Source organism: Triticum aestivum, chromosome 7B (genome assembly GCF_018294505.1).
Source record: "Triticum aestivum cultivar Chinese Spring chromosome 7B, IWGSC CS RefSeq v2.1, whole genome shotgun sequence".
NCBI classification, from domain to species: domain Eukaryota; kingdom Viridiplantae; phylum Streptophyta; class Magnoliopsida; order Poales; family Poaceae; genus Triticum; species Triticum aestivum.
The window spans coordinates 238,692,291-238,764,379 of NC_057813.1; positions in this window are offsets into that span (position 1 = coordinate 238,692,291).

Consider the following 72,089-nt stretch of genomic DNA (forward strand, 5'->3'; position numbering starts at 1 on the left):
TCTGTTGGATCCAGCTGCTCGGCGAATTCCGAGCTGACGGGAAGATTACTTTTGATGACCCGAGAGGTCATCGTTGAAGCGGTGGCCGAACAGGCGGTCATGAGAAAACCACCCAACCGGATAGTTTGGCCGGCGGCCAAGGCTCCTTCGGCGAAGATACCATCTTTGAAGATGGGAAGAGGCATCCTTCCAATCGGTGACAGCACAAAGGAACTCTCAATGAAAGCACCAATGTCGGTGTCAAAACCGGCGGATCTTGGGTAGGGGCTCCCGAACTGTGCGTCTAGGCGGATGGTAACAGGAGACAAGGGACACGATGTTTTTACCCAGGTTCGGGCCCTCTCTATGGAGGTAAAACCATACTCCTGCTTGATTGATATTGATGATATGGGTAGTACAAGAGTGGATCTACCACGAGATCAAGGAGGCTAAACCCTAGAAGCTAGCCTATGGTATGATTGTTGTAATGGTTGTGTCCTACGGACTAAAACCCTCCTGTTTATATAGACACCGGAGAGGGCTAGGGTTAGACAGAGTCAGTTACAATGGTAGGAGATCTACATATCCGTATCGCTAAGCTTGCCTTCCACGCCAAGGAAAGTCCCATCCGGACACGGGACGAAGTCTTCAATCTTGTGTCTTCATAGTCTTGGAGTCTGGCTGACGATGATAGTCCGGCTGTCCGGACACACCCTAGTCCAGGACTCCCTCAGGGGGTATGAACCATAGAGAAGTTGGAATACAGTAGGTTTAACACCAATGTAAATAAATAATAAGTTCATTACAGTACTTTTAAGTGGTGGTTTGCTTTCTTGCACGAACGGAGCTTATGAGTTTTCTGCTGAGTTTTTTGTTGTGAAGTTTTCAAGTAATTTTGGGTAAAGATTTGATGGATTATGGAATAAGAGTGGCAAGAGCCTAAGCTTGGGGATGCCCAAGGCACCCCAAGGTAAAATTCAAGGACAACCAAAAGCCTAAGCTTGGGGATGCCCCGAAAGGCATCCCCTCTTTCGTCTTCGTTCATCGGTAACTTTACTTGAGGCTATATTTTTATTCACCATATGGTATGTGTTTTTCTTGGAGCGTCTTGTATGATTTGAGTATTTCCTTTTTAGTTTACCACAATCATCCTTGTTGTACACATCTTCTGGGAGAGACACACATGAATCGGAATTTATTAGAATACTCTATGTGCTTCACTTATATCTTTTGAGCTAGACAATTTTGCTCTAGTGCTTCACTTATATCTTTTTAGAGCACGGCGGTGGTTTCATTTTGTAGAAATTATCGATCTCTCATGCTTCACTTATATTATTTTGAGAGTCTTTTAGAACAGCATGGTATTTGCTTTGGTTATAAAATTAGTCCTAATATGATGGGCATCCAAGTTGGGTATAATAAAAACTATCATATAAAGTGCATTGAATACTATGAGAAGTTTGATACTTGATAATTGTTTTGAGATATAAAGGTGGTAATGTTAGAGTCATGCTAGTTGGGAAATTATGAAATTGAGAAATACTTGTGTTAAAGTTGGCAAGTCCCGTAGAATGCACGTATGGTGAACATTGTGTGATAAATTTGAAGCATGGGGTGTTCTTTGATTGCCTTCCTTATGAGTGGAGGTCGGGATCGCGCGATGGTTAACTCCTACCAACCCTTCCCCTAGGAGCATGCGTAGTAGTAATTTTCTTCAAGGGCTAATAAACTTTTGCAATAAGTATATGAGTTCTTTATGACTAATGTGAGTCCATGGATTATACGCACTCTTACCCTTCCATCATTGCTAGCCTCTATGGTACCATGCATTGCCCTTTCTCACCTTGAGAGTTGGTGCAAACTTCGTCGGTGCATCCAAACCCCGTGATACAATACGCTCTATCGCACATAAACCTCCTTATATCTTCCTCAAAACAGCCACCATACCTACCTATTATGGCATTTCCATAGCCATTCCGAGATATATTGCCATGCAACTTTCCACCGTTCCGTTTATTATGACACGCTCCATCATTGTCATGTTGCTTTTGCATGATCATGTAGTTGACATCGTATTTTTGGCAAAGCAACCTTTATAATTCTTTCATACATGTTTCTCTTGATTCATTGCATTTCCTGGTACACCACCGGAGGCATTCACATAGAGTCATATTTTGTTCTAAATATTGAGTTGTAATTTTTGAGTTGTAAATAAATAAAAGTGTGATGATCTTCATTATTAGAGCATTGTCCCATGTGAGGAAAGGATGATGGAGACTGTGATTCCCCCACAAGTCGGGATGAGACTCCGAACTTTATGAAAAATAAAAGAGGCCAAATAAGCCCCCAAAAAAGAGGCTAAAGAAGCCCACCAAAAAAATGAGAGAAAAAGAGATAAGGGACAATGTTACTATCCTTTTTCCACACTTGTGCTTCAAAGTAGCACCATGATCTTCATGATAGAGAGTCTCCTATGTTGTCACTTTCATATACTAGTGGGAATTTTTCATTATAGAACTTGTCTTGTATATTCCAAGGATGGCTTCCTCAAAATGCCCTAGGTCTTTCTGAGCAAGCAACTTGGATGCACACCCACTTAGTTTCTTTTGTTGAGCTTTCATACATTTATAGCTCTAGTGCATCCGTTGCATGGCAATCCCTGCTCACTCACATTGATATCTATTAATGGGCATCTCCATATCCCGTTGATACACCTAGTTGATGTGAGACTATCTTCTCCCTTTTTGTCTTCTCCCCACAACTACCATTCTATTCCACCCATAGTGCTATATCCATGGCTTACGCTCATGTATTGCGTGAGAGTTGAAAAAGCTGAAGCGCGTTTAAAAGTATGAACCAATTACTTGGCTGAAATCGGGGTTGTGCATGATTGGAGTATTTTGTGTGAAGAAAATGAAGCATGGCCTAACTATATGATTTTGTGGGGATAAGCTTTCTTTGGGTATGATATTTTGATAAGACATGATTACTTTGTTAGTATGCTTGAAGTATTTCTATTTTTATGTCAATATTGAACTTTTATCTTGAATCTTTTGGATCTGAATATTCATGCCACAATAAAGAAAATTACATGGAGAAATATGCTAGGTTGCATTCCACATCAAAAATTCTGTTTTTATCATTTACCTACTCGAGGACAAGCAGGAATTAAGCTTGGGGATGCTTGATACGTCTTCAAGGTATCTATAATTTTTGATTGTTCCATGCTATTATATGACCTGTTTTGGATGTTTAATGGGCTTTACTAAGCACTTTTATTGTCACATCCCTAGTTCTGGTATGACTAGACTAGCTAGCCAGTTGTGCATCATTTTTAAAATTCCATTTAATTTTGAAATGAGGACTTGTGAAACCCTCAGAATCATCTCTGAAAATGACCCAAACAAAATTGTTCCAAAAGGGTCCAAGAAAATGTTCATGTTGCTCTCTGAAAATATTGGTCAGAGGTAAAATTCAAACAAATATTTTAGGAGCTCATGGATATTTATTTTGGCCATTCGGATTAATCCGATAATTATTTGCATTGGATATATATATGTCATATATATAATATATGTTCAAAAATTATGCCATTTGATGAGGAGCTCTGGAATAATATAGTTAGCTCCTGCAAAAATTGGCATAAGGTAATAAAATGATTTAGTATTTTAATTAAATCAAAACAAATGTTAGAAAAATAGAAAAAGAAATAAAAGAGGAAAACCCTACCTGGACTTACCCGCGGCCTGGCACTGTCTGGCCTGGCCCAGCGGCCCAGCAGGCCGGCCCAGCCAGCTGGCCTATGCCAGTCGTCCCCTTCCTCGCGCCAGGAGGACAGGGCACGCGCCGGTGCGCGCGGCCACGCGTCCGGCTGGGGCCACGTCTGCCCGCCACCTCCTGCTTCTCCCCCTCGTCGTCTGGATGCCCCGCGCGACGCCACGCGCCGCCCCGACCGCTCTCACTCTCCCCCTGTTCTCTCCCTCGCCGTTTCCCCACCGTGCCCGAACGCTGCCGTCGCCACCGCACGCTGTTGCCGTAGCCACCGCCTCCCCCTCGCCTCTCCGACATGCGCAGGAGCTCCGCCTCCTCGCTCTGAAGCTCTCTGCCGAGCCACACAAGCCGGAGCGCCCCATGGAGCCGTCGCCATCGCCTTCATCACCTCCGGCCGCCGCAGATTGCCATCGCCGCTTCGTCGTCTCTAGCGCGTCCCCGGCCACAACGAGCAGCCCTGCAAGTCCGCCGTGAGCCCTGCTTCTTCTCCCCTCTCTCTCCTCTGGTCGCGCTCGCCCTCTAGCTGTCGTCTCCACCATGGCCGAACCTTCGCCGCCGCCGAGCTCGCCGTCGACGCAGCTCCGGTGACCATTTGGTCACCCCGGCGAGTCCAACAAGCTCGTAAGGCCCTATAGAGCATCCCTAGTGCTTTGCTTCTCTCGTCTTCGAGCTCCAAACGCGCCCTCGTGCACGACCGAACTCCGGTGGCCGCAACCGAGCTCGCCGCCGCCGACTCCGGCCATCCCAGGCCCAGCCACGGCCACCGGCCGACGCGCAATCGAGCTGGCTGTCCAATGCGCCTAGCCGCACGTCATTTGGAGCACCACAGAGGAAACCCGGGGCACAAGTACGCCGCGGATCTCGCCGGCGACTAACCGCCGGCGGGTTTGACTTGTTTGACCTGGGGTTTGACCCCCCCAGGGTCACTGACGCGTGGGCCATGCCCCTGTTTAGTTTAGGTGTTAGTTTAGTTAGCGCTAATTAACTCAGTTAATTAGTTGTCTCTCTGACAGGTGGGCCCAGGCCCTAATTAACCTAGGTTAGTGCTAACCTAACACTAACTAACTCTGTTAGTTAGATGTTACACTGACAGTGGGCCCCAGCGCCACTAATCTTTTAATTAGGATTAAACTAACCCCTGTTTAACCCCCTGTCACTGACGTGTGGACCCCACACGTCAGGTTTGACCTGGTCAGCACCGTTGACTTGCTGACGCACGCATGACGCAGTGCTGACGCAATTATTTATTTTCTGGAATTATTTTAATTCAGGAAATTCCAGAAAATTAGCAAAACTTCAAAAAATCATAGAAATTCAACCGTAGCTCAGATTGAAATAATTTATATATGAAAAATTATCAGAAAAATGCAATCTTTCCATCTGTACCAATTTCATGCATGACAAACCAACCTAAACCTGCTGTATAGGTGAAAACATGTAACTGGCTTTTATAAGAGCTTAATTTGGAGTTGCATTTGAACCCTTGATTCAAATGGACTTCATTCAATTTTAATACTAGTTGCATTAGCTCAAACAGCATCACATCTACATGCCATGCTCATGCATCATATTGTTGCATATGTTTGTGTATTGATTGCCGACACCGTTCTTTCTCGACAGGTCCTGCTCCGGAGACCGTTCCAGAGTATCTGTCAGAGGAGCAGTGCCCCCCCTGTTGATCTACCAGGCAAGCAAACCCCCTTGTTCATTTTGATAAAATCCTACTCTCTCGCTCCTGCTCTCAGTTATTGCATTAGGACAACAATGATTCATCTGCTACTTTGTGCTGCGGTAGTTGAACCCATTCCTCTGCATGACCTGTCATTGCCACAGTAAATAGTTGAAACCCACTAGCATGTGTAGGAGTTGATTGAAGCCATTGTTGTGTTCCTACCATGCTATGCCTGCTATTGCTTAGAGTTGTGTCAGGTCTGATTCATTGGGAATGAATTGGAGTGTTATGATATGTTCTGGTGCTGAGAGTGAAGTGTGTGAACACGATTTGGTAAAGGTAGCGGTGAGAGGCCATGTAGGAGTACATGGTGGGTTGTCTCACTGGAACCGTCCTTAAGCACTGAGTTCTGTGTATGTTGTCCAATGACTCGATACTACCACACATTGGGTTCCGGTAACTCGACCCCTCTCGACTTATTAACCTACTTGATCTCTGTCCAGGAGTCGCAACTAGTTTCTGGTGTTTGTAGGTAGTGTTAGTAGTCTACCAAGTGGCACCCGGCCAGGTGGGCTTGGGACAGACTAGGCACAAGTGGCACGGTGTACCAAGCGTAGATCCATTCGGCGAGGTGGGCTTGGGAACCCTGCACACATCATTTGGGGCCGTGAGTGAAACCCCGGCCGGATCTCCTTGCGGATGGAACCCGAATAGGCGATAAACCTGGATTAGAGTCTTGTGTGGTTAGTCAGGTCGTGGCCGACTCCCTCGCCAGGCTTCCGCTTGAAGGTTGCCGAGATACATGACATGTACATGGCGATAAGTGCCGAGAGCGTGTGTGAAGAAGTACACCCCTGCAGGGTTAACATGATCTATTCGAATAGCCGGCTCCGCGGTTATGGACTTCTTGGATGCTTACATGGTACATAGACAACTTGAAGTGGATACTCTAAAATGTTCAAGACAAGTGTGAGTGCCATGGATGGCCTTCTCGTAGGGAGACGGGGATGAATCCATAGTAGTGTATTGTGTGGTGATTAGTGGACTCGTGTGCGCCATATCACCTCAAAGAAGTTCTGGTAGTCGTAGAACAGGTTAGCCACAGAGTCAAGCTGGCTTGCTGCAACTAAACCCCACATTACCCTCTTGATACAAATGCATGTATGATAGGATCTGATGTAAGTCTTGCTGAGTACCTTTGTACTCATGTTGCTTTATTTATGTTTTTGCAGCGGAGACTTCGGTCTTAATAGTGTTCTCGTGGACTTCGACAAGTAGCTTGGACCTCAGCTAAGATCTTGATCGGATGTTGTAGATAGTCAGGCTCTTCAGCCTTTTTCATTTGTAGATGTCTGTACACAGACATGTAATGCTTCCGCTTGTTGCTTGTATGCTCTGTATGATGGGTCCTGTGACCCCTATTTGCAATAAATGCTATGTTGGCTCTTGAGCCTTATTTATATGAGTTGTTGAGTTATGTTGTGATGCCATGTTGTACAGCACATACTTGCATGTTATGCGTACGTGTAATGTGTATTGCTATGTGTGGGATCTGACTATCTAGTTGTTTATCCTTAGTAGCCTCTCTTACCGGGAAATGTCTCCTAGTGCTTCCACTGAGCCCTGGTAGCTTGCTACTGCTTCGGAACACTTAGGTTGGCCGGCATGTGTCCTTCTTTGTTCCTGTGTCTATCCCTTCGGGGAAATGTCACGCGGTGTCTACCGGAGTCCTATTAGCCTGCTACAACCCGGTTTACCGGAGTCCTGCTAGCCCAGTTGCTACATCCCGGATTCACTCGCTGATGGCCGACACGTTCGTTGCTGGGTCATGTATGCCTGTCCCTGTAAGTTAGTGCCACTTTGGGTTCACGACTAGCCATGTCAGCCCGGGTTCTTTGTCATATGGATGCTAGAGACACTATCATATACGTGTGCCAAAAGGCGCAAACGGTCTCGGGCATGGTAAGGCGACACCCGTGGGAATACCGTGCGTGAGGCCGCAAAGTGATATGAGGTATTACATGCTAGATCTGTGTGGCATAGAATTGGGGTCCTGACATTTATATTATTTTTGCGACTAACCTATTAACAGGAGGCCAAGCCCAAATTGCTGTTTTTTGCCTATTTCAGTGTTCCGTAAAAAAGGAATATCAAACCGAGTCCAAACGGAATGAAACCTTCGGGAGAGTTATTTTTGGAACAAACGCAATCCAGGAGACTTTGAGTGGACGTCAAGAAAGAAACGAGGCGGCCACGAGGCAGGGAGGCGCGTCCAGGGGGGTAGGTGCGCCCCCACCCTCGTGGGCCCCTCGTGGCTCCCCTGACCAACTTCCTTCGCCTATATACACTCATATACCCTAAAAACATCCGGGAGCACCACGAAACCCTATTTACACCGCCGCAAGCTTCTGTACCCGTGAGATCCCATCTTGGGGCCTTTTCTGGTGCTCCGTCGGAGGTGGAATCGATCACGGAGGGCTTCTACATCAATACCATAGCCTCTCCGATGAAGTGTGAGTAGTTTACCACAGACTTTCGGGTCCATCGTTATTAGCTAGATGGATTCTTCTTTCTCTTTGGATCTCAATACAAAGTTCTCATCGATCTTCTTAGAGATCTGTTCGATGTAACTCTTTTTGTGGTGTGTTTGTTGAGATCCGATGAATTGTGGGTTTATGATCAAGATTATCTATGAACAATATTTGAATCTCCTCTGAATTATTTTATGTATGATTTGCAAGTCTCTTCAAATTATCAGTTTGGTTTGGCCTACTAGATTGATCTTTCTTGCAATGGGAGAAGTGATTAGCTTTGGGTTCAATCTTGCGGTGTCCTTTCCCAGTGACAGCAGGGGTAGCAAGGCACGTATTTTATTGTTGGCATCGAGGATAAAAAGATGGGTTTTATATCATGTTGCTTGAGTTTATCCCTCTACATCATGTCATCTTGCCTAATGCATTACTCTGTTCTTATGAACTTAATACTCTAGATGCATGCTGGATAGCGGTCGATGTGTGGAGTAATAGTAGTAGATGCAGAATCGTTTTGATCTACTTGTCGCGGACGTGATGCCTATATACATGATCATGCCTAGATATTCTCATAACTATCCACTTTTCTATCAATTGCTCGACAGTAATTTGTTCACCCACCGTAATACTTATGCTATCTTGAGAGAAGCCACTAGTGAAACCTATGGCCCATGGGTCTATTTTCCATCATATAAGTTTCCGATCTATTTTAATTTGCAATCTTCTCTTTCCAATCTATATCATAAAAATACCAAAAATATTTATCTTATTGTCTGTATCAGATCTCACTTTAGCAAGTGGCCGTGAAGGGATTGACAACCCCTTTATCGCGTTGGTTGCAAGGTTCTTATTTGTTTGTGTAGGTACGAGGGATTTGCGTGTAGCCTCCTACTAGATTGATACCTTGGTTCTCAAAACTGAGGGAAATACTTACGCTACTTTGCTACATCACCCTTTCCTCTTCATGGGAAAACCAACGCATGCTCAAGAGGTAGCAGTGATAGACTCTATGTTCACATACAACGGGTGCAAGACAGTTTTTCACATGCGGAATACTTAGGTTAAACCTGACGAGCGTGGCATGAACAGACATGGGCTCGAAACACTGGAGACCGAAAGGTCGAACATGAATCATATAGTAGATATGATCAACATAGAGATGTTCGCCATTGGAGACTACTCGATCTTACGTGATGATCGGACATGGTTTAGTTGATTTGGATCATATATCATTTAGATGACTTGAGGGATGTCTATCTAAGTGGGAGTTCTTAAGTAATATGATTAATTGAACTTAATTTATCATGAATTTAGTCCTGATAGTTTTTGCATATTTATGTTGTAGATCAATGGCCCGTGCTACTGTTTCCTTGAATTTTAATGCGTTCCTAGAGAAAGCTAAGTTGAAAGATGATGGTAGCAACTACATGGACTGGGTCCGTAACTTGAGGATTATCCTCATTGCTGCACAGAAAAATTATGTCCTTGATGCACCGCTAGGTGAAAGGCCTTCTGCAGTAGCAGATGCTGATGTTATGAATGTCTGGCAAGCTTGATCTGATGACGACTCGATAGTTCAGTGTGCCATGCTTTACGGCTTAGAATCAGGACTTCAAAGACGTTTTGAATGTCATGGACCATATGAGTTCCAGGAATTGAAGTTAATATTTCAAGGAAATCCCCGAGTTGAGAGATATGAAGTCTCCAACAAGTTCTATAGATGCAAGGAGGAGAACAATTCTGTCAGTGAACACATATTCAAAATGTCTGGGTATCATAATCACTTGACTCGGCTGGCAGTTAATCTTCGAGATGATAGTGTTATTGACGGAGTTCTCCAATCACTGCCACCAAGCTACGAATGCTCCGTGATGAATTATAATAGGCAAGGGATGGAGAAGACAATTCCCGAGCTCTTTGCAATGCTCAAAGCTGCAGAGGTAGAAACTGATGACCCACAAGTATAGGGGATCTATCATAGTCCTTTCAATAAGTAAGAGTTTCAAACCCAATGAGGAGCATAAGGAAATGACAAGCGGTTTTCAGTAAGGTATTCTCTATAAGCACTGAAATTGTAGGTAACAGATAGTTTTGTGATAAGATAATTTGTAACGGGTAACAGGCAATGAAAGTAAATAAGGTGCAGCAAGGTGGCCCAATCCTTTTGGTAGCAAAGGAAAAAGCCTGGACAATTTCTTATAATGAAAAAAGCGCTCTCGAGGACACATGGGAATTATCATCAAGCTAGTTTTCATCATGCTCATATGATTCGTGTTCGGTACTTTGATAATTTGATATGTGGGTGGACCGGTGCTTGGGTACTGCCCTTTCTTGGACAAGCGTCACACTTATGATTAACCCCTATTGCAAGCATCCGCAACTACAAAAGAAGTATTAAGGTAAACCTAACCATAGCATGAAACTAGTGGATCCAAATCTACCCCTTACGAAGCAACACATAAACTAGGGTTTAAGCTTCTGCCACTCTAGCAACCCATCATCTACTTATTACTTCCCAATGCCTTCCTCTGGGCCCAAATAATGGTGAAGTGTCATGTAGTCGACGTTCACATAACACCACTAGAGGAGAGACAACATACATCTCATCAAAATATCGAAGGAATACCAAATTCACATGACTACTAATAGCAGGACTTCATCCATGTCCTCAGGAACAAACGTAACTACTCACAAAGCATATTCAACTTCATGATCAGAGGAGTATTATTATGCATTAAGGATCTGAACATATGATCATCCACCAAGTAAACCAATTAGCATCAACTACAAGGAGTAATCAACAGTACTAGCAAACCACAGGTACCAATTTTTGGTTTTGATACAAGATTGGATACAAGAGATGAACTAGGGTTTTGAGAGGAGATGGTGCTGGTGAAGATGTTGATGGAGATTGACCCCCTCTTGATGAGAGGATCGTTGGTGATGATTTCCCCCTCCTGGAGGGAAGTTTCCCTGGCAGAACAACTCCACTGAAGCCCTAGATTGGTTCCACCAAGGTTCCGCCTCGTGGCGGCGGAGTTTCGTCCCGTTAGCTTGCTTATGATTTTTTCTAGGGTAAAAGCCTTCATATAGGACAAGATGGGCACCGGAGGGCCACCAGGGGGCCCAGGAGACAGGGGGCGCGCCCAGTAGGGGGGGCACCCTCCTGGCCAGGGTGTGGGCCCCCTCTAGTATTTCCTTCGCTCAATAATTCTTATTAATTCCAAAAATGAATTCCGTGGAGTTTCAGGATTTTTGGAGCTGTGCAGAATAGGTTTCCAATATTTGCTCCTTTTCCAGCCAGAATCCCAGCTGCCGGCATTCTCCCTCTTCATGATAAACCTTGTAAAATAAGAGAGAATAGCCATAAGTATTGTGACATAACGTGTAATAACAGCCAATAATGCAATAAATATCAACATAAAAGCATGATGCAAGATGGACGTATCAACTCCCACAAGCTTAGACCTCGCTTGTCCTCAAGCGGAAGCCGATATCGAAAAATATGTCCACATGTTTAGAGATAGAGGTGTCGATAAAAATAAAATACGGACATGAGGGCATCATGATCATTCTTATAACAGCAACATATACGGATTTTGTCATATGATTTCTCATGCTCAAGTAACAATCTATTTACAATGTCAAGTATGGATCATAAACTTTATTGAGAACTAGCAGACTATAATATCAGTCATTGAAGCAATTGCAATTTATCATAACATCGGAAAGAGTCAAGAATAGAGCTTTTCAGCAAGTCCACATACTCAACTATAATATAGTCTTCTACAATTGCTAACACTCACGCAATACTGATGGTTATGAAGTTTTAATCGGACACTGAGAAAGATAGGGCCTTATAGTGTTGCCTCCCAACATATTCACCTTTGGGTGATGTCAACAATAATAGTTCATGCTAACTTACATCCAATTGGATATATATATCAGGATCTTTCCAACACGAGGTGCTTGCCAAAGGGATAAAATGAAAAAGGGAAAGGTGAAGATCACCTTGACTCTTGCATAATGTAAAGACATAAAGTACAAGATAGGCCCTTCGCAGAGGGAAGTAGAGGTTGTCATGCACTTTTAGGGTTGGATGCACAAAATCTAAATGCAAAAGAACGTCACTTTATATTGCTACTTGTGATATGAAACTTTATTATGCAGTCCGTCGCTTTTATTACTTCCATATCACACGATCGTATAAAGCTTATTTTCTCAGCACTAATAAGTCATACATATTTAGAGAGCATTTTTTATTGCTTGCAACATGACAACTTACTTGAAGGATCTTACTCAATCCATAGGTAGGTATTGTGGACTCTCATGGCAAAACTGGTTTAAGGATATTTGGAAGCACAAGTAGTATCTCTACTTGGTGCAAGGAATTTTTGGCTAGCATGAGGGGGAAAGGCAAGCTCAACATGTTGGGAATATCCGTGACAATATACTTTAACTAAGATGTGAGAAAACATAACCCATTACGTTGTCTTTCTTGTCCAACATCAACTCTTTAGCATGTCATACTTAATGAGTGCTCACAATCATAAAAGATGTCCAAGATAGTATATTTATATGTGATAACCTGTCTTTCTTTATTACATCCTATTAATTGCAACGATGACCAAAACTATGTTTGTTAACTCTCAACAACTTTTATGCCTCATACTCTTTATATGTGAAGTCATTACTATCCATAAGATCAATATGAACTCTTTTATCCTTTTTGTTCTTTCTATTTTCAAAAGATCATAGCAAGATAGCAAAGCCCTTGACTCAACACTAATCTTTATTATATAGCTCACGGACTCGATTACATATAGGAATCACAAAGCAAAACTCAAAACTAAATCATACCAAAACTTTATTCTACTAGATCAAGATATTACTAAAGGGATCGAACTAATTAAAACGGTAAAGATAGGAGTGTGATGGTGATACGATACCGGGGCACCTCCCCCAAGCTTGGCAGTTGCCAAGGGGAGTGCCCATACCCATGTGATTGTGTCCTCGGAGGTGGTCAAGAGGGAGTTGTTGATGATGTAGGCTTGTCATCCATCTTACAAGGCATAGGCTCACCATCATAGAAGGATGATCGAGTCTCCGGGATCTTCAAATCTGCAGCCAAACTCATCCTCTTGAATCTATATTCATACTCACAGTTTTGGTTTTGCAAGTCATAGATCTGGGCCTGGAGATGCTCGATTTTCTCATGAAGTTTGAAGATGGTATCCCCAATGTTCTTGGTGTCTAGCTTGTGGTTGTTGGTGAATTCCGTGATCATCATCTCATTGGTGTTGAGTCCACGCTCCACCATCCCCTGGCACTTGAAAACTTGTTGCTCCATAGCTTCGAGGTTTGTCTGCATGCTTCTGGTATGCCTTGGTCCCTCCACATCGCGGATGTGCAGCACCCCCTTACGCATCTCAATGGTTTGAGGGTGTTGCAGCACCTCCGCGAGATAAAGGTTGATAACCCTCTCGAAAAACTTGTCCTTGGGAGCGCCTGGAGACGTCATGGTGCTCTAGATCTGTCAGAAAAACAACTCGAAACAAAAACAGAAGATTTTTGCCTGATACGGAGGTCAAAACCTTCGGGAGATTATATAATGAATTTTTACCGACCAAAAGAAGTAACGTGCAAGAAAACGCAGTCCGGGAGGCACACGAGGTGCCCACAAGACAGGGGCGCGCCCAGTAGGGGGAGCGCCCTCCACCCTCGTGGAGGCCTCGTGTCCTTCTCGGATTACTTCTTGCTTTCTAAAATTCTTAAATATTCCAAAACAGAGAAAATTTGCCATTAGAATTCTTTTGGAGTCGGTTTACTTACCGTACCACATACCTATTCCTTTTCGGAGTCTGAAACATTCTGGAAAGTGTCCCTTATGTATTCCTCCAGGGTTATAGTCTCAATAATATTAGTTTCAATATTTATATGATTACCTGAGATATAGTGTTTGATTCTTTGACCGCTCACCACCCTCGGACTTGTGCCTTCGAAGTTGTTGATTTTTATGGCACCGGAATGATAGACTTCCTCAATAACGTAAGGACCTTCCCATGTACAGAGAAGTTTTCCTGCAAAAAATCTTAAACGAGAGTTGAATAGCAACACATAATCACCTACGTTAAATTCTCGCTTTTGTATCCTTTTGCCATGCCATCTTTTAACTTTTTCTTTGAACAGCTTGGCATTCTCATAGGCTTGGGTTCTCCATTCATCAAGTGAGCTACTATCAATTAACCTCTTCTCACCAGTAAGTTTGAAGTCATAGTTGAGCTCTTTAATAGCCCAATATGCCTTATGTTCAAGTTCGAGAGGTAAGTGACATGATTTTCCATATACCATCTTATACGGAGACATACCCATAGGATTTTTATATGCAGTTCTATAGGCCCATAATGCATCATCAAGTTTCTTGGATCAATTTTTTCTAGATCTATTGACAGTCTTTTGCAAAATTAATTTGAGCTCTCTATTACTCAACTCTACTTGACCACTAGACTGTGGGTGATAAGGAGATGCATTTTCTATGATTAACATCATACTTAGCAAGCGTTTTACAGAAAGCACCATGAATAAAATGCGAATGCCATCAGTCATGAGATATCTAGGGACTCCAAACCTCGGAAAAATAACTTCTTTAAGCATCTTTATAGCGGTGTTATGATCAGCACTACTAGTTGGAATAGCTTCTACCCACTTAGTAACGTAATCAACAGCAACTAAAATATGTGTGTATCCATTAGAGGCAGGAAAAGGTCCCATATAATCAAAGCCCCAAACATCAAATGGTTCAATAACAAGAGAATAATTCATAGGCATTTCTTGATGTCTACTAATATTACCTATTCTTTGGCATTCAACACAAGACAAGACAAACTTACGAGCATCTTTGAAGAGAGTAGGCCAATAAAACCGGATTGCAATACCTTACGTGCAGTTCTATCTCTAGCGTGGTGTCCTCCATATGGTTCGGAGTGACACTTGCGTAGGATATGTTCCTGTTCATGCTCAGGTACACAACGTCTAATAACACCATCTACTCCTTCTTTATAAAGGTGTGGGTCATCCCAGAAGTAATGTCTTAAATCATAAAAGAACTTTTTCTTTTGCTGGTATGTGAAACTAGGTGGTATAAATTTAGCAACAATGTAATTAGCATAGTCAATATACCATGGAGTAGTACGAGAAGCATTAACGACCGCTAATTGTTCATCAGGAAAGCTATCATCAATAGGTAGTGGGTCATCAAGAACATTCTCTAACCTAGAAAAGTTGTCTGCAATGGGGTTCTCAGCTCCCTTTCTATCAATAATATGCAAATCAAATTCTTGGAGCAAGAGAACCCATCTAATAAGTCTAGGCTTAGCATCTTTCTTTTCCATAAGATATTTAATAGAAGCATGATCAGTGTGAATAGTAACTTTAGAATCAACAATATAAGGTCTGAACTTATCACAAGCAAATACAACTGCTAAGAATTCTTTTTCAGTAGTAGCATAATTTCTCTGGGCAGTATCAAGAGTTTTACTAGCATACTAGATAACATTTAATTTCTTATCAACTCTTTGCCCTAGAACAGCACCTACAGCATAATCACTAGCATCACACATAATTTCAAAGGGTAAATTCCAATCAGGTGGCTGAACAATAGGTGCAGTGATCAAAGCTTTCTTAAGTATTTCAAATGCTTCTACACAATCATCATCAAAGACAAAAGGAATATCTTTCTGCAATAAATTAGTCAGAGGTGTAGAGATTTTAGAAAAGTCCTTAATGAACCTCCTATAAAAACAGGCATGACCAAGGAAACTTCTTATACCTTTTATGTCCTTGGGACCCGATATCTTTTCAATAGCATCAACTTTAGCTTTATCAACTTCAATACCTCTTTCAGAAATCTTATGCCCCAAGACAATGCCTTCATTAACCATAAAGTGGCACTTTTCCCAATTCAGGACGAGATTAGTGTCTTCACATCTCTGCAAAACTCGATCAAGGTTGCTCAAGCAATCATCAAAAGAGGATCCATAAATGGAGAAATCATCCATCAATACCTCACAAATCTTTTCACAAAAGTCAGATAATATAGCCATCATGCATCTTTCAAGGTAGCAGGTGTATTACATAAACCAAAAGGCATACGTCTATAAGCAAAAGTACCGAAAGGGCAAGTAAAAGTAGTTTTTGATTGATCCTCCGATGACACAGGTATTTGAGAGAAACCAGAATAACCATCTAGAAAGCAGAAATGTGTATGTTTGGATAGTCTTTCTAGCATTTTATCAATAAAAGGTAAAGGGTAATGGTATTTCTTAGTAGCTTAATTTAATTTACGGAAATCAATTACCATCCTATAACCTTTAATAATTCTTTGCGGGGTCAATTCATCTTTATCATTAGGAACAACAGTAATACCTCCCTTCTTAGGAACGCAATCGGCAAGACTTACCCAATCACTATCAGCATCGGGATAAGTTATACCTGCCCCAAGGAGCTTCAGTATCTCCTTTCTTACCACTTCTTTCATCTTAGGATTTAACCGTCGTTCAGGTTCTCTAACTGGTTTGGCATCTTTCTCCACTTTTATTTTTTGTTGGCATAGAGTGGGACTAATGCCCTTAAGATCATCCAGAGTACATCCAATAGCAGCACGGTGCTTCTTTAGAGTTTTCAATAATCTTTCCTCTTCTTGCTCTGAAAGGTTAGCACTAATAATAACATGATATATCTTATTTTCATCAAGATAAGCATATTTAAGATTATTAGGTAATGGTTTGAGCTCAAACACGGGATCACCCTTGGGTGGAGGGGGATCCCCTAGGATTTCAACAGGTAAGTTCTGTTTCAGAATAGGACCCTGTTGAAGGAATACTTCATCTATCTCCCTTCTTTCATTCATAAACATATCATTTCATGGTCTAGCACATATTGTTCTAACGGATCAGTAGGAGGCACAACAATAGAAGCAAGACCAATAATCTCATCCTTACTATGTGATTCTTTGTCACGGGGTTGTCTATGAAACTTAGCAAAATTAAACTCATGAGACATATACCCTAAGCCAATTGTAACAACATCCTTTTTGCAATCAATCCTAGCATTAACAGTATTCAAGAAGGGTCTACCAAATATAATGGGACAAAAGTCATCTTGTAGGGAACCAAGAACAAGAAAATCAGCATGATATTTAACTTTCCCACACAAGACTTCAACATCTCTAACAATCCCAAATGGCTCAATAATATCTCTATTGGCAAGCTTAATTGTAACATCAATATCTTCTAACTCAGCGGGTGCAATATCATGCATAATTTCATTATATAGGGAAATATGAATTTCACTAGCACTGGCACCCATATCACATAAGCCATGATAACAATGATTTCCTATTTTAACAGAAATAACAGGCATGCCTACAATAGGTCTATGTATCTTAGCATGTGGTTTAGCAATATTAGTTGTTTCACCACACAAGTAAATAACATGCCCATCTATGTTATCAACCAAGAGATCTTTAACCATAGCAATACTAGGTTCAACTTTAATTTGCTCAGGAGGTGTATATGTTCTAGTATTGCTCTTATGAACAACAGTTCAAGCTTTAGCATGATCCTTTATCCTAACAGGAAAAGGTGGTTTCTCAACATAAGTAGTAGGAACAATAGGATCATTATAAGTGATAGTCTTTTCTTCAACTGTAATAGGTGCAACTACCTTTACTTCAGTGGGAGGATTATATTTAAACCACTTATCCTTAGGGAGATCAACGTGAGCAGCAAAAGATTCACAGAAAGAAGCTACTATCTTAGAGTCAAGTCCATATTTAGCGCTAAATCCACGAAAAGCATTGATATCCATAAAAGATTTAACACAATCAAACTTACGTGTCATACCTGACTCCCTACCATCGTTGGAACCCCAATCTTCAGAGTTGCGTTTAATTCTTTCCAATAAATCCCACTTGAATTCAGTAGTCTTCAGCATATAAGAACCAGCACAGGAAGTATCGAGCATGGTGCGATCATTGAGAGAAAGCCGGGCATAAAAATGTTAAATAATCATTTCTCTTGAGAGCTCATGATTGGGGCATGAATATGACATTGACTTAAGCCTCCCCCAAGCTTGAATGATGCTTTCTCCATCGCGAGGCCAGAAATTATATATGTAATTCTGATCATGATGAACAAGATGCATAGGATAGAACTTCTGGTGAAATTCCAACTTCAATCATTTATAGTTCCAAGATCCGGTATCATCACATAGCCTATACCACGTCAATGAATCTCCCTTCAAAGATAAAGGGAAGACCTTCCTCTTGACAACATCATCGGGGATACTTGCAATCTTAAATAATCCACAAAGATAAGGTGTAAATCGGGATGCAATGTTCCATCTCCTGCAAAGGGATTAGCTAGCAGTTTCTCTATCATACCCGAAGGAATCTCAAAGTAAACATTTTCAGTAGGTTTAGTAGGTTGAGGAGCAACTCTTTGCTCTATTGGTCAGGGCGAAGATACCCCGAACAAGCCCCTCAAAGGATTAGTTTCCATAGTAACAAGTGACAGAAAATTTCAGTACACTATAGAAATGTTTCCTTACCAAGTTCCACTCACCAAAGGCGCTTCACTCCCCGGAACGGTGCCAGAAAAGAGTCTTGATGACCCACAAGTAAAGGGGATCTATCTAGTCCTTTCGATAAGTAAGAGTGTCAAACCCAACAAGGAGCAGAAGGAAATGACAAGCGGTTTTCAGTAAGATATTCTCTGCAAGCACTGAAATTGTAGGTAATAGATAGTTTTGTGATAAGATAATTTGTAACGGGTAACAAGCAATGAAAGTAAATAAGGTGCAACAAGGTGGCCCAATCCTTTTTGTAGCAAAGGACAAGCCTGGACAATTTCTTATAATGAGAAAAGCGCTCCCGAGGACACATGAGAATTATCGACAGTAATTTGCTCACCCACCATAATACTTATGCTATCTTGAGAGAAGCCACTACTGAAACCTATGGCCCATGGGTCTATTTTCCATCATATAAGTTTCTGATCTATTTTATTTTGCAATCTTTTCTTTCCAATCTATATCATAAAAATACCAAAAATATTTATCTTATTGTCTCTATCAGATCTCACTTTTGCAAGTGGCCGTGAAGGGATTGATGAAAGCACAAGTGCTCCCTAGGTGGTTTTGGTAATTAATGTCAACATATCTCTTGTTGGACTAACACTTTTATCTAGTATGTTTCAGATAAGTTCAACAATGGAGTGGCATGGACTAAAGGATGTGGGAACCCCTTCAAGATGCTAAGGACAAAGGATTCGCTCATGCTCAAAAGCTCAAGACTCTTCATTTTATATTTTAGTGATCCAAGATCACATTGAGTCTATAGGAGAAGCCAATACTATCAAGGAGGGATGAGGTGTTGCTTAATGAGCCTCTTGCTTCATGTGCTTAGTGATATGCTCCAAAACCCTCAACTACTTTCCCACTTCCACAAATGACCTAAACCTAAAGCCAAAATCGGTCACACCGATTCTTCCTATCCCGCGCCACCAATTCCAAAGGTCATAGACACTGCCACAAACCCTAAGAAAATCGGTCTTACCGATAGGGATCTCGGTCTCACCGAGATGGGATTGTAATCTCTCTGTTTCCCTTCGCAATGTTTTGGTCTAACCGAAGTGAGCGATCGGTCCCACCGAGATTGCAATGTAAACTCTCTGTTTCCCTTTTGTAACATTTCGGTCTCACCGAAAAGAGAAAATCGGTCCCACCGAGTTTACCTGACCAACTCCCTGGAAAGCTTATTACCAAAATCGGTCTCACCGAGTTTGGGTAATCGGTCGTACCAAGAATACGTTATGCCCTAACCCTAACCTAATCGGTCTCACCGAATTGCATTTTGGTCCCACCGAAAATCCTAACGGTCACATTATTTGCTAAATCGGTCTGACCGAGTTTAACGATTCGGTCCGACCGAGTTTGGTAGATTGTGTGTAACGGTTAGATTTTGTGTGGAGGCTATATATACCCCTCCACCTCCTCTTCATTCGTGAAGAGAGCCATCAGACTAAACCTACACTTCCAGCATACATTTTCTAAGAGAGAACTACCTACTCATGTGTTGAGGCTAAGATATTCCATTCCTACCATATGAATCTTGATCTGTAGCCTTCCCCAAGTTGCTTTCCACTCAAATCTTCTTTCCACCAGATCCAAAACCCATGAGAGAGAGTTGAGTGTTGGGGAGACTATCATTTGAAGCACAAGAGCAATGAGTTCATCATCAACGCACCATTTGTTACTTCTTGGAGAGTGGTGTCTCCTAGATTGGCTAGGTGTCACTTGGGAGCCTCCAACAAGATTGTGGAGTTGAACCAAGGAGTTTGTAAGGGCAAGGAGATCGCCTACTTCGTGAAGATCTACCGCTAGTGAGGCAAGTCCTTCGAGGGTGACGACCATGGTGGGATAGACAAGGTTGCTTCTTCGTGGACCCTTCGTGGGTGGAGCCCTCCGTGGACTCACGCAACCGTTACCTTCGTGGGTTGAAGTCTCCATCAACGTGGATGTACGATAGCACCACCTATCAGAACCACGCCAAAAACATCCGTGTCTCCAATTGCGTTTGAATCCTCCAAAACCTTCCCTTTACATTCTTGCAAGTTGCATGCTTTACTTTCTGCTGCTCATATACTCTTTGCATGCTTGCTTGATATGTATTGTGAATGTTAAACTTGTGCCTAAACTCCACTTAAACTTAAAGAAACTTAAAAACTTCAACTTTGGTACTTAGTGTCTAATCCCCCCCTCTAGACACCTCTTCTCAAGGTCCTACAAGTGGTATCAGAGCATTGGTCTCCATTGCTTTGGTTTAATCACCATTGGAAGAAGATGGATGAGTCTACTATTGGGAGCCTTAGACATAGGGTGCCTATTCTTGATGGAGAGTATTTTCATGACTGGAAAAATGAGATGCTTGCTATTTTCAATCAATATCATTTGAACAAGTACATTGTTAGCCCTTGTGCACCTTATGTTGATCCTATGCATCCTACCCATGATGAGTTAATTGACATGATTAGGAATCTTAGAACTGCCGAACTTATCATTAAAGGATTGCCTAGAAACTAGATTGGATGCTTTCCTACTTTCAAATGTGCCTACACTATATTGAAATTTCTTGAGGAACGATTTCCAGATTATTCCTTGAAAAATCTTGATGAAATTCTTCATAAGTCTATTGCCTTGAGTAAGATGAATTCTAGTGATCCTATGTTTGGTGATCGTCTATTTGAGCTTACAAACCTTATGCGTGCCAAAGGAAATGTTGGGATTATTAGTGATATTATTTCCGAATCTATAAAAATTCATAAGCAAGATCATTGTCAAACTCACTCTAATGAATCACCCTCTCTAGGATTTGATCCACCACATGACGATGTTGAACATGGATACTATGATGAGGATGATGATAGTGACTTCGATCTTGATGATGCAATGAGACATTTTGGTCTTATGGCAAATCTTCGGGGATATATGTCAGGAGGAAGGGAATGGGTTCTTGATAGTGGATGTACCGATCACATGACCGGAGATAAAGACATGTTTCGTGAGCTTGCTGATAATGATAGTCCACGAAAGTATGTCACCTTCGGTGACAACTCAAAGGGTAAGGTAGTTGTCCTCGGTAAGGTGGCCATATCACATGATAGCTCCGTACAAAATGTTATGCTCATTGAATCTCTTGGATACAACTTACTTTCCGTATCTAGACTTGCTGATTTCGGTTTCAATGTTCTATTTACTGAAGTAGATTGCCAAGTATTTCGTCGAGACAATCATAAAATGGTCTTTACCGGTGTGCGTAGAGGTGATCTATACATTGTTGATTTCACTAAAAAGGCCCAACCTAAAAATCGCTTTATTGCTAAATCCTCAAAAGGTTGGTTATGGCATAGACGACTAGGTCATGTTGGTATGCGAAACCTTGACAAGCTTATTAAAGGAAATCATATCCTTGGAGTTAACGATGTCATATTTGATAAGGATAGACTTTGTAGTGCTTGTCAGGCAGGTAAACAGGTTGGAGGAATGCATCCCGTGAAGAACATCATGACCACAAGGAGGCCACTCGAGCTACTTCACATGGATCTTTTCGGTCCGAACTCTTACAACAGTATCGGTGGAAATTCTTTTGGTCTTTGATGATTTTTCAAGATTTACGTGGGTGTTCTTTCTCGATGATAAATCGCAGGTCCAAAAGATCTTCAAAAACTTTGCTAGGAAGGCCCAAAATCAATTTGAAGTGAAGATCAAGAAGGTTCACAGCGATAATGGAACGGAGTTCAAGAACGCAAATGTGGACACCTTTCTTGACGAAGAAGGGATTTCACACAAGTTCTCGCCTACGTACACACCTCAACAAAATGGAGTTGTTGAGAGGAAGAACCGGACGCTCATCGAAATGGCGAGAACGATGCTTGATGAGTACAAGACGCCGAAGCACTTTTGGGCAGAAGCGGTCGAGACAGCTTGTCATGCAACAAATCGCTTGTATCTTCACAAGCTACTCGGCAAGATGGCATAAGAGCTCCTCACCGGTAACAAACCCCAAGTTGGATACTTTCTAGTATTCGGCTCAAAGTGCTACATTCTTGATAAGAATCGTTGCTCTAAATTTGCTCCTAAATCTCATGAAGGTTTCCTACTAGGTTGTGGCTCAAACTCTCACACTTACCGTGTCTACAACAATTTCACCCAAAAGGTTGAAGAGACGGTAGATGTGAAGTTTGATGAATCTAACGGCTCGCAAGTAGAGCAATTGCCAATTGATGTAGGAGACAAAGATTCTTCGGAAGCAATCCAAGACTTGGTTATTGGCAAAGTTTGTCCAACGGAGGTGAAGGAGAGTACCTCGTCCGTCCAAGTGGAAGCTTCTACTTCACGACAAGGTGAACCAAGAGTTGACACGGGCATCCACAAGTGGGACACACCAAGATGAAGAAAACGAGGAAGTGCATCAAGATGAACGTCAACAACCTCCTTCTCCACCAAGACAAGAGAACGCCAACGCCAACAATGAAGAAGGCAAAGAAGAAGAACAAGATGAAGAAGATGTTCAACAAAGACCCAAGCAAAAGCTTTCACGAGTTCGAGCAAGAATTGCTAAAGATCATCCTGTCGAGCAAATCTACAATGACATCCAAACCGGGAGAATCACTCGCTCTAAAACTCATTTAGCTAACTTCTGTGAAAACTATTCTTTCATCTCTAGCATTGAACCCATGAAGGTTGAAGAAGCATTGGAAGATCCGGATTGGATAAATGCCATGCATGAAGAGCTACACAACTTTGAGAGGAACCAAGTTTGGACATTGGTTGAGAAGCCCGACAACAACCACAACGTCATCGGTACCAAGTGGGTGTTTCGCAACAAGCAAGATGAAGATGGACAAGTAGTTCGCAACAAAGCACGTCTCGTCGCCCAAGGCTACACACAAGTCGAAGGTATGGACTATGGTGAGACTTATGCTCCCGTTGCTAGGCTTGCATCCATTCGCATCTTACTTGCCTATGCTAATCATCATGATATCACCTTGTACCAAATGGACATTAAAAGTGCTTTTCTAAATGGTAAAATAGAGGAGGAAGTTTATGTTAAGCAACCTCCCGGATTTGTCAATCCTAAGAAACCCAATCATGTTTACAAACTTCACAAAGCTCTTTGTGGTCTTAAACAAGCTCCTAGAGCATGGTATAAATGCTTGACCAAGTTCCTTATTGAAAAAGGCTTTGAAATTGGGAAAATTGATTCTACTCTTTTTACTAAAAGGGTTAATGGAGAACTATTTATGTGCCAAATCTATGTTGATGATATTATATTTGGTTCGACTAACCCTCATTTTAGTGAAAAGTTTGGGAAGCTAATGTCGGAGAAGTTTGAGATGTCTATGATGAGTGAACTCAAATTCTTTCTTGGGTTGCAAATCAAGCAAACTAAGGAAGGTACCTTTGTTTCTCAAATGAAGTACACCAAGGACTTATTCAAGAAGTTCAATATGCAAGAATGCAAAGGTATGTCTACACCCATGCCTACTAGTGTACATCTTGATTTGACCAAAGATAGTGAACCGGTTGATCAAAAGGTTTATCGCTCTATGATTGGTTCATTATTATATCTATGTGCTTCATGTCCCGATATCATGCTAAGTGTGTGCATGTGTGCACGATATCAAGCTGCTCCTAAGGAATGTCATCTTAAGGCCGTGAAAAGGATAGTGAGATACTTAATCCATACACCAAATTTTGGCATTTGGTATCCTAAGAGGGCCTCTTTCAATCTTGTTGGCTATTCCGACTCGGACTATGCCGGAGACAAGGTTGATAGAAAGTCCACTTCGGGTACTTGTCAATTTCTTGGTAGATCTCTTGTGTCTTGGTCCTCCAAGAAACAAAACTCGGTATCCTTATCCACCGCCGAAGCGGAATATATTGCTGCCGGTTCATGTTGTGCTCATTTACTTTGGATGACCCAAACTCTTAAAGATTAGGGGATATATGTGAGACATGTTCCATTGCTTTGTGACAATGAAAGTGCTATCAAAATTGGTCATAATCCTGTGCAACATTCTCGAACTAAGCATATTGAAGTTCGTCATCATTTCATTCGAGATCATGTTACTAAGGGTGACATTGATCTTAAGCATGTTCGCACCGAAAAGCAATTAGCGGATATATTCACTAAACCTCTTGATGAGAAAGTGTTTTGCAGGTTAAGAGGAGAATTGAACATCATTGATGCTTCAAACTTGGAGTAGAAACTCCATTGTATACATGCAAGACATGAGCTTATGACTAATCCTTGATATTTCTCTTATGATGAAAATCTTATGTTTTAGATATATTTTTACCTTGCATGTTATCTAACCCATGTAGATACTTGGTGGAATTAAACTCCATGAGATTGTAATCTACTCACATCTTGAGCAATCTCTACATCACCAAGTCTCTACACTATGGTGGTTGAAGACAAGGAAGCAAGGAATCACTCAAACATATCCTTTGACAAATTCTCTATTGAGCTTCATGATTGTCATCTTTGGACACACAAGTGCTCTTTCTTGCAAGAACTAACCCATGTAGGTAGATGGACTCAAATTCCAAGTGGTGCTCCAAATTCTTGATGAGCTACATCAACCTTGAGCAACCCACACAAGTTCAACTACATGGACAACACCACCAACCAAGGTATGTCATTCCATCTTAGAGAAGCTTTACTCCAAGTTATGAGCTAAAGCAACTCGACAAGATGTGAATACATTAAGATGCTTAAACAAAAAATGGCAACCCCATTTTGAGCTTAAACGATGAGTATGACCTATGATCAAGTGATCTCACTTGACTCCTAAGTCAATATACTCTAACATAGGTGACTTTGTCGCCGACCATCTCTAGATGAAGTTCTCTTGTGTTCTTTTCTGTGTTTTTGCATTTGTCACATGCATACTTGTTTCCCCTTTCAAAAAAAACTTCATCTAGATTTCTTTCTATTTGCTCTGCATTTTCTGCAGCACATTCATTGCACATCTTTCAGTAAATTCCTTGCAAATCTTTGTGCGATCTTACTAGTCTAAGTGAGCTGAGGTGACAAGTGTTTTCTCTGAGATGAACTCGGTTTCACCGAATTCTTGTCTTCGGTCCAACCGAATCCTTTCGGTACAACCGAAGCATACCACTCGGTGCCACCGATTTCACATCAGGAAAACAGTTTGCCAAATATATGTTTCTACTGATCCAGCTCCATTCAATGAATCTTGTCCTCTACAAGCATCACATTTTTATCATTGCTTTGTGCTGTGTCTCAAGGACCAAACCCATTCGACGGATTCCAGAAAACCCTTCTTGGAAATTGATGTCAAAGGGGGAGAGAGAGAACATCAAAGCTTATCATTTAGAGAGAGATCCTTAAGGGGGAGAGAGATCTTCAAGGGGAGAGAGAGATCTCTAGGGGGAGAGAATACTTAAGTAGAAAGTATTTCTCAAGGATGCTCACATGTTCAAGAGGAGAGATGCTCACATGTCTTCTTGAGGGGAGAGACATGTTCATATGATCTGTTGTGCTTATTTGCATTAGCATACATTAGCTCTGATCATCATTCATATCTTTCAGCTCTGATTTTTCATCTCTGATTTTCTATTCCCTATCTTCTCCCAGTATCCCATGATAGATTCAGGGGGAGCAAGACATCTAAGGGAAAGAAACCATTTAAATTCATTTCATATCTTTACTCTTGGGGACATGTCTAATCCAATGTGGTACTTAGTACTCCCTCTCTACATGTCATCCCAGTCTTGGTATTCTTGTGGTTTCTTCTGTTTGCTCTAGCTAGTAGATGTATCTGTGTTATCTAACCTTCTTTACGCAGGTTCATCCCATCCCAAGCCAACTCGAGACTACAAGGTAAGTATATGCATCACAATCATGTGTATGAGGAATTCTTGCTGTTGTACATACTGTTTGCAAGAAGGACTCATGAGCATGAAGGTATTTTCTTTAATATTCTTTGCTCTGATGCATATGGCCAAGATACATGTAACACATTGCCTGCTCTATCATGTTTATGCTCTCCCATGCTTCTATATTCCATATTCACATGATTGCATACATGTAGGGGGAGCCTATGTTTGTTACAAGTCTTTCCAAAGCTTTACTTGCTATTCCTTATATCTTTATCTAAAAGCTTTGATGTATGTTGTCATCAATTACCAAAAAGGGGGAGATTGAAAGCACAAATTCTCCCTAGGTGGTTTTGGTAATTAATGTCAACATATCTCTTGTTGGACTAACACTTTTATCTAGTATGTTTCAGATAAGTTCAACAATGGAGTGGCATGGACTAAAGGATGTGGGAACCCCTTCAAGATGCTAAGGACAAAGGATTGGCTCAACCTCAAAAGCTCGAGACTCTTCATTTTATATTTTAGTGATCCAAGATCACATTGAGTATATAGGAAAAGCCAATACTATCAAGGAGGGATGAGGTGTTGCTTAATGAGCCTCTTGCTTCATGTGCCTAGTGATATGCTCCAAAACTCTCAACTACTTCCCCACTTCCACAAATGACCTAAACCTAAAGCCAAAATCGGTCACACCGATTCTTCCTATCCGGCGCCACCGATTCCAAAGGTCATAGCCACTACCACAAACCCTAAGCAAATCGGTCTTACCGATAGGGATCTCGGTCTCACCGAGATGGGATTGTAATCTCTCTGCTTCCCTTCGTAACGTTTCGGTCTAACCGAAGTGAGCGATCGGTTCCACCGAGATTGCAATGTAAACTCTCTGCTTCCCTTTTGTAACATTTCGGTTGCACCGAAAAGAGCAAATCGGTCCCACCGAGTTTACCTGACCAACTCTCTGGAAAGCTTATTACCAAAATTGGTCTCACCGAGTTTGTGTAATCGGTCTTACCGAGATTACGTTATGCCCTAACCCTAATCGAATCGGTCTCACCGAGTTGCATGTCAGTCCCACCGAAAATCCTAACGGTCACTAGGTTTGCTAAATCGGTCCGACCGAGTCTGTTGAATCGGTCCCACCGAGTTTGGTAAATTGTGTGTAATGGTTAGATTTTGTGTGGAGGCTATATATACCCCTCCACCTCCTCTTCATTCATGGATAGAGCCATCAGAACAAACCTACAGTTCCAACTTACCATTTCTGAGAGAGAACCACCGACTCATGTGTTGAGGCCAAGATATTCCATTCCTACCATATGAATCTTGATCTCTAGCCTTCCCCAAGTTGCATTCCACTCAAATCTTCTTTCCACCAGATCCAAAACCTATGAGAGAGAGTTGAGTGTTGGGGAGACTATCATTTGAAGCACAAGAGCAAGGAGTTCATCATCATCGCACCATTTGTTACTTCTTGGAGAGTGGTGTCTCCTAGATTGGCTGGGTGTCACTTGGGAGCCTCTAACAAGATTGTGGAGTTGAACCAAGGAGTTCGTAAGGGCAAGGAGATCGCCTACTTCGTGAAGATCTACCGCTAGTGAGGCAAGTCCTTCGTGGGCGACGGCCATGGTGGGATAGACAAGGTTGCTTCTTCGTGGACCCTTCGTGGGTGGAGCCCTCCATGGACTCGCGCAACCGTTACCCTTCGTGGGTTGAAGTCTCCATCAACGTGGATGCTTTACTTTCGTGTCTCCAATTGCCAAAAACATCCGTGTCTCCAATTGCGTTTGAATCCACCAAACCCTTCCCTTTACATTCTTGCAAGTTGCATGCTTTACTTTCCGCTGCTCATATACTCTTTGCATGCTTGCTTGATATGTATTGTGAATGTTAAACTTGTGCCTAAACTCCACTTAAACTTAAAGAAACTTAAAAACTTCAACTTTGGTACTTAGTGTCTAATCCCCCCCCCCCTCAAGACACCTCTTCTCAAGGTCCTACAATTGACAACCCCTTTATCGCGTTGGTTGCAAGGTTCTTATTTGTTTGTGTAGGTACGAGGGATTTGCGTGTAGCCTCCTTCTAGATTGATACCTTGGTTCTCAAAACTGAGGGAAATACTTAGGCTACTTTGCTGCATCACCCTTTTCTCTTCAAGGGAAAACCAATGCATGCTCAAGAGGTAGCAGTGATAGACTCTATGGTCACATACAACGGGTGCAAGACATGGGCTCGGAACACTGGAGACCGAAAGGTCGAACATGAATCATATAGTAGATATGATCAACATAGAGATGTTTGCCATTGAAGACTACTCAATCTTACGTGATGATCGGACATGGTTTAGTTGATTTGGATCACATATCATTTAGATGACTTGAGGGATGTCTATCTAAGTGGGAGTTCTTAAGTAATATGATTAATTGAACTTAATTTATCATGAATTTAGTCCTGATAGTTTTTGCATATCTATGTTGTAGATCAATGGTCGGTGCTACCGTTTCCTTGGATTTTAATGCGTTCCTAGAGAAAGCTAAGTTGAAAGATGATGGTAGCAACTACATGGACCGGGTCCTTAACTTGAGGATTATCCTCATTGCCGCACAGAAGAATTATGTCCTTGATGCACAACTAAGTGAAAGGCCTTCTATAGTAGCAGATGCTGATGTTATGAATGTCTGGCAAGCTTGATCTGATGATGACTCGATAGTTCAGTGTGCCATGCTTTACGGCTTAGAATTTGGACTTCAAAGACGTTTTGAATGTCATGGACCATATGAGTTCCAGGAATTGAAGTTAATATTTCAAGGAAATGCCCGAGTTGAGAGATATGAAGTCTCCAACAAGTTCTATAGATGCAAGATGGAGGAGAACAAATATGTCAGTGAACACATACTCAAAATGTCTGGGTATCATAATCACTTGACTCGGCTGGGAGTTAATCTTCCAGATGATAGTGTTATTGACAGTGTTCTCCAATCACTGCCACCAAGCTACAAAGGCTTCGTGATGAACTATAATAGGCAAGGTATGGAGGAGACAATTCCCTAGCTGTTCGCAATGCTCAAAGCTGCAGAGGTAGAAATTGATGACCCACAAGTATAGGGGATCTATCGTAGTCCTTTTGATAAGTAAGAGTGTTGAACCCAACGAGGAGCAGAAGGAAATGACAAGCAGTTTTCAGTAAGGTATTCTCTACAAGCACTAAAATTGTAGGTAACAGATAGTTTTGTGATAAGATAATTTGTAACGGGTAACAAGCAATGAAAGTAACTAGTGTATCCAAATCAGCCCCTTACGAAGTAACGCATAAACTAGGGTTTAAGCTTCTATCACTCTAGCAACCCATCATCTACTTATTACTTCCCAATGCCTTCCTCTAGGCCCAAATAATAGTGAAGTGTCATGTAGTCGACGTTCACATAACACCACTAGAGGAGAGAAAACATACATCCCATCAAAATATCAAACGAATACCAAATTCACATGACTATTAATAGCAAGGCTTCACCCATGTCCTCAGGAAAAAACATAACTACTCACAAAGCATATTCATGTTCATGATCATAGGAGTATTAATATGCATTAAGGATCTGAACATATGATCTTCCACCAAGTAAAGAAATTAGGATAAACTACAAGGAGTAATCAACACTACTAGCAACCCACAGGTACCAATTTGTGGTTTTGATACAAGATTGGATACAAAAGATGAACTAGGGTTTTGAGAGGAGATGGTGCTGGTGAAGATGTTGATGGAGATTGACCCCCTCCCGATGAGAGGATCGTTGGTGATGACGATGGTGATGATTTCCCCCTCCCGGAGGGAAGTTTCTTCGGTAGAACAGCTCCGCCGAAGCCCTAGATTGGCTCCGCCAAGGTTCCGCCTCGTGGCGGCGGAGTTTCATCCCGTAAGCTTGCTTATGATTTTTTCCAGGGTAAACGCCTTCATATAGTAGAAGATGGGCACCAGAGGGAAACCAGGGGGCCCAGGAGATAGGGGGCCGCACCCAGTAGGGGGGCGCCCCACCCTCCCGGCTAGGGTGTGGGCCCCCTCTGGTATTTCCTTCGTTCAATAATTCTTATTAATTCCAAAAATGACTTTCGTGGAGTTTCAGGATTTTTGGAGCTGTGCAGAATAGGTTTCCAATATTTACTCCTTTTCCAGCCAGAATCCCAGCTGCTGGCATTCTCCCTCTTCATGATAAACCTTGTAAAATAGGAGAGAATAGCCGTAAGTATTATGACATAACGTGTAATAACAGCCCATAATGCAATAAATATCGATATAAAAGCATGATGCAAAATGGATGTATCAGAAATCAAGGAGCATCAAGTGTTGATGGTTAACAAGACACTAGTTTCAAGAAAAAGGGCGAGGGAAAGAAAGGTAACTTCAAGAATAATGGCAAGCAAGTGGCCACTCCCGAGAAGAAGCCCAAAGCTGGACTCAAGCCTGAAACTGAGTGCTTCTACTTCAAAGGGACTGGTCACTGGAAGCGGAACTACCCCAAGTATTTGGCGGATAAGAAGGATGGCATAGTGAACAAAGGTATATTTGATATACATGTTATTGATGTGTACCTTACTAATGCACATAGTAGCGCCTGTGTATTTGATACTGGTTCAGTTGCTCATATGTGTAACTCGAAACAGGGGCTATGGGTTAAACGAAGATTGGCTAAGGACGAGGTGACGATGCACGTCAGAAATGCTTCCAAGGTGGATGTTATCGCCGTTAGCATGCTACCTCTACATCTTCTTCGGGATTAGTTTTAGACCCGAATAATTGTTATTTTGTGCCAATGTTGAGCATGAACATTATATCTGGATCTTGTTTAATGCAAGATGGTTATTCATTTAAATCAGAGAATAATGGTTGTTCTATTATATGAGTAATATGTTTTATGGTCATGCACCCTTGAAGAGTGGTCTATTTTTATTGAATCTCGATTGTGGTGATACACATATTCATAATATTGATGCCAAAACATGCAAAGTTGATAATGATAGTCCAACATAGTTGTGGTACTGTCGTTTAGATCATATTGGTGTAAAGCGCATGGCGAAACTCCATGCAGATGGGCTTTTGGGATCACTTGATTATGGATCGTTTGATATTTGTAAACCATACCTCATGGTAAAGATGACTAAAACTCCGTTCTCCGGAACAATGGAGCGAGCCAATGACTTATTCGAAATAATACATACCGATGTATGCAGTCTGATGAGTGTTGAGGCACGCGGTGGGTATCATTATTTTCTGACCTTCACAAATGTTTTGACCAGATATGGGTATATCTAAATGAAACACAAGTCTGAAAAATTTGAAAGTTCAAAGATTTCAGAGTGAAGTGGAGAATCATCGTAAAAAGAAAATAAAGTTTCTACCATCTGATCGCGGAGGGGAATATTTGAGTTACGATTTTGGCCCTCATTTAAACTAATGTGGAATAGTTTCACAATCACGCCACCTGGAACACCACAACGTAATGGTGTGTCCGAACGTCGTAACCGTATTTTATTAGATATGGTGCAATCTATGATGTCTCTTACCGATTTACCACTAATGTTTTGGGGTTATGCATTAGAAACAATTGCATTCACATTAAATAAGACACCGTCTAAATCAGTTGAGACGACACCATATGAACTGTGGTTTGGCAAGAAATCTAAGTTGTCGTTTATTAAAGTTTGGGGTTGCGACACTTATGTCAAAAGGCTTCAACCTGATAAGCTCGAACCCAAATCGGAGAAGTGCATCTTCATAGGATACCCTAAGGAAATAATTGGGTACACCTTCTACCATAGATTCGAAGGAAAGATTTTTTTTGCCAAGAACAGAAACTTTCTAGAGAAGGAGTGTCCCTCGAAATAAGTGAGTGGGAGGAAAGTAGAACTTGATGAGGTAATTGTACCTTCTCCCGAATTGGAAAGTAGCTCATCAAAGAAAACTGTTCCAGTGATGCCTACACCAACTAGAGAGGAAGCTAATGATAATGATCATGAAACTTTGGATCAAGTTACTACCGAACCTCGTGGGTCAACTAGAGAAGTTGCGCACCAGAGTGGTATGGTAATCCTGTTTTGGAAGTCATGTTACTAGACCATGACGAACCTATGAACTATGAAAAAGCTATGACGAGCCTAGATTCCGACAAATGGCTTGAGGACATGAAATCTGAGATAGGATCCATGTATAAGAACAAAGTGTGGACTTTGGTTGACTTGCCCGATGATTGGCGAGCCGTAGAAAATAAATGGATCTTCAAGAAGAAGACTGACACTGATGGTAATGTTACTGTCTACAAAGCTCGACTTGTCACAAAAGTTTTTCCACAAGTTCAAGGAGTTGACCATGATGAGACTTTCTCACCCGTAGCGATGCTTAAGTCTGTCCGAATCATGTTAGCAATTGCCGCATTTTATGATTATGAAATCTGGCAAATGGACGTCAAAACTGCATTCCCTAAAGGATTTCTTATAGAAGAGTTGTATATGATGCAACCAGAAGGTTTTGTCGATCCTAAAGGTGCTAACAAAGTGTGCAAGCTCCAGCGATCCATCTATGGACTGGTGCAAGCATCTCGAAGTTGGAATATATGATTTGATGAGGTGATCAAAGCATATGGTTTTATACAGACTTTTGGAGAAGCATGTATTTACAAGAAACTGAGTGGGAGCTCTGTCGCATTTCTAATATTATATGTGGATGACATATTGTTGATTGGAAATGATATAGAGTTTCAGGATAGCATAAAAGGATACTTGAATAAGAGTTTTTCAACGAAAGACCTCGCTGAAGCTGCATATATATTGGGAATCAAGATCTATGGAGATAGATCAAGATGCTTAGTAGGACTTCCACAAAACATATATACCTTGATAAAGTTTTGAAGAAGTTCAAAATGGATCAGTCAAAGAAAGGGTTCTTGCCTATGTTACAAGGTGTGAAGTTGAGTCAGACTCAATGCCCGACCTTTCCAGAAGATAGAGATAAAATGAAAGTCATTCGCTATGCCTCAGCCATAGGTTCTTTTATGTATGCTATGATGTGTACCAGACCTGATGTGTGCCTTGCTATAAGTTTAGCAGGGAGGTACCAAAGTAATCCAGGAGTGGATCACTGGACAGCGGTCAAAAACATCCTGAAGTACCTGAAAAGTACTAAGGATATGTTTCTCATTTATAGAGGTGACAAAGAGCTCGCCGCAACTAGTTACGTCGATGCTAGCTTTGAAACTGATCCGGATGACTCTAAGTCACAAACCAGATACATATTTATTTCGAATGGTGGAGCTATCAGTTGGTGTAGTTCCAAGCATAGGGTCATGGCGGGATCTACGTGTGAAACATAGCTACTTCAGAAGTAACAAATGAAGGACTGGATGAAGGAGTTCATATCCGATTTAGGTGTAATACCTATTGATTCGGGTCCAATGAAAATCTTTTGTGACATTACTAGAGCAATTGCCTTGGCGAAGGAATCCAGATTTAACAAAAGAACCAAACACATCAAGAGATGCTTCAACTCCATCCGTGATCAAGTCAAGGAGGGAGACATAGAGATTTGCAAAATACATACATGTGGCAGACCCGTTGGCTAAGCCTCTTCCAAGAGCAAAACATGATCAACACCAAGACTCCATGGGTGTTAGAATCATTACAAAGACTCCATGGGTGTTAGAATCATTACAATGTAATCTAGATTACTGACTCTAGTGCAAGTGGGAGACTGAAGGAAATATGCCCTAGAGCTAATAATAAAGTTGTTATATTATATTTCCTTATATCATGATAAATGTTTATTATTCATGCTAGAATTGTATTAATCGGAAACTTGATACATGTGTGGATACATAGACAAAACACCATGTCCCTAGTAAGCCTCTACTAGACTAGCTTGTTAATCAAAGATGGTTAAGTTTCCTAACCATAGACATGTGTTGTCATTTGATAAACGGGATCACATCATTATGGGAATGATGTGATGGACAAGACCCATCCGTTAGCTTAGCATATTGATCGTTCAGTTTTTATTGCTATTGCTTTCTTCATGTCATATACATATTCCATTGACTATGAGAATATGCAACCCCTGAATACCAGAGGAATACCTTGTGTCCTATCAAACATCACAACGTAACTAGGTGATTATAAAGATGCTCTACAAGTATCTCCGAAGGTGTTTGTTTGGTTGGCATAGATTGATATTAGGATTTGTCACTCCGATTATTGGAGAGATACCTCTGGGCCCTCTTGATAATACACATCATAAGAATCCTTGCAAGCAAAGTGACTAATGAGTTAGTTGCGGGATGATGTATTAAAGAATGAGTAAAGAGACTTGCTGGTTACGAGATTGAACTAGGTATGTGGATACGGACGATCGAATCTCGGGCAAGTAACACACCAATCACAAAGGGAATAACATATGTTGTCATAACGGTTCGATCGATAAAGATCTTTGTAGAATATGTAGCAGCCAGTATGAGCATCTAGGTTCCGCTATTGGTTATTGACTGGAGAGGTGTCTCGGTCATGTCTACATAGTTCTCGATCCCGTAGGGTCCACACACTTAACATTCGATGACGATTTAGTATTATATGAGTTATGTGATTTGGTGACCAAATGTTGTTCGGAGTCTCGGATGAGATCACGGACATGACGAGGAGTCTCAAAATGGTCAAGAGGTAAATGTTGATATATAGGATGATGGTATTCGGACACCGGAAGTGTTCTTGATAGTATCGGGTATTTATTGGAGTACGGGGGGGGGGGGGGTTACTGGAACCCCCAGGGGAAAGATATGGGCCATATGGGCCATAAGAGGGGAGCACACTAGCCCACAAGGGGTGGTGCACCCCCCCTTAAGCAGGAGGCCGAATAGGAGAAGGAAGAGGGGGTTCGGCTCCCCCTTTCCTTCCTCCCTTCCCTCTTCCTTTTCCCCCCTCCAGAAATAAGAGAGGGGGAGACCGAATTGGAGGAGGCCCCCAGGTAGGATTCCTACCAGTTGGGGCGCACCCTTGCTGCTCCACTCCCCCTCCCACCTATATATACATGGGGAGGGGGCGCCTAGAACACACGACAACAATCGTTAGCCGTGTGCGATGCCCCCCTCCAGAGTTTACTCCCCTGGTCATAGTTTCATGGTGCTTAGGCGAAGCTCTGCGTGGATTACTTCACCACCACCGTCACCACACCGTCATGCTGACGGAACTCATCTACTTCCTTGACACCTTGCTGGATCAAGAAGGTGAGGGACGTCATCGCGTTGAACGTGTGGAGAACTCAGAGGTGCCGTACGTTCGGTACTTGATCGGTCGGAGCTAGAAGAAGTTCGACTACATCAACTGCATTGTCAAACGCTTCCGCTTTCGGTCTATGACGGTACATGGACACACTCTCCCCCTCTCGTTGCTATGCATCTCCTAGATAGATCTTGCGTGAGCGTAGGAATTTTTTTGAAATTGCATGCTACATTTCCCAACACAAAGCACATGTTGTGCTTGTTTTATGATACTTTTGTATGTAAAAGTCAGTTATGTACCAGGTGGAGCTGTGATGTTTCTTCATTCTGTGATGAGTGTACCCCATGTTATCTATGCTCTTAACAATACAGACCCAATGGAAGTTAATGCTACGTGTTTGTGTTATCTCAGAGAGATTGGCATTATGTTTTATCTGAAATGGCTTATATCTGCTGGCCAAGTGATAGTGCTTGGGCTATGGTTACTCCTGCAGCATGTTTTTCATGAATAATCAAAATAGAAACTAGAATATAATTAATTGGAATATCAGATGTATTAATTCACTAGACAAATGCCTTGCATTAGGTCAAAAAATTAAAGAAAGTGCTTGTGCAATTCTATGCTTACAAGAAACTAAGAGAGAGGATTTTGATGCTGCTTACATCAGGAATTTTTGCCCAAACAGACTAAACAAATTTGCCTTTCTACCATCAATTGGTGCTTCTGGAGGTCTATTGGTCACTTGGAATGGTTCCCTCTTTGAGGGGGAGGTCATCTTCCAAAATAGGTTTTCATTATCAATCAGGTTCACAAGTCTTCTATCGAACCAATCATGGATTCCAACTAATATTTATGGTCCTTTTGCTCAAGAAGACAAAATGGAAATCATTAACTGGTTCTCCAACATTCACATGCCATTGGATACTAATTGGATACTAGTAGGGGATTTTAATTTCATTAGAGCTACCACTGACAAAAACATACCTAGAGGAGATGTTAATGAGATGCTTCTTTTTAATGAAGCAATCAGTAACCTTGGATTGATTGAACTTCCATTCCATGGCAGACAATTCAGCTGTAGTAATATGCAAGAGAGCCCACTGCTGGTAAAATTGGATTGGTTCTACTTATGCTTCTTGGATGACCACCTTTCCTGACACAGTTGCTATGCCCCTTTCTAGACCCATCTCTGACCACCTTCCATGTGTCATCAAAATTGGTAATGCTATTCCAAAGGCAAAGGTCTTCAGATTTGAAAACTACTGGCTCAAGCACTCTAATTTCAAAGATGTAGTCACTGCAGCTTGGAACATTCCTGTGGGTAAACTTGATGCTGCCAAAAGTATTACTGCAAAGTTCAAAAATTTGAGAAGGACTATGAAGCAATGGGCTAGAAATATTTCTTTCCTTAAAACAAAAAATGCGGCAATTAACGAGGTGATATTTCAGCTAGACTTGTTTGAGGAGTTTAGGTATCTGGCAGATTTTGAGAGGAAATGCAGACAAATCCTTAAAGAACATTTGATCATATTGCTGAAAAATCAAAAGATCTATTGTTGAGGAAAGATCAAGGGGGTCAAATTTGGAGATGAAAATACAAAAAAATTCCATACCAAGGCCTCTATTAACTTCAAGCACAATCACATTGCTATGTTGAAAAATGAGGAACAGGTATAGATCACCGACCATGCACGGAAATCACCTCTCCATTGGAATGCCTTCAAGAAGAGATTAGGTAACTCTGAGAAAACCACAATGCACTTTGATCTGAATTCACTATATGATCATAATGCTGAGCCCTCAGCTTTGAGAAATTGGAGCTTCCTTTTTCTGAAGAAGAAATTAATGAGGTGGTCAAGCAGTTACCATCAGACAAGTCTCCTGGGCCTGATGGCTTTAGTAATGAGTTCTTCAAAAATTGCTGGTATATTATAAAGTCTGATGTAATTAGACTTGTACATGAGTTCTATGATGGTCAAATTTCTTTGGATAGCATTAGTACCTCATTCGTTACGTTAATACCAAAGGGACCCACTCCAACAACTTCAAATGATTTTAGGCCTATCTCCTTGCTGAACTGTTGCCTCAAACTCATGACTAAACTACTGGCTAACAGATTACAAAAGGTGATCCTCAAATTGTTCCACATTAATCAGTATGGATTTCTAAAAGAAATAGAAATTCATGATTGTCTTGATTGGGCATATGAGTACTTGCACAAATGTCACAAATCAAGAGAATAAGTGGTGTTGAAGTTGGATTTTGAAAAGGCTTTTGACTTAATTGAGCATCCAACAATCCTTGATATTCTTAAAGCAAAGGGATTTAGAGACATGTGGATTGGATGGATTAAAAAGTTATTTACCACTTCCTCATCACAAGTGTTACTCAATGGGGTACCCGGGAAGTAGTTTTACTATCTTAGAGGAGTAGGACAAGGGGATCCCCTCTCACCCCTGCTTTTTGTGCTAGCTGCTGATCTTCTCCAGTCAATCATGAATAGAGCAGTGAATATGGCGCTCCTCAGGCCACCACTTCAAATAAATTCATGCCCTAATTTCCCTATAGTGCAATATGTCGATGACACATTGATTCTCATGCAAGCTGATGCCACATAGCTCCACTGTCTAAAAGCTCTTCTTAACACATTTGCTGAGATAACTGGATTCACTAAAAAAACACTTCTGTGATGATATGTGTTTATCATAGTAGGTCACGATTTCTGTCATGCATGTACATCCATGACGATTTTATGATAGAATCAAGATAGTCATACATGTGCTGTCGTAGAAGTGTTCTATGACATTACGAAAATTATCATCACAGAAGTGTCCACTTCCATGACGATAAATGGCGACTCATGGAAGTGCTTTCGTCAAGGGTAACCCACACATGGCATCCACCATAATGGGTTGCCATTAAACTATCGGGTTCTGGTTTGGATCCGATAACCCGTTAATAGCTCGGACCAATAGGGATTTTCCATGTGTAAAATTCTCAATGGCCAGAGGAACCATGTATCGGCACATCATTGGAATAGATGTCATCCACTCATTGGATGGGAGGCGCCTATGGTACGTCGACAGGTGGCACGGCCCAACAGAGGCCCATTCAGGTGAAAAGGCCGGCCTGTTTGACTTGGTCAAAAGGTAGCGAGCCGACCCATGGAAATCCTGTTAACGGCATGTTCACATATAGCCCATTTACAGCCCACTAACTCACGGCCCGTTATGACCCATCCGAATTGGGCCCAGTAGCGTTATCTAGGCCATCCAATATGATTCTAGCCCGTTCTAACTTCCGGCCCATATATGGCCCATGATATTTTTTGGCCCATACGAGGCCCTTTGTAACTCTTGGACCTTTAAAGGCTCGTTGTGAAACTGGCCCATAATGAACAGTTTAATGCTTTACACCCATTAACGGCCCATTATTCCGTTGGTCCGTTTCCAGCCCATGTTACCTTTTCAGCCTTCTAAGGGCCCATTTATTCTTGGGCTCATTTCCAGCATTCGGTTACTTACTGCCCGTTACTGGCCTGTTCTGCTTGTGGGCCAAATTCATCCTCTGGTTATAGTCGACCCGTTTGTGGCTCATTAACCCGTTGGGTTGTTCTCATAACATCATCAAATACGGCCCATTAAGGACCCGTGATGCCTGTCGATAGAATTAAGCCCGTTATACATTTTGGTATATTAACGACCTGCTATGGTCGGGCCATAAACACACAATTTCCGCACTAGCCTGTTTAGAGACCATTTTGCGGACCGTTATTGATCCACGAATAATACGTTCCGTTTAAGGCTCATTGAATATACAACCCGTCAAGGACCCATGGACCCTACGACCCGTAGGAGACCAATGGTCAGTACAGCAGGTAGCAGGACCATGGTTACAACGGTCCATATGTTGCCCATGGTTATTGTGGCCTAGTTATAAAAATAGGTTATTGTGGCCACTAGAAAAACGCGGAAAAAGAACTGGATTGACTATAAGCAAACAACTAAAAAAGACAATAAGGAAATAAATAAGCAAGCAACTAACGTTAGGCTATTACACATATTACATCCACTGGGCATCAAAGTTCGCCACTAGTGCAAATATAGGGAACAAATCAGCATATCACATACACTGGTTGTCAAAGTTGGTGACTAGCGCAAATAAACACCGCAGCAAAACAAGTCCAGAACTGAAACCATACCAAAAGAGCTCAAGAAATAATATCCTGGGTACCTAGCATGCTGGCAAGATGCTTAGCAAGCTTATTAACTTTCTCTTGTTTGGCGCCTATATCCTCCAGCGCTTGATGTTGCACTATGCATCTGAATTCTGCAGGGACTTCCTCAGTCCTTCGGCTTCATGTCACAACACATCTGATCGATGTCTTTCAACCTGAAGGTGAGACTCAAGAAGACGAACTGATTCATGCAGCGAGTTTGAAGAGCTTGTGCCAGCAGTAGTGGCCAGTAACTCAAACACTAAATCAAGACATGACTTTTGGGTTGTCTCACTATCGTCAAGATAGTTTTTATCAGCTTTCTTAGAGATCAACTGGGATGTCTCACTATCTTGAACCTTATCTGCATTACTTCCATTACCATTGCATAACGGGGTACTCTTCTCCAATATTTTGTCCGCATTCTAAAAGAGAAACAAGTAGACACATTACAGGTTTACCATGTTGTATATGAAACTCATTTTGGTAAATCAGTTCAATAGAAAATTGGATAGGATAACAACATGAAACAAACATATATCTATGTACAATGGTCACTGTATGGTCAATATCATTCTAGTTTTTGTTGCCAAATCAAGACGGAGACATAGTTCAAATAATATTTGTTGAGGGCAAAGCAAAATAGACAGAATATAAGTGTGGGAAACTACAGAGCAATAACAACACTTGTAATGTGCATGACATGAGAACATAACTGTTTATTCAATTGAAACTGAAATCAACATAGAGCAAGTTACAACAGAAAACCAGTTAAAGAAACAGGTTTAAAACATACCTGTTGCGCCATTGGAGTTTCAATTCCATCATTCAAATTTGAAAATAGTTGGTATGAGCAAATACAGTGATGCAAGAGCAAAGGAGTATGAAGCATAGCTACAGAATCTGACCTGAGAACAATTCTTCTTCTGCTTTAAGCGTTGAGTTGGGGTTTGGAGTGGTGATCCTCGTGCTTTGGGCACTACAGTGGTCTTTCTAATTGCTCGTGTTTGGGTGTCTGTGGTGGAGGCAGTGCTGTGTCAACTGGAACTGGGTTACTATCTGCTGGGGTTGGGGTTAGAAGGGGTGTAGCTAGTTCTCTGTCAAACTGGATAGGGGTACAATCTGCGAGAGTCTGGGTTATGTGTGGTGGGGCTGGTTCTTGGGCAAGTACAACCGTGGTTCTATCGGCATTCACTGGTAGCACTATCTTTTCTGGAGACTGTGTTGTTACTCCCTTAGATACTACCATCACCCTCTCCAATTCAAATGGCTGATAAACAAGAAAAGTAATTGAATGTACAGATATGATAGACAGATGTAATGGATAGTGGGGAATAAAAGAGGGCATGAAATAAATCATATTTATGTTTTCTAACCAAACAGGATAGCATGACACAATTTCACATATATGATGGCTAACTAAACATGATAGCATGACACAATTTCACATATATGATGGCTAACTAAACAGGGTAGAAAGACATAGTTCAAAATATGATGACTACGTAAACAGGATGACATGATATAACTATATAATGTGTTTATTAAATACGTTTGCATGCCATAATTCACATACATGTCGCCTATGGAAACATGATAACATGATATAATTCACGGATAGAATGACATAATTCAAAATATGATGATTGTAAACACTAAATAGGATGAGATGATATAACTAGATGATGTCTTTATTAAATGGGTTGGCATGCCATAATTCAGATAGATGCTATCTATGTAAGCATGATGGCATGATATAATTCAAATATATGATTTACATAATAAGCAAGTAAGAAGATGGCAATCGCATATATGATCTAAAAACTAAGCAATGCAAGACAACATATGCATGATATGAGTAATATAACCCTGCCAAGTTTGAGCACAGACCTCAGGGGAAATAGGACTGGTCATCGTCTCTGAATCCTCCGCTGAGGAGCTATCTGTAACCAGCAAGATGTCTGCTTCAGCAGGTAGCATTGTCTGCTTTGTTACCTTTTTTTCACTCCAGATACTTCCATCACCGATTCAAATGGTTGATGCACAGGAAGAGTAGTTGAATATACAAACGTTGTTGACAAATGGAACACGTAATATTAAAAAAGGATAGCATGATATAATTCACATATATGATGATTGGCTAAACAACATGGCATTGCATAATTCACATATATAATGCCTGCCAACAAGATAGCATTGCATAATTCACATATATAATGTGTTGCAACAAGATGGCATTGCATAATTCACATATATGGTAATTATACACTAAACATGTGGCATTCACACAAAGCATGTCTAAACTAAGCAAATGACATAGCAATGCAAGACACCATACGCATGATATGAGCAACATAACCCTGCCAAGTTAGAGCATACACCTCAGGGGGAATAGGACTGCTCATCTGACTCTGAATCCTCCTCAGAGGAGCTATCTGTAACCAGTGAGATATGCGCTTCGTCAGATAGCATAGTCTGCTATGAAAACCTTGTTTTCACTCCAGAATTTTCCATCGCTGTGTCAAATGGTGGATGCAAACGAAGAGTAGTTGTTGTTGCAACAAACCCTGGGCTGTTGCCCAGACTGTGCACATGCACGGGAACAGGATTGAAGCACCAACCCAAGTAAGAGTACAAGAAACCAAGAGCTTTTGAAGGACCAACATGCAGATCAAGAAGACCAAGGTCGAGCCAGAAGAACAAGACACCACTAGGAGAAAGGCCTCCCTTGCCGGGCAGGCGAGCTTGGCAAGGATGGGGTCACCCCCGGAAGGAGACGTCCAAGATGTCCCGGCAAGGCCTGCTAGGGCTCACGGAGGCCAAACCACCTCACCCAACCACTCCGCCACGACCCACGTCGTCAATTAGTGCGGTGTCAAGCCACAAAGTGATTAAGTGGTAGCCATTCGCCACATGGCAGCCTCTCTCTACAGGAAATGCGTACAGATGACCCCGTCCTGCGACGTGTCAAGCGAGCAGGCGTGAAGCTGGCAAGATGAGCCCGGCAAGGCTTGCCGGGCAAGCAACGATGTGTCGTTGAGTGGTGCATTTAATGCACCCTATCAGCCTGCAGAGTTAGGTATGATAGCACTATTTGCTATCTTATCAGTGCATAATGATTACTTTGCCATTATGGTAACCCCTTTATCTATAAAAGGAGGCCCATGGCAACTGTAGAAAGGGTTGGAAAGTTGGAAAACACACACTCATATGCGTGTAGCCACTGTCGCCTTGAGGCAACCCCTGCCGGGCAGTGTACTATGCCTCACCACTAGTTTTTCCACCATCAATCCACCAAAGCAGGAGTAGGGTTTTACGCCTCACGGCGGCCCGAACCTGGGTAAAATTGCTCGTGTGATTTCTGCCGTGCTGCCCCACGCTCATCTACTCTTTGTGCAACACGACGTCCCCCCTACCAAACCAGCAAGGGGCCCTCTGGTCCCAAAGGTGGCCATGGTTTCCCATGACATCTTTGGCGCGCCAGTTAGGGTGATTAGTTGTGCGAACCTCAAGGCGTACGCAGCGCATCATCTTCATCACCACCTCCACCTTCGACCGCACCATCAACCATGGCGCCCAAGAAGAAGTCCGGTGTTCGGCTCATCCATCCACATCGAAGGCTCCGTCACCCGCGGCCTCTTGCGCTACAGGGGATGCGGAGGCACGCGAGGACATGGATGCCGCTAGGGATGTGGTCAGAGCAGGCGGCACCGTCACCACTCCCCCTGTAGCCGATGCAGGAGAGGAAAATAATGAAGGAGAACAGCATCAACAGTTCCCTGACGGCCATGCTCCGCAAGGTACGGGTGAAGGGGTTACTCTGTTCTTGCCCCTTCCTCCTACCGACGGGCACAGCCGCAGCAATGGCGCTCGGTTCGGGGCGAATCACCGCCCTCCGGCTTCCCCAACCATGGAAGCGGCCGCGGTGCGTGCGATTCCTCCGGGACGGGTTGACCAAGTCACTGCGCCGACGAAGCCGCTGACCCTGAAGTGCCTTCCCGCGCCACCCTGGCATCCAGGTGGCCGCCTCGCAAAAGTGGGGGCACGGTGCTGCTGCCGCTGGCACCATCAGGAGCCGAGCAATGGTGTGGTCTACTTCATCATCACCCATGCCAAGTACAGCCACAGAGTCCATGGCGCGGGCTTAGCTGCTACTGAGGTTTCTGCCAGCGGCCGAGCAGATGGACGAATGGCGTGCCAGCATCCAAAGTATGCTCAGTTTCACCGAAGCTGGGGGCTCGCAGCGAGCTGGCCCGCCATGGCCTCCCCAAGCAATGGCAATGGCTCATGCTCTTGGACGTATGGAAGGGGCCACCCCCATGGTGCAGTCCCCACCACAGCAGCCAGCATGAGCGCACCATAATCAATATCCTAACGACGTATCGATGGCCTCTTCTGACCCTCGAGTGTGTCCAGGCCGAGGCGAACCCCGAAGGATAGGCGGCGGGGGGGGGGGGGGGGGGGGGCGTTGTCGTTGAGAGATGTCGCGATTACCACTGCCAGACCAACGGGTGCGATGGCCCCGACATTGACGAGCCCGCGCTTGATATTGGCAGGTGCCTGCCTTTCGAGTTGGGTGCCCTGCCTTTACTCGCGAGCTGCGGCAACTCCATTGGCCATCCGTTCGCACGTTCAAGCCAAAGATACCGGAGAAGTACGATGGGAGACTGAACCCGACAGAGTTTCTGAGCATCTACACCATCGCTGTTCAGGCTGCCGGGGGTAGAGATGACATGGTGTTCGCCAACTACTTCCCTTTGGCTCTTAAGTCCAATGTGAGGTCTTGGCTGATGCACCTACCGGAGAACTCCATCTCGTAGTGGTAGGACATATGCCATGATTTCATTGGCGCCTTCATGGCGGCCATCAAGAGCCAGGTCGACCTAGTGATCTGCAGCTTCTCCAATATAAGGAAGGAGAGACCCTCCATAAGCATTTATAGAGATTCAACAAGGTTCATAGAAACATCCCAAATATCCATCGGGCAGCTGTGATAGCTGCCTTCCAGTCCAATGTGCACAACTGCCGGCTCCGTTCTAAGATGAACGTGTGGTCGCCCAATATTATGAAGGAGCTTTGCACCTTGGTGGATAAGTGTGCTCGAATGGAGGAGGGAAGGAAGTTTCCCGGAGAGGAAGACTGCACCAATATCGATTCGTAGGATGATGATGAATCAACCAATCAGAAGAAGAGCAAGAAGCGCAGTAAGAAGTGGAAGCATAAGGCAGTGATGACTATTGAAGGATCAGGTACACCTAGTACAGGCAAGGAGGCCAAAGCTAAGGTCCCCGGCAAGGAAGTTGCCATGTGCACTGACTGCTGCTACGTCTTGAGCTTGCTTGGTTTTCCTCGAAGAGGAGAGGGTGATGCAGCAAAGTGTAGCGTAAGTATTTCCCTCAGTTTTGAGAACCAAGGTATCAATCCAGTAGGAGGCTCCTCAAAAGTCCCACGCACCTACACAAACAAACTGAGAACTCGCAACCAACGCAATAAAGGGGTTGTCAATCCCTTCACAACCACTTGCGAAAGTGAGATCTAATAAAGATAGTATGATAAGATAAATATGTTTTTGGTATTTTATAATATAGATGCAAAAAGTAAAGATGCAAATAAAGGTAGATTGAAAGCAAATATGATAAGAGATAGACCCGGGGGCCATAGATTTCACTAGTGGCTTCTCTCAAGATAGCATAAGTATTACGGTGGGTGAACAAATTACTTTCAAGCAATTGATAGAAAAGCGCATAGTTATGAGATTATTTAGGCATGATCATGTATATAGGCATCACGTCCATAACAAGTAAACCGACTCCTACCTGCATCTACTAATATTACTCAACACATCGACTGACTCCTACCTGCATCTAGAGTATTAAGTTCATAAGAACAGAGTAACGCATTAAGCAAGATGACATGATGTAGAGGGATAAACTCATGCAATATGATATAAACCCCATCTTGTCATCCTCGATGGCAACAATACAATACGTGCCTTGCAACCGTTTCTGTCACTGGGTAAGGACACCGCAAGATTGAACCCAAAGATAAGCACTTCTCCCATGGCAAGAAAGACCAATCTAGTAGGCCAAACCTAACTTATAATTCGAAGAGACTTGCAAAGATAACTCAATCATACATAAAAGAATTCAGAGAAGATTCAAATATTATTCATAGATAAACTTGATCATAAACCCACAATTCATCGGATCTCGACAAACACACCGCAAAAAGAGTTTACATCGAATAGATCTCCACAAGAGAGGGGGAGAACATTGTATTGAGATCCAAAAAGAGAGAAGAAGCCATCTAGATAATAACTATGGACTCGTAGGTCTGTGGTAAACTACTCACAACTCATCGGAGGGGCAAGGATGTTGATGTAGAGCCCTCCGTGGTTGATTCCACCTCCGGCAGAGTGCTGGCGAAGGCTCCAAGATGGGATCTCGCGGATACAGAAGGTTACGGCAGTGGAAATTGTGTTTCGTGGTGCTCCTGGATGTTTTCGGGGTACGTAGGTATATATAGGAGGAAGAAGTACATCGGTGGCCGCCCTAGGGCCCACGAGATAGGGGGCGCGCCCTACAGGGGGGGCGCGGCCCCCTATCTCGTGGGCCCCTCGGAAGCTTCTTTACTTGCACTCCAAGCTCTTCAGATCACGTTCGTTCCAAAAATCACGCTCCCGAAGGTTTCATTCCGTTTGGACTCCATTCGAAATACTGAAATAGGCAAAAAAAACAGCAATATGGGTTGGGCCTCTGGTTAGTAGGTTAGTCCCAAAAATGATATAAATGTGTAAAACAAAGCCCATAAACATCCAAAAGGGGTAATATAATAGCATGGAACAATCAAAAATTACAGATACGTTGGAGACGTTTCAAGCATCCCCAAGCTTAATTCCTGCTCGTCCTCGAATATGTAAATGATAAAAAAAGAATTTTTGATGTGGAATGCTACCTAGCATAATTCTTAATGTAATTTTCTTTATTGTGGCATGAATGATCAGATCCAAATGATACAAAATAAAAGTTCATATTAGCATGAAAATGGTGATACTTCAAGCATACTAATCAAAGTAATCATGTCTTCTCAAAATAACATGGCTAAAGAAAGTTATCCCTACAAAATCATATAGTCTAGCTGTTGCTCTATCTTCATCACACAAAGTATTTAATCATGCACAACCCCGATGACAAGCCAAGCAATTGTTTCATACTTTAATAATCTCAAACTCTTTCAACTTTCACGCAATACATGAGTGTGAGCCATGGACATAGCACTATATGTGGAATAGAATGGTGGTTGTGGAGAATACAAAAAGGAGAAGATAGTCTCACATCAACTAGGCGTATCAACAGGCTATGGAGATGCCCATCAATGGATATCAATGTGAGTGAGTAGGGATTGCCATGCAACGGATGCACTAGAGCTATAAATATATGAAAGCTCAACAAAAGAAACTAAGTGGGGTGCATCCAACTTGCTTGCTCGCGAAGACCTAGGGCACTTTTGAGGAAGCCCATCATTGGAATATACAAGCCAAGTTCTATAATGAAAAATTACCACTAGTATACGAAAGTGACAACATATGAGACTCTCTATCATGAAGATCATGGTGCTATTTTGATGCACAAGTGTGGAAAAGGAGATAGTAGCATTGTCCCTTCTCTCTTTTTCTCTCATTTTATTATTTTTTCTCTTTTTCCCTTTTTTTCTTTTTTTCTTTTTTTTCTTTTTCTTTGGCCTTCTCTTTTTTTTCTTTTTGTAAAGTCCGAAGTCTCATCTTGACTTGTGGGGGAATCATAGTCTTCATCATCCTTTCCTCACTAGGACAATGCTCTAATAATGAAGATCATCACACTTTTATGGATTTACAACTCAAAGCTAGAACAAGATATGACTCTATATGAATGCCTCCAGCGGTGTACCGGGATATGCAATGAATCAAGAGCGACATGTATGAAAATTATGAAGGATGGCCTTGCCACAAATACAATGTCAACTACATGATCATGCAAAAGAAATATGACAAAAGTAATGCGTGTCATATGAACGGAACGGTGGAAAGTTGCATGGCAATATATCTCGGAATGGCTATGGAAATGCCATAATAGGTAGGTATGGTGGCTGTTTTGAGGAAGGTAAATGGTACCGGTGAAAGTTGCACAGTACAAGAGAGGCTAGCAATAATGGAAGGGTGAAAGGGTGCGTATAATCCATGGACTCAACATTAATCAAAAGAACTCATATACTTGTTGCAAAAATCTAGAAGTCATCAAAAATCAAAGCACTACGCGCATGCTCCTAGGGGGATAGATTGGTAGGAAAAGACCATCGCTCGTCCCCGACCGCCACTCATGAGGAAGACACTCAATAAATAAACTTGTGCTCCAACTTCATCACAAAGCGGTTCACCATACGTGCATGCTACGGGAATCACAACCCTTAACACAAGTATTTTTCATAATCACCCCAACTAGCATAACTCTAATATCACTACCTCCATATCTCAAAACAATTATCAAGCATCATATTGATCATAGCATCCAATTCTTTTCTATGATAGTTTTTATTATACCCAACTTGGATGCTCATCATTCTAGGACCAACTTTATGATAATGGCAAATACCATGCTGTTATAAAAGACTCTCAAAATAATATAAGTGAAGCATGAGATACTAGCAATTTCTTCAAAATTAAGACACCACCGTGCTCTAAAAGATATAAGTGAAGCACTAGAGCAAAAACTATAAAGCTCAAAAGATATAAGTGAAGCACATAGAGTATTCTAGCAAATTCTAATCAAATAGGCTTCTCCCGAAAGGTGTGTACATCAATAATTATTGTGGTAAACTAAAAAGCAAAGACTAATATAATACACGATGCTCCAAGCAAAACACATATCATGTGGCGAATAAAAATATAGCTCCAAGTAAAGTTACCAATGAACGAAGACGAAAGAGGGGATGCCTTCCCGGGGCATCCCCAAGCTTAGGATTTTGGCTATTCTTGAATATCTTGGGGTGCCATGGGCATCCCCAAGCTTAGGTTCTTGCCACTCCGTATTCCATAGTCCATAAAAGCTTTACCCAAAACCTGAAAGCTTCACAACACAAAACTCAACAGGAAATCTTATAAGCTCCGTTAGTGAAAGAAAACAAAACCACCACATAAGGTACTGCAATGAACTAATTCTTTATTTATTTTGGTGTTAAACCTACTGTATTCCAACTTCCTTATGGTTTATAAACTAATTTACTAGCCATAGATGCATTGAAATAAGCAAAGAACACACGAAAAACAGAATCTGTCAAAAACAGAACAGTCTGTAGCAATCTGTAACTAACGCAAACTTCTGGAACTCTAAAACTCCTACCAAAATAGGAAGTCCTGGACAATTTGTTTATTGAACAGTAGAAAAAAGAATCAACGCAAAATCACGTTTCTGTGAATTAACAAAATTATATTCGTGCGTGCAAAGTTTCTGTTTTTCAGCAGAATCAAATCAACTATCATCGTAGGTTATCCTATAGGTTCTACTTGGCACAAACACTAATTAAAAGATAAAAACACATCTAAACACAAGGTAGATGCAAGATTTATTACTAAACAGGAGCAAAAACAAAAAATATAAAGAAAAATTGGGTTGCCTCCCAGCTAGCGCTATCGTTTAACGCCCCTAGCTAGGCATAAAAGCAAGGATAGATCTAAGTAGTGCCAGCTTTGGCACTAAAGTCATAAGTAGCACGCATGATAGATTCATAAGGTAATTTGAATTTCTTTCTTGGAAAGTGCTCCATGCCTTTCTTTAATGGAAATTGGAATCTACTATTCCCTTCCTTCATATCAATAATCGCACCAATTGTTCTAAGGAAAGGTCTACCAAAAATAATAGGGCAAGAAAGATTGCAATCTATATCAAGAACGATAAAATCTACGGGCACCAAATTTCTATTTGCAACAATAAGAACATTATTGATCCTTCCCATAGGCTTTTTAATGGTGGAATCCGCAAGGTGCACATTTAAAGAGCAATCATCAAGATCATGGAAACCTAGAATATCACATAAAGTTTTCGGGATCGTGGAAACACTAGCACCCAAATCACACAAAGCAAAACACTCATAATATTTAATTCTAATCTTTATAGAAACTTCCAAATTAAGTTTTTCATCATAAGATTGCATCAAGGCATCAACAATATGTTTGGTAAAAGCTTTATTTTGATTATAAGCATGAGGAGAATTAACAACGGATTGCAACAAGGAAATACACCCTTTTAAAGAACAATTAGCATAATAAAATTCCTTGAAATCTGAGATGGAAGGTTCAATATTATTAGAAGTAGAGGATTCTCCAATCTCACTTTTACCAAATTTAGCATTAAGATCTAAAGACTCCGAATTCTTGGGACGCCTTCTAGGCAAGGTTGATTCATCATCACTCCCATAATCATCAAAATTCATATTGCAAAACATAGATCTAATCGGAGATGCACCAATAATTTTAAGATCCTCATCATTAGTTTCATGGAAACTAGAAGAACACGCTTTTATAAAGCTTTCTTTTTTAGCACGCAATCTAGCGGTTCTTTCCTTGCACTCGCCAATGGAAATTCTCATTACTTTGAGAGACTCATTGATATAATGCTTAGGAGAAGAAGATCCAAGTTTAAGAGAATTAACATCAAGCGAAAGTCTATCAACGTTCCTAGCCAAATCATCAACTTTGAGCAATTTTTCTTCAAGCAAGGCATTAAAATTCTTTTGAGAAATCATAAATTATTTCACACTATTCTAATCAGAGGGCATCTCATTAAAATTACCATAAGAGTTATTGTAGGAATTTCCATAATTATTAGAGGAATTACTAGGGAACGGTCTAGCATTAAAGTTTCCTCTATAAGCATTGTTTCCAAAACTATTCCTACCAACAAAATTCACATCCATAGATTCATTATTATTCTCAATCAAGGAATACAAAGGCATATCATTGGGATCAAGAGGAGTATTTTCAGTAGAAAACATCTTCATAAGTTCATCCATCTTTCCACTCAAAACATTGATTTCTTCTATAGCATGCACTTTTTTACTAGAATATCTTTCGGTGTGCCACTGAGAATAATTAGCCATAATATTATCAAGAAGTTTTGTACCATCTCCTAATGTGATTTCCATAAAGGTGCCTCCCGCGGCCGAATCTAAGATATTTCTAGAAGCAAAATTCAAACCGGCATAAAATTTTTGTATGATCATCCATAAATTCAAACCATAAGTAGGGCAATTACAAAGCATCAATTTCATTCTTTCCCAAGATTGGGGAACATGCTCATGATCAAGTTGTTTAAAATTCATAATATCGTTCCTAAGAGTGATGATCTTAGCGGGAGGAAAATACTTAGAGATAAAAGCATCTTTACACTTGTTCCAAGAATCAATACTATTTTTAGGCAAAGACGAAAACCAAACTTTAGCACGATCACTAAGTGAAAATGGAAATAACTTCAATTTGACAATATTGTTATCTATATCTTTCTTCTTTTGCATATCACACAAATAAACAAAATTGTTTAGATGAGTAGCGGCATCTTCACAAGGAAGGCCGGCGAATTGATCTTTCATAACAAGATTCAGACAAGCAGTATTGATTTCACAAGACTCAACATCATTAAGAGGAGCAATCGGAGTACTAAGGAAATATTAGTATTCGAGAAATCACACAATTTCACTAGTAGAAAAGGGGGCATTTGTCCCGGTTCGTAAGGGCCTTTAGTCCCAGTTCATGAACCGTGACTAATGGGTCGTTACTAATACCTCCCACCTTTAGTCCCAGTTCTAACACGAACCGGGACAGATGGGCCTCCACGTGGCCGGTGCGCCAAGCCCAGGCAGGGGGGCCTTTGGTCCCGGTTGGTGGCACCAACCAGGACCAAAAGTCATCCACGCGTCAGCATTTCAGTGGCTGGGGTTTTTTTTGAAAGGGGGTGGGGGTTTTGGGGGGTTAATTTAGGTGTTTCATATATTGTGTTAGCTAGCTAATTAATAGAGAGAAGTGTCCTCTCTTATGTCCGTTCTTGGTCGACGCTACGCACTCTACATAGAGAGGCCCTCGACATGCTAGCTAGTAAGAAAATGAAGGGAACCATTAAGTACAGAAGTTCGTCACGCATACCGAGAGAACTGATCGATCGACCTCTCCTTCTCCGAGAGATTGGTCGAACAACAAGTTTTCGTATTATCTATCCGACGCTACTGGCTACATACATATACAATATGTAAGATCTCTTAATTACAATCCCCTAGCAATTGAAATCAACTTCCACATGGTATTCTCCGGCTTTATTGATGACGTGGTCAAGAAAGAATCCCGCCAATTCCTCTTGAATTGCTTTCATGCGATCTTGTTCTAGGAGTTCATTCCGCATCTGCCACGTCTAATTTGAAGAAGGGGGTTAATTAATACATATATATGAATGAAACTCAACAGAAATGATGGTGTAATAAAATGAAATTGTGAATATTATTGCTTACGCACTTCATATTGTCTTTTAGAGTAGCCCCGCTTATTTTTCAAAGTCGCGTTGTAGATGAACTCGCACACGTAGTATCCACAGAAATCATTCCCTTGTTCCTGCCACAAGCACTTTACGAGAAATAGAGGTCAATCAAACTGATAATGAAGCATTATAAATGGCATTGATGAAAGTATAGCTATAGAATCAACGGGAGATGCGCGCAACTAGCTAGCCAGTAGTACTTACTTTCGGGTATGTATATCGCAGCTCCTTCGGCAGTCCCGGAGCTTCTGCGGTGAACTGTTTCCAAACCCTGCAAGACAAAGAAAATAATTATTATTACTTGAGATATCAGGAAATGAACAAAAAGTTGCCGATATGGTGCGATAATGATCGATTGAACTTACTTGTTGAGCAATTCAGTCATGTCCGCATAGGTTTCGGGATCTTTTCGTCTCGAGTCTAAGACGGTTACTAGTCCCCGCTCAAGCTTAATCTCCAGAAGAACATAGTGGAAGCTGCGCACGCATGCATAACTCATCAATTACATTACTATAACCTCGCTCGAGTAATAAGGGAAACCGAATATGCACACGACAGTAACACTCACTTGAAGTTGTAAGGAAAGAGTATGGTATCTTTGTTTTGATTTTTGATCAACGATTGTAGCAAGTTGGCCTCGGCCTCTTCGGCGTTCTTCTTAACCAGAAATTCATCTATGATATTTGTGTTAATGAACCCAATATCATACATTTCTTGTTTTCTGCACTCGACGATCTTCAATCTGCATAATATATTGAGGATAATTAATTATAAATACATGCAATGAAAGAGCCGAGCTATATATAGAGACTTAATGACAGAAATAGTACTTACAGACAGTAGCAAAAGACCGTTAATTTATCGAGGGCCTTTTGATTGAAGAACGCGAAGAACTCCTCAAATGGAACACACAACAGATTCCAACGAGGTCGTGCTCCTCTTTAATGTTCAGATACAAACTATTCGTCCCCCAGACTCTCTGCAGGTTTTCATGTACCAATTATGGAATCTTCGCATCATCGTTGTTAGAGATTTTTCATCTTTGACGAGAGGCTTCCCGTACTCGTATCTGTGTTCGTCCACCTCCATGAAATCAGGAAGTTGATCGTCAGGCAGGTAATCTGATAGATTGCCATAACCGGCCACCATCCCCGGAGCATTAGCAATGATGTTGCCGCTAGACACATTGAGAGGGGGGCACGATTGATTTGCTTGTTCACCGAGCTGGTTAAATTTTTTCGCAGCTGCTCATTCTCTTGACCTTTGATGTCTGACAGTACTTCCCGACCGCTCCGCTTGGAGATATGTCTGTTCAGTAATGCGCTCATAGTTGGTTCTCGGCGGAGACTTTGCCGGTTTCCTCAGGGCATCGAGAGTGCGCTTTGCTTTCACCGGATCTACCTTCTCCTCCGGAGGTGGATGTCTCTTTGCTTTCACCCTTTCAAAGAAGTCCTTCATGTGGGTCTACATGATCGTCGCGTTTTCCTCCTCGGTCCTCTCGTACGGTAACTTCTCTAGAGGCTTGAGAGGTGGACCGTATCTGTATTGCCTCCCGCCTCTGGCTGTACTGCTAGACGCCGGAGCAGACGGAGCGGCTGCGGCGTCTGTCTTCTTTCGTGCTTGCTTACGAGGCGGAGGAGAAGGACTACGACGCGCCGGAGCAGCCGGGGCGGCGGCGGGTCTCTTCCGCCCTTGCTGGCGAGGCGGAGAAGGAGGAGGCTGCTGGCTGCTCGAGCGCGCCGGCGCAGGCGGAGAAGGAGGCGGAGTGCCGCCACGCGCCAGAGAAGGAGGCCCAGTGCCCTGATCGTCACTCGCCGGAGGAGGAGGCGGTGGAGGAGGCGGAGTGCCCTGACTCGCCGGAGGAGGAGGAGGAGGCGGAGGCGTCCAGTTCGGAAGGTTGATGAGCTGCTTCCGCCATAGGCATGGAGTCTTCAGAGCAGAACCCAGCCTAGTCTCCCTTCACCGGTAGGGTGGTCAAGCTGGAGGTCCTCAAATCCCTCCGTTATTTCATCCACCATCACCCTAGCATATCCTTCTGGAATCGGCCGGCAGTGAAAAGTTGCGCCGGGTTCAGTAGGATAAACAGAGCCAACAGCCGCCTTGACCTTCAAATTCATCCATCGCGTCATAATGTGGCAATTTTGAGACTCCGTGATAGCATCCACGGGGTAGCTGGCAGGAGCCGTCAAGACATGCTCCGGCTGAAGCAGCTCGGTGGAAGCCACGCTGCTTCTCCTCTGAGATGGCGGGGTAGCTTCGGGGGAAGCTTCGGCAGGTCGTTTGCTGTGATCTGCTTCTCGTTCCTCTAGCCCCATTACCCTTTCGTGCAGCGCCTGCAGTTGGCCCTGCTCAGTTTCTTCCTCCTCTCGTGGGTTTTGTAACCCCCTGCGTCCGGAAAACCAACCTTCCACGGAATGGAGCCTGCATGCCTCGTGTCCGTCCAGGATGCTCAGGATTCCCGAGGGCCATTGTGAGCTCGTCCTTCTCCCTGTCTGGAACGAACGTCCCCTGCTATGTTGCATTGATATAGTTCCGAAGCCTCTTGACAGGTATTTTCAGTTGCTCGTCCGTCCAACGGCACTTCCCTGATACAGGGTCCAAGGTTCCGCCAGCCCCGAAGAACCAAGTCCGGCAACGGTCTGGCCAGTTCATTGTCTCTGGTTAGATCCCTTTATCAAGCAGATCATTCTCAGCCTTGGACCACTTAGGCCGAGCTTTGAGGTAGCCACCTGACCCCGTGTGATGGTGAAACTTCTTCTTCGCAGCATTTTGCTTGTTTGTTGCCGACATCTTCTTACTCTTTTCCGATGTCTTGTGGGCCACAAATGCGGGCCAGTGATCTTTGATCTTCTCATATTTGCCGATGAATTCTGGTGTCTCTTCTTTGTCGACAAACTTGTTCAGCTCTTTCCTCCACCTCCTGAATAGGGTTGCCATCTTCTTAAGAGCACAAGACTTGATTAATTGCTCTTTAACTGGCTTCTCCGGATCCTCCTCTGGCGGTAGGGTGAAATTTGCCTTCAGCTGAGTCCAAAGATCATCTTTCTGCATATCATTGACATAAGACACCTCAGGGTCTTCCTCCTTAGGCTTATACCATTGCTGGATGCTGATCGGGATCTTGTCCCTAACAAGAACCCCGCACTGAGCAGAAAATGCGTTCTTTGTCCGGATGGGTTCAATCGGTTCGCCGTCGGGCGCGATTTCTATGATCTCAAACCTTTCATCCGAGCTCAACTTTTTCTTCGGGCCTCGTCTCCTTACCGAAGTTGTGCTCGATCCGGAGGGCTAGAAAAAGGAAGAAAGACGAGAGTTAATTAATATGTGTACATATACCAAAACAATGGATGCATCAATTAACTAGTCAGCACGGGCTTAACTAATATATATATACCTGGCCGGACTCGGTTCGGTCACCGGAGCAGTCAGCACGGTCTCCTTCTTGTACCTCCATTGGGTCACCGGAGCCATCATGAACATAGCCCTCTTCTTGTACCGGCATTAATGGGCCGGAGCCATCATGAACATAGCCCTCTTCTTCACCCAGTCCTTCCTGACCATCGGTGTCGTTGAGAAATGACGCAACAACATCTCTTCCTTGTGCGATTATGTCCCCCAACATCGCTTCTGTTGCTTCGTCTCGGGAGTGCTCCATAGTTTCTGCAAATATTTACAACATGTCAATTATTATTCAAACATGGTACAGATGGATATATATTAGTGGCAAACGTAGAACTAGCTAGCTAATCACAATAAGGAATCATGTTAGTGGCCTCGATGCTGCTTCTCTAGGGTTTGGGGTGGCCTCGACACAACGCCTTCAAGGGTTTGGGGTGGCCTCGACGACAACGCTCTTTTAACTTGGTAAATTTGGGTGGCCTCGAGAGAGTTAATTTGTCGGGTAGGGGCGCGGCGGGAGGGGGTAGGAGACCAACATCGTTTTCTCTCTAGGGTTTGGGTGTCCTCGAGAGTTTTGGTCGAGCGAGAGGGCCGAGGGGGTGCTGCCGTGGTATAAGTTATCACGGTCGAGAGGGGGTATATATATCGACCGCCCCTCATGTCGAAGTTATCCGGGAGGGGGTTATATCGACAACGACGCGACATAAATATACATGGGAAAATAATGTTATCGGGGAGGGGGTATCGGTACCCCCCCCTCGTGTTGAAGTTTCTTCTTTCTCCTCTATTCCTTTCTTCTTCTTCTCCTCTTCTTTTTCTTCTTCTCCCCCGAGAAAGGAAAATAAGGAAAAGGAAGAAAAGAGGAAGAAGGAAGAAGGAGATCGAAGAAGAAGAAAAAGAAGGAAAGGAAAAAGGAAAATAAGAAGAGGAAGAAAGGAGAAGAAGAGGAGAGGAAGAAGAGGGGAAATAACTAAGAAGAGGAAAAAAGAAGAAAAAGAAGAGGAGAAGAAGAAAGGAATAGAGGAGAAGAAGAAAAAATAGAATTTTTTTTCTATTTTTCTTCTTCCTAATTCCTTCTTCCTCTTTTCTTCCTTTTCCTTATTTTCCTTTCTCCTCTACCCTAACCTAAAATGCACTAACCTAAAATCGATATCTACTAACAACCTAAATAAAAAATTAATACATATATGAAAAAACATATATAAACAAAAAAATGCTATGAACATTATATTCATACATACATAGCCACATCCATTCATCATATAGCTACCACTATACATTATATATATGAAAAAAATGCAATGAACAAAAAAAATACACTTATGAAAAAAATACTATGAACATGTACACATATATACACATACAAACACATATACACAAAAAAATACAAAAAAATGCTATGAAAAATGCAGGGCCAGGGCGGCGCGGCGGCACGCAGGGGCGTGGGACGGGAGGGGCGCGGGAGCAGGCTGTGCTCATAGGTGGAGGTGGCGACGACGAAGGCGAGCAGTCTGACGGCGTTGGTGGCGGCGGCGACGGCGAAGGTGAGCAGCCTGACGGCGTCGGTGGCGGCGGCGACGGCAAGGTGGAGCAGGGGCGTCGGGCGGCGACGGCGACGAGGAGGAGCAGGGGCATCGGGGGAGAAGTGGGGGATTTGGTCAAAACTGCTAAGTGTTGTATATATAGCAAGAGCATTGGTCCCGGTTCGTGAAACCAACCGGGACTAACGCACCCCTTTAGTCCCGGTTGGTGCCAACAACCGGGACCAAAGGCCTCTTTTCAGCAGCCCAAAGGGCGGGAAGCGGCGGCCTTTGGTCCCGGTTGGTGGCACCAACCGGGACTAAAGGGGGGGCATTGGTACCGGATGGTGGCACCAACCGGGACCAATGCCCCCCTTTAGTCCCGGTTGGTGCCACCAACCGGGACCAAAGGCCCCTGTGCTGCCCGCAGCGCGGCGAAAGTTTAGTCCCACCTCGCTAGTTGAGAGGGCTCGAGAGTGGTTTATAAGCGCTGTTGCGCCCACCCTCTCGAGCTCCTCTCAACTGCAGGCTTTCGGGCCTAATCTCACACTATGCTGCTGTGGGCCTATTGGGCCTTCTACAGGCCTAAATCCTGGCCTAGGTTGGGTTTCTAGTCGTATTAAGGCCGTGGTGGTCCAATAGGTGGCAGTTTTTTTTTTTCCAGTTTTTTTTGTTTTTTGCATTATTTATTTTCTTTTGTTTTTTGCTTTATTTTTTAATTCTTTTTGCTTTTAGTTTTAGAAAAATTATAAACTTTCTGTTAGTGCCATTAGTTTTCAAATTTGAAAACACTTTTTTTGTTTTCTTTCTTGCTTTATTTATTTTAATTTTTTTCTACTTACAACAAAATACTTATTGTTGCTATTTTTATTTTTTTCTAGTTTTTTGTTTTGTTTTCTGCATTATTTATTTTCTTTTGTTTTTGCTTTAGTTTTTAATTCTCTTTTGCTTTTAGTTTTAGAAAAATTATAAACTTTCTATTAGTGCCATTAGTTTTCAAATTTGAAAACACTTTTTTGTTTTCTTTCTTGCTTTATTTATTTTATTTTGTTTCTACTTACAACAAAATACTTATTGTTGCTATTTTTATTTTATTTTTCCTTTTTTTGTTGTGTTTTCTGCATTATTTATTTTCTTTTGTTTTTTGCTCTATTTTTTAATTCTTTTTTGCTTTTAGTTTTAGAAAAATTATAAACTTTCTGTTAGTGCCATTAGTTTTCAAATGAACTCCAAAAAAGTTGAAAGTTGCAATGGTATCATAAATTCACCCACATAGCATGTGCATGTACAAAATGGACAATGGTATCATACTCGTCTGTTACAAAGTTGGCATGGTATCATCATAATAGTTGCGGGAGAAAGTCTTCACTTTTTCTTCGCTTGTGTCATTTGCTTATTGCGCCGTAACCATGGATAATCTTCATCGTTTATCAGGATGCTGGGGTCAGCCTTGACTTTGAAGGGAGGAATTTCATGAAACTTTTCATAATCTTCAGACATGTCTGTCTTGCCCTCCACTCCCACGATGTCCCTTTTTCCTGAAAGAACTATGTGGCGCTTTGGCTCATCGTATGATGTATTCGCTTCCTTATCTTTTCTTTTTCTCGGTCTGGTAGACATGTCCTTCACATAGATAACCTGTGCCACATCATTGGCTAGGACGAACGGTTCGTCAGTGTACCCAAGATTTTTCAGATCCACTGTTGTCATTCCGTACTATGGGTCTACCTGTACCCCGCCTCCTGACAGATTGACCCATTTGCACTTAAACAAAGGGACCTTAAAATCATGTCCGTAGTCAAGTTCCCATATGTCCACTATGTAACCATAATATGTGTCCTTTCCCCTCTCGGTTGTTGCATCAAAGCGGACACCGCTGTTTTGGTTGGTGCTCTTTTGATCTTGGTCAATCATGTAAAATGTATTCCCATTTATCTCGTATCCTTTCCAAATCGTAACAGTCGAAGATGGTCCCCTGGACAACAAGTACAACTCATCACAAACAGTGTTGTCACCTCTGAGACGTGTTTCCAACCAACTGCTGAAAGTCCTGATGTGTTCACATGTAATCCAGTCGTCGCACTGCTCCGGGTGTTTGGAGCGCAGACTGTTCTTGTGTTCATCGACATACGGGGTCACCAAGGTAGAGTTCTGTAGAACTGTGTAGTGTGCTTGAGACCAAGAATATCCGTCCCTGCATATTATTGAGTCCCTTCCAAGCGTGCCTTTTCCAGTCAGTCTCCCCTCATACCGCGATTTAGGGAGACCTATCTTCTTAAGGCCAGGAATGAAGTCAACACAAAACCCGATGACATCCTCTGTTTGATGGCCCGTGGAGATGCTTCCTTCTAGCCTAGCGCGGTTACGGACATATTTCTTTAGGACTCCCATGAACCTCTCAAAGGGGTACATATTTTGTAGAAATACGGGGCCCAGAATGACAATCTCGTCAACTAGATGAACTAGGACGTGCGTCATGATATTGAAGAAGGATGGTGGGAACACCAGCTCGAAACTGACAAGACATTGCACTACATCACTCCTTAGCCTTGGTATGATTTCTGGATTGATCACCTTCCGAGAGATTGCATTGAAGAATGCACATAGCTTCACAATGGCTAATCAGACGTTTTCCGGTAGAAGCTCCCTCAATGCAACCGGAAGCAGTTGCGTCATAATCACGTGGCAGTCATGAGACTTTGGGTTCTGAAACTTTTTCTCTGCCATATTTATTATTCCCTTTATATTCGACGAGAAGCCAGTCGGGACCTTCATACTAAGCATAGCTGGCAGGCTGGCAGGACCTTCATACTGCTTTGGAGGCATGCCGTCTTTTTCGTGCAAACGTTGCAAGTCCTCCCGTGCCTCAGCTGTATCTTTTGTCTTTCCATACACGCCCAAGAAGCCTAGCAGGTTCATGCAAAGGTTCTTCGTCACGTGCATCACGTCAATTGAAGAGCGGACCTCTAGGTCTTTCCAGTAGGGTAGGTCCCAAATATAGATTTCTTCTTCCACATGGGTGCGTGTCCCTCAGCGTCATTTGGAACAGCTAGTGCGCCGGGACGCTTTCCAAAGATTATGTGTAAATCATTGACCATAGCAAGTACGTGATCACCGGTATGCATGGCGGGCTTATTCCGGTGATCTGCCTCGCCTTTGAAATGCTTGCCTTTCTTTCGACATTGATGGTTGGTCGGAAGAAATCGACGATGGCCCAGGTACACATTCTTCCTGCAGCTTCCTAGGTATATACTATCAGTGTCAAGTAAACAGTGCGTGCATGCGTGGTATCCCTTGTTTGTCTGTCCTGAAAGGTTACTGAGAGCGGGCCAATCGTTGATGGTCACGAACAGCAATGCCTTTACGTCAAATTCCTCCTGTTTGTGCTCATCCCACGTACGTACACCGTTTCCATTCCACAGCTGTAAAAGTTCTTCAACTAATGGCCTTAGGTACACATCAATGTCGTTGCCGGGTTGCTTAGGGCCTTGGATGAGAACTGGCATCATAATGAACTTCCGCTTCATGCACATCCAAGGAGGAAGGTTATACATACATAGAGTCACGGGCCAGGTGCTGTGATTGCTGCTCTGCTCCCCGAAAGGATTAATGCCATCCGCGCTTAAAGCAAACCATACGTTCCTTGGGTCACTTGCAAACTCATCCCAGTACTTTCTCTCGATTTTTCTCCACTGCGACCCGTCAGCGGGTGCTCTCAACTTCCCGTCTTTCTTACGGTCCTCACTGTGCCATCGCATCAACTTGGCATGCTCTCCGTTTCTGAACAGACGTTTCAACCGTGGTATTATAGGAGCATACCACATCACCTTCGCAGGAACCCTCTTCCTGGGGGGCTCGCCGTCAACATCACCAGGGTCATCTCGTCTGATCTTATACCGTAATGCACCGCATACCGGGCATGCGTTCAGATCCTTGTACGCACCGCGGTAGAGGATGCAGTCATTAGGGCATGCATGTATCTTCTGCACCTCCAATCCTAGAGGGCATACGACCTTCTTTGCTGCGTATGTACTGTCGGGCAATTCGTTATCCTTTGGAAGCTTCTTCTTCAATATTTTCAGTAGCTTCTCAAATCCTTTGTCAGGCACAGCATTCTCTGCCTTCCACTGCAGCAATTCCAGTACGGTACCGAGCTTTGTGTTGCCATCTTCGCAATTGGGGTACAACCCTTTTTTGTGGTCCTCTAACATACGATCGAACTTCAGCTTCTCCTTTTGACTTTCGCATTGCGTCCTTGCATCGACAATGACCCGGCGGAGATCATCATCATCGGGCACATCGTCTGGTTCCTCTTGATCTTCAGCAGCTTCGCCCGTTGCAGCATCATCGTGCACATCGTCTGGTTCCTCTTGATCTTCAGTAGCATCACCGTATTCAGGGGGCACATAGTTGTCATCGTACTCTTCTTCTTCGCCGTCTTCCATCATAACCCCTATTTCTCCGTGCCTCGTCCAAACATTATAGTGTGGCATGAAACCCTTGTAAAGCAGGTGGGTGTGAAGGATTTTCCGGTCAGAGTAAGACTTCGTATTCCCACATATAGGGCATGGACAACACATAAAACCATTCTGCTTGTTTGCCTCAGCCACTTCGAGAAAATCATGCACGCCCTTAATGTACTCGGAGGTGTGTCTTGAACCGTACATCCATTGCCGGTTCATCTGCGTGCATTATATATAATTAAGTGTGTCAAAAATCATTACAGAACATCATGAATAGATAATTAAGTGACCAAATTAATAGAAGTTCATCATCACATTAAAACCAAAGTACATACATAGTTCTCATCTAACAACATAAAGCTCTGCAGAGCATCTAAATTAATTAAACCATACATTGAAACTATGTAAAACATTTCAATGCGAAAACAAATGCGATCATAATCGCAACCAATGTAACAACTGATCCAACGACATAATGATACCAAGCCTCGGTATGAATGGCATATTTTCTAATCTTTCTAATCTTCAAGCGCATTGCATCCATCTTGATCTTGTGATCATCGACGACATCCGCAACATGCAACTCCAATATCATCTTCTCCTCCTCAATTTTTCTTATTTTTTCCTTCAAGAAATTGTTTTCTTCTTCAACTAAATTTAACCTCTCGACAATAGGGTCGGTTGGAATTTCCGGTTCAACAACCTCCTAGATAAATAAAATCTATGTCACGTTGGTCGGCATAATTGTCATAAACAATAAATGAACCAATAGTTATGAAAAGATAATATATACCACATCCGAATCATAGACAGGACGAGGGCCGACGGGGGCGGATACCAAAACCATCGCACTATATAAGATGCAATAATAAAAGTAAGAAAATTATACAAGTATCTATATAAACATACAAGTAAGAATTTTTTTCCTTTCAGAAAGAAGATAAGAACAAGAGGCTCACCACGGTGGTGCCGGCGACGAGATCGGCGCGGGCGATCGACGGCGGTGAAGACGGGGACGGGATGGACGGACCGCTAAACCTAGACAAATATTGAGGAAAATGGAGCTTGGAGGTCGAGCTTGGAGAGGAGAAAGCTTAAGTAGTGTGTCTCGGGCATTCCATCGAACACCTCGTGTGCATAGGAGGTGAGCTAGAGCTCCACAAAGCTCTCTCCTCGCCGGCCAGGAAAAACAGAGCAGTGGGAGTGCTCTGCTCGCGGGCGAGGGGTATATATAGGCAATTAATTGGTCCCAGTTCGTGGCATGAACCGGGACTAAAGGGCAGCCTTTGGTCCCGGTTCATGCCACCAACCGGGACCAATGGTGGTGGGCCAGGAGCGAGGCCCATTGGTCCCGATTCGTCCCACCAACCGGGACCAAAAGGTCCAGACGAACCGGGACCAATGGCCCACGTGGCCCGGCCGGCCCCCGAGGCTCACCAACCGAGTCCAATGCCCCCATGGGTCCCGGTTCTGGACTGAACCGGGACTAATGGGCTGGCCCAGCCTGGACCATTGCCCCCTTTTGTACTAGTGTTTGGTATTATCTTGCGCCATGGCAACAAGTAATCCAACACACAAGCAAACAGAAAACGGCAAGCGAAAAAGAGAGGAGGAGATTGGGAAAGAGAGGGCGAATAAAACGGCAAGGGTGAAGTGGGGGAGAGGAAAACGAGAGGCAAATGGCAAATAATGTAAATGCGAGGGAGATGGGTTTGTGATGGGTACTTGGTATGTCTTGACTTGAGCGAAGACCTCCCCGGCAACGGCGCCAGAAATCCTTCTTGCTACGTCTTGAGCTTGCATTGGTTTTCCTCGAAGAGGAGAGGGTGATGCAGCAAAGTGTAGTGTAAGCATTTCCCTCAGTTTTGAGAACCAAGGTATCAATCCAGTAGGAGGCTCCTCAAAAGTCCCACACACCTACACAAACAAACTGAGAACTCGCAACCAACACAATAAAGGGGTTGTCAATCCCTTCACGACCACTTGCGAAAGTGAGATCTAATAAAGATAGTATGATAAGATAAATATATTTTTGGTATTTTATAATATAGATGCAAAAAGTAAAGATGCAAATAAAGGTAGATTGAAAGCAAATATGATAAGAGATAGACCCGGGGGCCATAGGTTTCACTAGTGGCTTCTATCAAGATAGCATAAGTATTACGGTGGGTGAACAAATTACTGTCGAGCAATTGATAGAAAAGCGCACAGTTATGAGATTATCAAGGCATGATCATGTATATAGGCATCACGTCCATAACAAGTAGACCGACTCTGCCTGCATCTACTACTATTACTCCACACATCGACCGACTCCTGCCTGCATCTAGAGTATTAAGTTCATAAGAACAGAGTAACACATTAAGCAAGATGACAAGATGTAGAGGGATAAACTCATGCAATATGATATAAACCCCATCTTGTTATCCTCGATGGCAACAATACAATACATGCCTTGCAACCCTTTCTGTCACTGGGTAAGGACACCGCAAGATTGAACACAAAGCTAAGAACTTCTCCCATGGAAAGAAAGACCAATCTAGTAGGCCAAACCAAACTGATAATTCGAAGAGACTTGCAAAGATAACTCAATCATACATAAAAGAATTCAAAGAAGATTCAAATATTATTCATAGATAAACTTGATCATAAACCCACAATTCATCGGATCTCGACAAACACACCGCAAAAAGAGTTTACATCGAATAGATCTCCACAAGGGAGGGGGAGAACATTGTATTGAGATCCAAAAAGAGAGAAGAAGCCATCTAGCTAATAACTATGGACCCGTAGGTCTGTGGTAAACTACTCACAACTCATCGGAGGGGCAAGGATGTTGATATAGAGACACTCCGTGGTTTATTCCCCCTCCAGCAGAGTGCCGGCGAAGGCTCCAAGATGGCATATCGCGGATACAGAAGGTTACGGCGGTGGAAATTGTGTATCGTGGTGCTCCTGGATGTTTTCTGGGTACGTAGGTATATATAGGAGGAAGAAGTACACTGGTGGCCGCCTGAGGGGCCCACGAGACAGAGGGTGCGCCCTACAGGGGGGGGGTGGCCCCCTATCTCGTGGGGCCCTCGGAAGCTTCTTGACTTGCACTCCAAGCTCTCCGGATCACGTTTGTTCCAAAAATCACGCCCCCGAAGGTTTATTCTGTTTAGACTCGATTTGATATTCTTTTTCTTCAAAATACTGAAATAGGCAAAAAAACAGCAATATGGGCTGGGCCTCCGGTTAGTAGGTTAGTCCCAAAAATTATATAAATGTGTAAAATAAAGCCCATAAACATCCAAAAGGGGTAATATAATAGCATGGAACAATAAAAAATTATAGATACGTTGGAGACGTATCAACTGCCGGGAGGCCGCGGCTGCCGAAAAGGCCGGGAAAGGTGATGGGCCGTATTGCAAGATTCATCAGACCAAAGGCCATGACCTTCAAGAATGTTATTAGGTTGAGCAGCTTGTTAAGAGACAGAGTATGAGAAGCGCGACAAGGAAAAGGGGCAGAATGTCACTGGCGGTAAGGGCCGAGGTGGTGAAGTAAATCTCCCTGGAAAACCCTTTAGGAACCAAGGAAAACCCACCAGAGGTCGAGAGAAGGAAACATGTGTTGATGCGGGTGATGGAGGGGATGAGGAGGAAATCGATGAGCAGGAATTTCAGAAGGCCACTGACGCCGTGTGCATTGACAGGGGTGCATCTTTCCACAGCTCTCATCGCAAGCTCAAACGGTGGGCACGAGAAGTCAATGCCATGGAACCAGCGCCAGAAGCCCAAAAGCCACTCAAATGGTCGCGCATGCCCATCGTCTTCAACGAAGAGGATCATCCCTACTGTCCTACTGCGGGAGGATGTTTGCCATTGTTGGTCTCTCCAACAATTGCAACCTCAAGGTCACAAAGATGTTGGTGGACAGCGGGGCGGGTTGAATCTGATTTCCCTAGCAGTCATCAGTAAACTTTAGATGGCGGAAGATGAGTTGAAGACCACCGACATGTTTCAAGGAGTTAATACCGGCAGGAGTCATCCTAAGGGAATGGTCACGTTGCCGGTGACGTTTCGGGGTGAGCTGAACTACCGCACTGAGAAGATTGTGTTTGATGTATTTAACCTCCCCCTGCCATACAATGGGATTCTTGGCCGCCCTGCCCTGGCTAAATTCATGGAAACATCCCACTATGGCTATAACACCTTGAAGATGCTTGGGCCTGTGGGAGTCATTACCATCCCATCAGATGAGAAAGATGCTATCATTTGTGTGGCAGAGACAGCGACAACGGTAGTTCCCACCAAGGAGGACAGAGGAAAGAAGAAGGGCAGCAAGGACGCTGGCAAGGAATCCGGGAAGCGTACCTCTCCGGAGTGTGCTGCGCCTATTGATGACTTGCCAGAGAGCTCCGATAGCAAGAGATCCAAGGTCGCTGCACCCCAAGTGAAAAAGGTGCTGGTAGGGCTGGCTGGCGTTGATGGTACTTTCACTATCAGTGCCACCCTTGACGACAAATAGGAAAGCGCGCTCATTGCCTTCCCGCGGACGAATATCGATGTTTCTACTGGCAACCATCTGATATCCCCGGTGTTCCCGGGGAGGTAATCAAGCACCACCTTGCTGTCTGCCCACACGCCCGAGCTGTCAACCAGAAACTCCGGAAGCAGGCCTTGGAGAGGCAGTAGTTCATTGCGGAAGCGATCAAGAAACTTGAAGAAGTAGGTTTGGTCAGAGGAGTGCTACACCCCACGTGATTGGAAAATCCACTAGTAGTCCGGAAGGCTAACATGAAGTGTAGCTTTCAAAGATCTCAACAAAGCCTGCCCGAAGGACCCGTTCCCCTTGCCGCATATCGATCAGATTGTGGATTCCACTTCAGGCTGTGATTTGCTCTCCTTTCTGGATGCATATTCCGGGTATCACCAAATCTTCATGTCCAAGGAAGACTAAGAGAAAACATCATTCATCACTCCATGTGGTACGTACTGTTTTATCCGCATGCCATTTGGATTAAAGAGTGTCGGGTCCACTTTTAAAAGGGCAGTCCAGGTTGGTTTCGAGCCACAACTGCACAAAAACATTGAAGCTTATATGGATGATACTGTGGTCAAAACCAAGGATAGAGCCACCCTTATTCAGGATTTGGAGGAGACATTTGCTAATCTACGCAGGATCAACTTGAAGCTCAACCCGAAGAAGTGTGTGTTTGGTGTTCCCTCTGGCAAGCTGCTTGGGTTCTTTGTGTCCCATTAGAAAGCCAACCCCGACAAAATTAAAGCCATCAAGCAGATCCAGGCACTAAGGACAGTTAAAGATGTGAGGCATTTGACAGGATGCATTGCCGTGCTAAGCAGATTCATCTCCAAGTCTGCCGAGCGCGCCCTGTCGTTCTTCAAAATTCTAAAGAAGGCAGGACCCATGAAGTGGACCCCGGAAGCAGATGCAACTTTGCAAGAGCTGAAGACCTACTTGTCCTCTGTGCCTACCCTAGTTGCTCCCAAACCACAAGAGTCATTGCTGTTGTACCTAGCGGCAAACAACCAGGTGGTTAGTGCAGCCTTGGTGGCGCAGCGGGAAGTGGATGAGCCAGATAGTGAGCAAGTACCGGCAGAGCTAGAGAAGGATCAGGACAGTAATGAGCACCGCAGTGAGAGCAACCCCAAGAACATGACAAGGAAGAAAGTGGTGCAGCGCCGAGTGTACTTCATCAGCTCCTTGTTACAGGGTTCTAGACCGAGGTACTCTGGCACGCAAAAGTTGATCTTTGCTTTTATCATGGCCTCAAGGAAACTGTGCCACTACTTCCGAGCCCACAAGATCACAGTTGTCACTCCTTTCCCGTTGCAAAGGATACTCGGAAACCCTGAGGCTACCGGCAGAATAGTGGAGTGGGCTTTGGAGTTATCCAGCTTTCGTTTGAAGTTTGAGAGTACATCAACTATCTAGAGCAGGGCATTTGCAGAGTTTATTGCAGAATGGACGCCAACCCACGATGAGGAGGTACCAGAGACAGTTATCCCCGGCAAGGAATCCCCCCAAAAATGGATTGTGTATTTCGATTGTGCCTTTTGCCTACATGGTGCAGAGGTTGGCGTGCTTCTTGTTACCCCCTCTAGGGAGCACCTGAAGTACGTCGTCCAGATGCATTTTGACCGGTAAGAGGCGACCAACAATACATCAAAGTATGTAGGGATCCTTGCCGGGCTAAGGATTGCTGCAGAGTTGGGAATTAAGAAGTTGATCATTCGAGTAGATTCACAACTTGTGGTGAGACAAGTCAACTAGGATTATCAAAGCCCATTGATGGAGGCATACGTTGAGGAAGTGAGAAGATTGGAGGAGCGCTTTGACATATTGCAAATAGAGCACGTACCCCGTGAAAACAACATAGCTGATCATCTATAAAAGTGTGATGTGCAGAAGCTTCCTGTTGAACCAGGGACTTTTGTTCTCCATCTTACTCAGCCATCCGTATCCCCAGCAACAATGCCCCGAAAAAGGGGAAAGTTGGACTCCGGTAAGCCTCTCCCGGTAGAGCCGTCCGCTCCTAGCGGAGACCCTGCCGGAAACAACTCCTCACCACCTTCCAGACTACACCCTCCAGCTGGGCCCATGGTCCCCGCGGACAAGGAATGTGCCCCCACAGTAGAGGAGGTGCCACGAGTCCTAGTTGCCAAGCCCCAGGCTCCAACTTCGGCAAGGCACATAGTTCACTTCCTCCAAACCGGAGAGCTTCCCGACGAACAAGATGGGGCTGAAAGAGTAGCCCGGAGGGCCAGTATGTATCAGTTTGTTGATGACACTCTATATAGAAGGAGGCCCAACGGTGTGAAATTGAAGTGCATCTACCGGGAAGAAGGAAAGGAACTGCTAGCTGGGATACACAAAGGCATGTGCAGCTCCCACATTGGATCAAGGGCATTAGTTGGGAAAGCATTTCGACAAGGATTCTATTGGCCCACAGCCCTCCAAGCCGGATAGTTCCATTCCAAGAACATCCACTTGCCTGCCCAAGCTCTTCACACGATCCCTTTATCATGGCCATTTTCGTTCTGAGGGCTCGATATCCTCGGCCCCTTCCCCCGAGCAATCGGGGGCTTTGAATTCTTTTTCGTTGCTATCGACAAGTTTACAAAGTGACCAGAAGTGACTGCCATGAGAAAGGTGATTGCTCAGTCAGCTATCAAGTTCTTGAAAGAATTGGTGTGCCGTTTTGGAGTCTCGGCAAGGATCATTACCGACAATGGCACCCAGTTCACGAGCGGCGCCTTCATGTAATATGTTCATGCCCTCGGATGCAAGATCTCATTTGCCTCTGTTGCACATCCCAAAAGAAATGGACAAGCTGAGAGGGCGAACGCTGAAGTGTTGTGAGGACTCAAGACAACAGACTTTGATACACTGTAGAAGCACGGCAGGCGGTGGATCGATGTGCTGCCGGTAGTTCTCTGGTCCCTCAGAATGACACCAAATCGAGCTACCAGGCAGACTGCTTTCTCCCTGGTCTACGGGGCAGTAGCAGTTATCCCCACGGAACTCATTTATGGGTCACCTCGAGTGCTTGCCTACGATGAAGTAGCGCAATATCAGCACCGGCGTAACGACACTATGCTACTCAAGGAGAATCGTCTCAAGGATACTACGCGTGTTACACGCTATCAGCAAGCCCTGCATAGCTATCATAGCCGCAGGGTTCATGTCCGGTGTTTTGAGGAAGGCGACCTTGTCCTTAGGCGCGTTCAGTGCACCAAGGGTACAAACAAGTTGACGCCGAAGTGGGAAGGCCCTTACCGGGTAGTATGAGTCAGCAGGCCCGGCGTAGTCCATCTAGAGACCGAAGATGGCATTCAATTGCAAAACTCATGGAATATTGAGCATCTCCACAAGTTCTACCCGTAAGGCACGACTGTTGGGCCCTACCTGGCAGCCACCCTATTGTATAGGCCTTGCCTCAGCTGCATGTAACCCCTTGTACAAAGCCAGGGCGATGACCCTATGCAAGAGAAAATAAACGAAGTGCTGGGGGGGCGACCAACTTGCATGCATGCATGAGCATTCCAAGATCACTACATAAGCATTTCATGAGCATCTCCATATGCACATAGATAGGATCGCATCCTACATTCATTCTCATCTGCATGAAGCTGCAGGTTCCTGCCGTGAACTTGGCTTCGACAAGGAGTTGAGAAGATTGCCCAGCACTGTGATCCCCGGCAAGCCAAACAGATAAATTTTACCTCTCGTCCATTAGTGTTCTGTAAGCTATAACTTGTGCATGAGAAAACCTCGCCACTCTTTTGAAACTTAGGTGCTTCCATCCTTGACTCGAACATTGCTTCGGTCAGAATGGTCGCAATGGCCTTTGGTGAAAGGAAGTTGGCAGGGGTCTGGTCCCTTTGTTTTTCGCCCGGTAGACACAGTTCTCCAGCAAGAAAAAGGGTGCCAGCAACATAGCCTGCCAGGGAAAACTCATTTATTTACACTAAGGAGGCATCCTACCTCTGCATGGACATATACATGCACGGGTTCCCGGCAAGGTTCATCTTTTTCATTAATATGCTGATAACACAAGTACAATCGTTACAGAACACAAACATGCACTACTAGGGAAAACCCTAGTATTAGCGCGGGTTTTGAGGCTAGCAGTAGCGCGGGCAGCCGCGCTACTACTACGGCGCTACAAATAACTGTTAGTAGTAGCACGGTTCGCACCCACGCTACTACTGTTGATTATATCAGCATCACTTTTCTGGAATGCACTACTATTAGTTAGTTGTAGCGATTTCCTAGCCCCTCGCTACTGCTATACCTTTCATCATTTCCCCCCACTTCCTACCCCGCTTCGGTTTCAATAAACTACAATTTCTAGATACTAGGTACTACTAGATGTCAATTTCATAAAGCATTATAGGTACTAGGTAGTACTCCCTCCTTTCCAAATTACTCGTCGTGGTTTTAGTTCAATGATGAGTAATTTGGAACGAAGGGAGTACTAGATAACAATTTCATGTATAGTCAACATGCATCCTCAAGCAGTACAAGGTCATATCGACGACAATCATCATATGTAGTTCTAGATGATATCGACGACGATCATCATATGTAGTTCTAGATGATATGGACGACGATCATCATATGTAGTTCTCGATGATATAGCCACACACACATATGTAGTTCTAGATGATATCGAAGACGATCATCATCCTCAAGCTTGGGCGATGGGTGTTCCTGATAGTAATTTGGATGGCCTGTCCAACACGAAGATTCTTGCCATCGAGGAATCTCTTCCACCCAACCGAGTTTAAGTGTGTGCGACCGTCCGTGTCCACGCAGTAAGTACAGGTTGTGACGGAGTCCCTTGTGGTAAGGCGTAGTCCAGCTGAGCCTTCTTCATCAGGCTCGATACCATAACTCACAGATAGGCTCTTTGCCAATTTCTGAATAAGAAAAACATAACAATTAATAAATAGCCTCGCACATACTCTTGCAAATCGGTATATGGATTATCTACACTATTAATAGTTCCTTAGATTCTACACTAATAAGCATGTGATCGAACTCTACACTAAAGCATATCATCAACTAGATTCCACACAACATATCATTGGACTCTACCCTAAGCATATCATCGGATAATTTGCATTTGTATGTATAACATACCATATCATGTCGATCGACCATGGTACTTGTCAGGCGCGTCACGAATGGCACCTCGACAAAGTCAGCACATGGCGGAATTCTGTCCCATAGGTTGCACACCTCCTCCTCGCTCAGCCTCATCCTTTGAGCTACGATGGCTTCATGAAGTGGGTCCTCATCATCTTCATCGAGTGGGTCCTCATCATCTTCATCATCATTGTCATCTTCATCATCTTCCACCAGGTTGATATAAATGACAGCCCGTTTGGGTCTTTCTGCTATGAAGGAGAAGCTGATCAACTCACCACCAGTAAGACGCATGCGGGCGAGGAAACGGGCCCATCCATCTCCTCCAATCTGCGACATATTGCGTCCTTTCTTGACCTCCATAGTGTACGGCCCCACAGGAGCCTCAAATGTCACAGTGTCTCCTGTCAGCTTGTTGAATTTCAACCTCACATTGCACGGGCCGATCTATGTAAAAAAAGCAAAATGACACAATGTAGTAATGCCAACACTAAAAATAAAATATTTGTTACATTTCATATAATTTCTTACCGCCGCATAACGAAAACTCGCCTGGAAGTAGATGTCGAACAGCTTGCCAGTTGCAAGGCTGTTGGCGCACCTTGAC